This window comes from Ursus maritimus, unplaced genomic scaffold (assembly GCF_017311325.1).
Source record: "Ursus maritimus isolate PB19 unplaced genomic scaffold, ASM1731132v1 scaffold_7, whole genome shotgun sequence".
NCBI lineage: Eukaryota > Metazoa > Chordata > Mammalia > Carnivora > Ursidae > Ursus > Ursus maritimus.
The window spans coordinates 40,895,399-40,956,346 of record NW_024426885.1 but is presented as its reverse complement, the minus strand read 5'-3'; the positions used below and the strand labels follow the sequence as shown (position 1 = coordinate 40,956,346).

The window sequence follows — 60,948 nt, the reverse complement described above, 5'->3', positions numbered from 1 at the left end:
GGTGCAGGGAGGGCAGAATGGGGACAATGTGCTGGGGAAGTGGGGGTCCCTGGCCTCTGGGCCTGCGCTGTCCCACATGGGATCCACCAGCTGCAGGTGGCCACCGAGTACGGGACGTGTGTGTGAGGAAGGGGATGTGCTCTAAGTGCAGACTACATACCAGATTTCAAAGGCTCCCTGCAAAAACATCTCATTCATAATAATTTTTATGCTGCTGAAATGGTACTACTGGAGATATAGTCAGTTAAATAAATTACACTATGAAAATAAATTTCACCTATTTATTTTTACTACTAGAAAATGTCGCGTGGCGCATGTGCCCGTATCTGCTGCTCGCGTTGTGACTCTGTTGGACAGGGCTGCTCTAGGACCAGGGGTCGGCAATTAAGAAGCAGGGGTGGGGTGCCTCTGGACTTCACCTCCCCCAAAAAACTACTGTGGAGGGGGTTGCCTCTGAGGGGTGAGCTCCCTGTCCCTAGATGCTCAAACAGAGATGTTGGCAGTGGTGAAGAGACCACCGGATGAACTCCAAGGGTACCTCCAACTCTAATTCTACCGGAGCTCAGTGGGCCCCTTTGCTGCCCCTCAGGGCCTCAGGCAGGACCACGGGCTGGAGTGCCCTTGCCATGTGGCCCAGGGGTCCCGTCCACCCCGGGGCTCCGCCTCGCCCTCGGCAGAGTGTGCTGGAGCGTCTCCTTGGCTCTGGTGAGGGCTGCCTCAGCCGGGACGGCCACGTGGGGCACCACGCCCACCCCTTCCCAGGAGCTGCCATCCGTAGCCCCCACCGAACGGGCCGTGGGGATGGTGATGTAGAGATGGGTGTCATCTACGTGGTAGGTTTGCGGTGGCTGGCAGCCCCCACTGGTCACCTCCCCAATGACCAGTGCCCGGCCCAGCCTCTTCATGATGTAGGTAAATTCCTCCGCGGCGCCGGCCGTCAGGGCGCTGGTCAGAATGGCCACGTTCTTCTTGGAGCCGTAGCGTTCACCTGGAAGACAGAAGGTCCTTGAAGATGACGAGTCCGGTCAGCACCCTGGGGCACCTGCCTTCTCCATGCTGTCTGGACCCGCAAAGAGGAAGGCCTGGAATTTAGTTCTGTGGCCTTGTGTCCACATGCAAATCCTCCTTCCCGAGACCCAGTTCTGCTTCTGTGAAATGGACACAAGAATGTGAGCCCAAGAAAAGGATGTGCTTCCTCTTCATGCGTAATGAGAATACCTAACCTGACCAGTCTCACTTTCCACTTGGGACTCCAGGAACAGACACACGTGTGACTTCACGGCCAACGACCCTCTAGGGCAGCGATCTCCAATAGGAGTGCAACGTGTGCCAGAATGTGAGCCTCAGTGTTGCTGCAGGTTTTCTAGGGGTCCAATTGAACAAGTAAAAAGAAACGGATGAAATGAATCCTAATAATGTTTTATTTAACTCAATATAGCTGGGAAATGTAATCAATAAAATTATTGAGATATTTTACATCCTTATTTTTCCATAAAAAGTCTTCCACATCTGGTGCGCACTTTCCACTTTCCCCATCTCTGCTCATATGAGCCCCGTTTCAATGCTCAGTGGCCACATGTGGCCTGCAGCTCCCAGGTTAGACACCACAATTCTAGGACCCCGTGATCTGCAGATTTGAATCTATTTGTACCTCTTGGTTTTGAACGTCTGTTTGAATTTATAATTCACCTGGTTCTAATTTTTATTTACATTTTGCAATATGTTTGAATGTATGTCTTGAAGCTCTGCTCAAAGCCTCGTATGATAAGGAAGCGTACAAGTGCTAACTGTGGGGTGACTTTCTGGTCATATGCACCCCCCACCGTTGGTCCCCCAGCCCCTTTTCGGATGGGAGTGTAGGTTCCTTGGTTTGTCGTGCTGAGCAAGCGAGTCGGAGTGAGTCTGTCACCCACAATGGGGCTGTGAGAGCCCTGGGCCTGCACTTGCCCCTCTGACCGCTGCTCTGGGCCCAGAGCCATGAACTTTCTTCAAGCAAGTATGCTGAGCTGCTGCTGGGAGCTCAGGCAGGATGGGCGCTAGACACCCTGTGGGATTTGGCGAGGGGTAGGGAGATCCTTCTAGTTCTGCATTTGTCTTGTAGGCTGATGGTTTAGTGGCGAGAATGGAGGGCATTTTGGTTTTAGACAGGCCAGTGTTCAAATTCTGGCTCTTTCACTTACTAGTTGGGGGATGTTAGATATGATACTCAACCTAGTTAAGATTCATTTTTCTCCTCTAGAAATTAAGTACAATAGTAGCATTTTGCAGGGATTAAGGATCACATGTAATAGCACACGGCATAGGACAGGGGCTTTGTATTCCCATTTACTATTACTTTTCCCTGAACCCAAGCTATCTTTCCTTTCCCCAATTTTCAAGAAGCTTCTAGAATGAGAACAGGAAAGGGAAGGCTTTTACACACACCTGCGAGCCGGGAGTGGGTCCAGAGTTCACTGACAGAGTCATTAGGCCGGCTGTAGATTTTGTCCAACAGAATTGGAGGGCCTTCATCGAAGAAGTAGGAGCACAGGGCAGAGATGGAGGAGGTAGGGCCGCCAATGTTGAACCTGAGGGAAGGGAAGTAGGAGCCATTGTGGGGGAGTTCACAGGGGCCCTCAGCTCCCCTCTGGGAGCCTGGGAACTTTGCCCTGAGGAGGACACCAATTCCAGGCAGCCTCAGTGTCCCATCCTAGTGCCCCATCTTCCTCCTGCAGAATTCCTTGGTTGGCATTTCCCAGCGTACAAGTCTCTTGAGAACAAGAGACTTTGTGGTCAAATTTGTGTAGAAAATATTGAATGCCATACCTGCCCCTTCTGATCACATATTAACACATTATGTGATACATATTGTATAAATTACATTAAAGGCTCTGACAAGTCCTGCAGTCATGAAATTGTTGATAAATTTTCCCCACTTACCATGGACTGCCCTCCTGTACCCCTGCTGCCTGTGAGGACACTGCCTTCCCCAGCTGCATTCTTCGTAATTCCACAAAACCTACTGGACATTTTTGTTGGGGTGTTCTCATGGGGCACTTAGTGTAGCAGAGTGCTCAGAATTGTGGAACTACATTGGGTGGGGTTGGGGGGGAGCGGAGGGGAGAGCCTGCGCCTGTCCTAGGACATGCCCAGCTGGATGAACTCCTTGGGCCCCTATCTCCTTATTTGTGAACAATAAGTGTGGGCTGGTGATATGTGAAGAGTCTCTTCTGGTTGATGGTCTAGGATGGCCTGACTGGGTTTAGGGCCTGTGACCTCAGCGTCTGAACCTCCTCAAACCTCTGGTTGGAAGGGTCTTTAAGCAAAGCACAGCTATAGGCTGAGCCACTTCCTCTTTTACAAGTGTGGCCACACAGTTAAGCAGAAAGGGACTTGGCATAAGCATCATCTGCATGTTCGGTAAGTGTTTGAAGGATAAAATCTTCAGGGGTAAGACAGGAGCCCTCAAGCACAAGTTGTGGGGACACACACACACACACACACACACACACACACGACACACACACCTAGAGCCCTGGGAGATGTTTTTTCTTCCAGGGAGAACAAGCCTCTGAGATCCGGAGCCCCCTAGTGACGACCTAGAACCACAGCTGAGCTGTCGGCCATGACTTGGCTAATTCTGGCAGCTTCTCTCCTGCAGCTGGAGGTGCCTCCTGGGGGAGCAGCCTGCCTCTCCCTGTGCCCACAGAGGGTGCCCAGGGGAATCACGGAGGCCTGGGCCTGGTCGCTGCAAGCGAGAGGGTGATCTCCTATCCCCTCCAGGAGGGAGGTCTCTAGCTGAAAGCATCCCTCCAACAGTCATTTTGTGATGCACAGAATTCTTTTTGCAACAATAGCGGCTAATCTGCAAATTCTCTCTGGGACCTGGCTTTCTAAGTCTCATGACCAGAGTGGTCATGGCATGATTTTGTATGGCATGAGAGGCACAATTGCAGGTGTTGGCCTAGCTGTCCCAAACATGATTGATCGTCAGAATCACCTGGGATGATGCCTTTCAAGTACACAGATGACAAGGCCTCACCCCTGGAGCTCTGGATTCTGTAGGGTGGCGTTGGGGCCCGGGAATCTGTTCTTCATGTCTCCCTTTCCCTCTCTCTCCACTGAATCCTATGACCAGGCAAGTTTGGGAGCCAAAGAGTAGCCCAGTGATTCTCAGCCTGGAATGAACATTGGGATCATCCGAGGACCTTAAAAAGTCCACCAGTGCTAGGGCTCCCTGTGACCGATGAATCCAGAACCCCCAGGGCCAGAGACCTCTGCCCACCCCTCCCCTCTCTCCCGGGACCACTGACCTCATGTCGATGATCATGGCGTCCGTGTGCACGATCTTCTTCCAGACGTGCTCCACCAGCAGCTCTGACACCTGGGTGAGCAGCTCACAGTCCCCAAACATGTCAAACCTCAGGTAGCCGAGGTTGTCCTCAAACACATTAGTATGAAAGGAGAACTTGATCAGGTCCTCAAAGACTTCAGGGGAAGGAATCTGAAAGATTGGGCGGGTATTCCAGCTCAGTGTCAGCAAAGGAGCAGATCTGATGTCTCAAGCAAGGGGGCACCATAGTTTCCCTTTGTACATGAGAGATACTGAGGGATAGGAGGGGACTAACATATCTGAAGGAGGTAGCAGGTGCCAGGACCTTTTACAGTAGAGCATCTAGGAGCTTATGTGGTTGGTGGGCCTGGGGTGTGGACCCAAGTTTGCTAGGATGTGGTTGGCAGACTCCTTACAGAGAACATTCACGTGTGCCAACCCCGCACCATGGGCCATGGTGTCCAGAGCTGCAAGGCCCAGGTGTGGTCTCCACTCTGACTCCTCTCCCTCTCTCCCCACTGACCTCACCAGACCTTCCTGATGTCTCTGAGCCCATCTTCCTCTCCTTCCCTGGGGCAGGGAGGGAAGACATTAGCTAGGTACTGGGTCTCTAAGTCTTTAGCAGGGGTTTGGCCCTGTGCTGAGCACATTGCAGCCCTTACCATCACCCTCAGGGCACCCTTTAGCATCCCCGTCCTTTCAATGAGGGAACTGAAGCACAGAGTGATTAAGTAACTTGCCCAAGGTCACACAGCCAGTAAGTGGTGGAGCCAGAAGCTGAATCCACATGTGACTCCAAACCATGAACCCTGGCTACCCTGGAAAGGAGTGAGTCCTTGATTTGGAATCTGGTGGCCCTGAGAGCCTAGCACAGTGCTGGCACATACAAGGCCCCCCCAACATGCCTTGTGCCTCCTCTTCTCTCTGCAAGACTGCTAGAAGGATGCAGGCTCTGTGGGCTGGAATGAGAGCAAGCAGTGTGCAGGGCCACCTGCTTTGCCCTCAGTCACAAGCTCTTTGGCCATCGGCCACTCTCCTCTGCACCCCTCTGTGCTTCCATTTCCTTTTTTGAAAAATGGGGATGACAATTCTGCAGTAGATGCTTCTGGTGCCCTTAACCCTCCTCTGACTCTCGTTGCAGCTGGCCCTGGCTGCCAGGGCCTGCCTCCGGCACACCCTGTGCCTTTCCACCCTCTCCTTCAGGACCTTCTCCAAGCTGCCAACGAAGGACAGGAGCTGCCGGGTCCCATCTGCAGATGGACAGCTCTGGGAGGCATGCCCCACACTTGCTAGGGTCCCACTGGAATCTTCAGAAGCAACGGCCTCAGTAATGCACCCACCCGTCCCCACCCGTCCGCTTCCCTCCTTCCCTCCTTCCCACTCTCTCTGTTCCTTCACTCCGGCTTCAGAGACCGCCTCCCCCATGAACCACCTGCACCCAAGACCTGCTTTCCAGGGAACCGGAGACAAATGCTGTCCTGCCTACTCGTGACAAGGCAGTGAAATGATGGATGAGAAACCAGGGGGAGAGATGTTGTAAATGCTGCTTTTGATGAAGCTCCTGGCTGATGGGAGTGCTTGGTGAACCCTTGGCTTCTCTGGGCCACGGGTCTCGAGAACATTTTCCTCAACCTCCCAGCAGCAGAATTCCTCAACTGTGATTTACCTTTTCAGTGTTTCCCCAAAGGTCACTGCTGGCTTCAAATAAACTGACCACAGTACCCTGCTCAGACTTTCCCAGCCAGCCGGCCCTCAGATCTGAGTCCACTCCCACTGAGTGAGCTTCTTCCGGATGCAGGGGAGCTACAATGACATGTGCGGTGGGAGGGGAGGAGCAGGCAGGGGGGGCCTCACCACTGCCGTGGTTCTCTGGGCTGTGCACTGGCACCCCCTCACCACGCCCCAGCCCGTGTCCGGGCTCCATGCTTTAGCTCTGAGGCAACCGTGAGGCCGAGACTTCTGCCTGCTTCTCTCTCCCCAACCCCTCAACTCATTCACACAAACTGCAGCCCCCTGAGGCGGGCAGGTGGGAGAATGAACACAAGCCCACGTTGCCAGAGGAGGGAACCGTCGTGACTTCTCGTGACCTGACCTTTTCCCAACCATTGACTATAAGAAGTGCTGCAAACATTGGCCTTCCACCCCGCTGAACTCCTTCTCTACCAGAGGTTTTCAAACTGAGCTCCTGTGGGTATCAGTGTTCTACGGAGGTGTTCAGGGACCTCATGGACGCGAGAAGGGAAAGGGATGACAGGAGGAGAGGAAGGAAAGGATGTGACTAGTGAGAACCTAAACACAGAAGCAAGTCTGGAGGCCACTGTCTTGCACCATGCACAGAGCCCAGGGTGGTGGGCAGACAAGTGGTCGGCTCATTTCTGGGACAGCGCTAGGCTAAGTGTCCCTTGTATCTCACCTGCATAGGCACAATCCCAGGAATGCGGTCCTTGGCATCCTCGGGGATATGGGCTGTCTTCAGGTGTGGGTCTCCGGACAGCATCTGCAGATCAGCCCCCAGCATCTCAGCCAGGGCCCCTTCTGAGGTCACCCTGGAATAGCGGCTCTGCAGACGGCTCAGCTTGGCAGCCATCTTGGCTCCCAGTTCCGGGGAGGCATAGTTGTCGGCTACCAGTTTCCCGGTTGTCTGCAGCACGGTGGGCACCTTGGCGCGCAGGGCCACTATGTCCCGGGCCGTGGAGAGGGCCCCGCTCATGGGCACGGTGATGTCCGGCTCCACCCCAGCCAGGTCCCAGGCCTCGCCTGTGCTGGCACTCAGGGCCATCTGCGTGGGCATGGAGGCGTATAAGGGGCTGCTGCCCACCTGGTAGATGCCCACAGAGAGTGCCCCTCCAGCTGTGGGCTCCCCAATGACTGTGGCCCGCTGCAGGTCCTGCATGGTGTGAGCGAAAGCCTCGGCCGCCGACCCGCTGATGTGGCTCAGCAGGATGTAGAGGTCCTTGTGGGGGCCGTAGCGTTGGCCGGCCACCTGGGGCAGGGTCCACACCTCCGTGACCCTCGAGGTGGCCCTGTCGAAGACAGAGTAGAGGTGCTGGCGGGGCTCTGCCTCAAAGAAGTAGGAGCAGAGCAGCGGCACAGCGGTGGAGTAGCTCCCGGGGTTGTACCGCAGGTCGACGACCAGCGCGGCCGTGTCCACCAGCCCCTGCCACACCAGCTGCACCAGCTGTGGCCCGATGGCCTTCACCGTCTCCAGCTCAGCCATGGCGTCGAAACGCAGGTAGCCCAGTCGGCCAGGCAGCACCTCTGTTTTAAACAGGGCTTCGATGAGGTAGGAGACCTCCTCTGGGGAGGGGACAATGGGGGGTGGCGGGGGTACCTCCTCGGCCACCATCTCACCAGGGCTGTGGAACACCAGCAGGCGGTGGTCCCCAGACATCTCCTGCAGGTCGGCCGTGAGCTGGGAGGCTAGTGACTCCAGGTCCACAGCTGTGCGGTAGGCCCCCTGGGCCAGCTTGGCTCGCAGCAGGGCACTGGTCTGCCCGACGACCTCTGGCCGCGCGTAGTGCGCCTCCACCAGGTGCCCCGTGCCCTCCACCAAGGCCTCCAGGCTGCGGTGGAATTCCAGCACCTCTTGGGCCCTGTCCAGGGCCTCCTCGGCCAGCACGATGGCATCGGGCACCACGCCACCCCCCAGCCAGCACTCGCCGTGGTTGTCGATGAAGGTGAGCACAGGCACTGTGAGCACCAGGTCCCCCTCGGGCGTCTGCAGCAGGGGCACCGTGCGGGTGTGCAGCAGGCTGCCCGCGGTGATCTCGCCCACCAGCGTGGCCCAGCCCAGCGACTGCATGAGGAAAGCCAGCTCCTCGGCGGCCGTGGCGGTGCGGTGGCTGGTAAGCAGGTACACTCCGCGCTGGGTGGGGTAGCGTTGGCCCAGCAGCTCCACGCGGCTGAAGTGCTCCTGTGTGACGTTGGTGCGGCGGTCATAGGTGGTGAAGAGGCGCACGGAGCCAGCGTCGGGGCCCCGGAAGTAAGAGAGCAGCAGGGGCACGGCAGAGGATGGCCCCCCAGGGTTCTGGCGCAGGTCCACGATGAGGTGCTCCGTGTCCCGCAGGGGCTCCCACACCTGGCGCATGATGTGCGGGCTCAGCACCTCCAGCACCGAGGCGTCGGCACAGCTGTCAAAGCGGAGGTAGCCCACGTTGCCTGGCAGCACGGACACCTGGAACATAGAGTCCACCAGGGCCCGCTGGGCAGCCTCATCCCCGGGCACTGTGGGGACCACCTCCGGAAGGTCGTCGTCTCCGATCTCGGGCTCAGCAGAGCTTTCCTTGGGCCTCACGGCCCGCACCAGGAGCCTGGGGTCCTCAGACGCAGTCTGTAGGCCAGCGTTGAGCTTCGTGACCAGGTCCTCCTGAGAGACCACCGCAGAGAAGTCCATGTTGGCCAGGTGGTGCAGCAGGGTGGGCACACGGTCCACCAGCGTGTAGTAGGCCTGCAGGGCCTCCTGCAGGCGCCGCACTATCCCTGGCAGGGCCCGGCGCAGAGTGAGGATGGCCAGGGCTTTCTCGAGGGCCTGCTCGGCTGGTGTCCCCACACAGGGCAGCACCCCGCTGCCCTCCCATGTCTGGCTGCCCCCTCCCAGGGGCCCTAGGGACCGGGACACGGGCACGGTGAGGAAGAAGTCGGACTGGCCTATCCTCAGTTTCTGGAGGTCCAGGGCACCCCCCACAGTCCGCTCACCCACCACGATGGCCCTGCGCATCTGTTTGAGGATGTAGGTGATGTCCTCAGCCACGCCCCCCGTGTGGCCGCTGGTGAGGACCACCACATCTTTGTCGGCACTGTACCTTTCTCCTTGGACCTGGGGCAGGGTCCAGATCTCAGTGGTCGTGTTGGAGGGGCGGTCGTAGATGGTATCCACGTGCAGGACCGTGTTCCCGGGGTGCAGGTAAGAGATGACGTAGGGGATGCCGGAAATGCGGCCCCCAGTGCAGTGCCGGAGGTCCAGTACCAAGGCAGAGGTGCCCATGAGCTTCCTCCAGACGCTGGCCACCAGGAAGCCCCCCAGCTTGCTCACCACCTCCTGGCCTGGGATGTCGTCCACACGCAGGTAGCCCACATTGCCCTCCAGAACCTCGTGGCGGATGCCCTTCTGCAACCGGGCAAGCAGTTCCTCTTGTGTGAGGTTGGTGAGTGCTGGGGCTTGCCGGGGAGCCTCGAGGGTGCTGGGCTCATATGAGATGACAAGGCGAGGGTCGTTCAAGGAGCTCTGCACCCCAGTGGTCAGCACATGGGCCAGAGTCTGAGGGTCTGAGATGGCGAGGATCTCACGACTCTTGGTGGCCTGCTCGATGGCTTCCTGCATCCCCATCAGGTTCTCTGGGAAGCAGTAGTTATCCAGGAGGACCTTGGCCATATCCAGCACCAGGCTTGGCTGGAACAAGTGCGTGGGGCCGGCCAGGCCACAGAGCAGCGTGGACAAGATCAGGGCCCATTTTCTCGTCATGGGGATCCAGCAGGAGAGCTGACTCCTGCACAAAAGCTCCCTTGACTGTGCGTCAGGCCACGGCTCGGCCCTGTGTGGCCACCTTCCTCCCTCGTCCTTCTCAGCGGGCGGACAGAAGGTCTGGGGCTAAACTCGGGAGTTGGGGCGTGGCTTCCAGCTCCAGTAAGCCTTTAATCCTGTCTAATTCAAGCGCATCAGCCCTGGGGACCGGGGAGCAGGGGCCGAAGTGGTTTGACCCAGAAGGTACGTGGGATCTCGTCTTGCTGTGCCGCCTCTGTGTTTAGTAACCTGAATGACCACCATTTGAATTCCTGCCACATGCCAGGCACTGTGCTGCACGCTTCATAAGGTGACGGTTTTCACCAGAGCCTTGCAAGATAGAGCTATTAACCTGCTGTCAGTAGCATTTCCCCACCACACCGAGTGAGCCACGTCTCTGGAATTAGGTAGAAGTTATTGGAGGCCTGGCTCTGTGACTCTGTACTCTGTGGCCTAAGGGAAGTATCTTACTTGTTGTGTAGATTAAGCAAGAAACTATGTGTAAAGCATCTCATGGTTTTAGGCAAGAAGGGAGCATTCCATTACTGGTAAGTTCTCCGTGGTGGAAATGATCTCTGCTGTACGGCTGAAGAAATAGAGCTCAGTAGCTCACTGCAGCCCATCATCTTAGGTGGGGGGCAAGGGGATATTGAGAAGAAGTCTGAGGGGGGGCGCTGCAGTCAGCTCAGACAGTGCAGAGGCTGAGTCAGAGGCTGCCGTCCACTTCAGGGCTGGACGTTGATTTCTATGTCTTGCTAATGCATCCAGGGAATTGGAGTGGGCCCCCCCAACACCTTTTAAACAGTAAGAATACAATGTCTGGACCTCAGTGTGGTGTGTGGTGAGTGACTCGGTGTCCACCTTCCAGACACCACAGGATCAGTGAATCCAGGTCAGATGAGGTTGTCTCTGTGACCTAACAAGTGGCCATGCTCCCGGCTAAAGAAGACCCCTGCTGGTTGAGGGCTCGGTCCGTGGCCCGCTCTTTGCAGGGAGAACCCAGTTGTAGACCTTGGGTCTCTGTGGTCCCAGATCTCACAGGCATCCGGATCGTTCCCCCACCTGCACAGAGCACACAGGCCTGTGTCGGGTGAACAGCTCAGCTCTAAGGCTCCCTCCCAGCACCTGCTCCTTCACATGGAAGTGACACGCTTGCAGCTGACTTGCCACAGATCTCCAAGAATACCTGCCACAGAGCCTAGGGTCTAGAACCCCTGCTTTGTCTCCGCATCTCTCTGGGGGTGGCACTTACAGGTTTAACAGACAACCACAGCCAGAGTGCGCACGGCCGGAGAGCACGCTGGGAGAGCGGCCTGACTCCCCTCTTCTCGCTTTGCCCCATTAGCGGCAGCACACACTCCTCGGGTCATGCGGGCAGCAGGCCGGTGCACACGTGTGCCTCAGCAGGGGGCTGGGGAGCTGTTCCCAGGGACGGGGGGCTTCCCCAGCACCCTCGAGAACCACAATCCTCTCTCTGGAAACCATTATCTGAGGATGTTTACCAAGTGGTTTATGAAGGCCGAAGAGGTCAATTAGCTAAAACAAACATATTTTTAGCTCATTAGGATTTGTTTAATGCCCAAGTGACATATGGTCATATCAGTCCGCTGTTTGCAGCCAATGAGGTGAGCCCGATTTATTATAACAATAAGGCCTCCTTAGTCCCCACTGGGAAGACTGGGCCTTCCACTCTGCCTCTACTTGGGGAATCACATGTCAGAGACTGCCATCCTGGGCCTCTGAGGCCACTTCTCCGTCCTTGCTTGAGCTCAGGCAAAGCCCCCAGACCAGGAAGGGCAGAGGATAAAGATGACCAGGAAAAGTCCTTCTTCGGGGAAAGTGCTTCTTCTGGACTCTTCTTAAAATGCAGTCTATATGTGGAACGCAAGGAATAGCGGGGAGGACATTAGGAGAAGGAAGGGGAAAATGAAGGGGGTGGAAATCAGAGGGGGAGACGAACCGTGATTGACTATGGACTCTGGGAAACAATCTGAGGGTTTCAGAGGGGAGGGGGGGATTGGGCTAGGCTGGTGATGGGCATTAAGGAGGGCACGTATCGCATGGAGCACTGGGTGTTACACCCACAAAATGAAGCATGGAACACTACATCAAAAACTAAGGATGTACTGTATGGTGAGTAACATAACATAATATAAAAAAAAAAAATGCAGTCTCAGGATGGAATCCCTGAAGCCGTTGCTGGGTGCCAATTTGTGGGGATGGATGCCCCAGAGCTCGCAGAGGATGTGGAAAAAATAATGAGGGTCCATTGCAAGTCACCAGGGGGGTGGAGTCAGTGCTTGCAAGGAGATGTGATGTGTCCTCCTGTGGGTGTGGCCCCAAGCCCAGGGGGAGAAAATTCTGTCCCCGGACTTTGTCTTTCCCTCAATGTTCTTTATAGACATTTTCAAGCAGTACAGCAAATATCCATGTCCTTAGATTTTAACATCGACATTTTATTACCCTTTCTTTATCTCAACTGTGTCTCTCTGACTCTCTCTCGAAACCTCAAACCAGCATATTGTTTGGATCCATTTCAAAAAGTAGGTTGAATCCTGTCGTTATTTTATTTTGATCCTTTTTCTTTTTACTTTTTTAAATATAAGGGTAAAACATACTAATTTTTACAAGTTAAATAATTCATTAACGTGTGAACAATCTTTTTCCAAAGCCATTCCAATCCAGCCAATAACAATGTGTATTATACATACAGAAATGACGTTTAATGTGGGGCCGTCCTCACTTTTCTCTGGGTTCATACATGAACGCACATGTGTAGGCGATGTATTGTCTAGTCATCTATGGATGCCCATCCATCCATCCACCCACCCATTTAGTGTCATCTACGTGCACATTGTGTCCATACTGTGCATACACAGTAATTTGCCTTTTGTTCTACTTACTTAAACATTTAGCAGAAACAACCCTCACTGTTAAAGCGTATACATAAAGTTCATCCTTTTAATGACTGCATTGTAGTCTTTGATAATTTACTGAGCTGTTCTCCCACTGAGAGATATTTTAAGTTGTTGCTGGTTTTGCTTCTATAAACAATGTCGTTATAAATGGTCTTGAACACATGTTCTCAAGGACTAGTATTTCTTGTTTCTGTAAATTCCCAAAACTGAGCTCATTGAATCGGAGAGTATGTGCACATGTTCACTCATTTTCTTTCTCGTATTTCAGTAACTTTTAAATTATCTAATGTGTATTTTTCTTTTTTTTTAAACAACTTAATTGATGTGTAACTGACATACAGGGAACTGACCATATTCGAAGAGTATAATCCGGTGAGTTTTGACATGTGTATTCTCCTAGGGAACTATCACCCAGATCACGATAATGTGTATCGCCCTCGCCCTCAAATTTTTCTCACGCCTCATTGCTATCCAAACCCCCTTACATCTCCATCTTCAGGCAAACACTGATCTGCCTTCTGACACCATTGTGGATTAGTTTTCATTTTCCAGAATTTTAGGTGGAATTTCACCACGTGTACTGGTTTTTTCTTCCTGTCTTCCTTTACACGGCATAATGATTTTGAGACTCCCCTCTGTTGTTGAGTGCACATTGATGTATTCATTTCATTGCTGAGTAGTATTCCACGGCATAGATAAATCACGATCTGTTATCCACTCCCAGGTTGATGGGCCATGTATCACTCCTACAAATGGAGCTGCAGTGAATGTTGAAGTATAGGTCTCTGTGTGGATATACGGTTTTATTTTCACTAGGACAGGAATGTATGTTTAGCATTTTAAGAAATAACCCATTTTTCAAAAATTAAGTTTATACCAGCAGCATATGGGACTTCCAATTCCTCCACATCAATGCCAGGAATCGGTATGTACAGTCAGGCTTTAATTTTGGCTCTTCTAATGGATATAGCATGGCTTCTCATCGATTTTAGTTGACATTTCCTTGATGACTAATGGTGTGGAGCATCTTCTAATATATTTATTGGCCATTTGTGTATATTCCAAGGTGAAATATCTGTTTAGATCTTTTGCACATTTGTTGGGGCTGATGGGGTTGTCTAGGAGTGGAATTGCTCGGTCATGCGGTAATTCTCTTTAACTTTTCGAGGAACTGCCAAACGGTTTTCCATGCAGCTGCACCATTTTGCATTCCTGCCAGCACGTATGATGGTTTTGATTTCTCCACATCCTCGTCAACACTCGTTATCATCTGGCTTTTTGATACTAGCCATCCTAGTGAGTGGGAAGTAGTTTTGATTTGCGTTTCCCTAGTGACTAGCAATGCCAACTGTTTTTTCATGTGCTTTTGGCCATTTGCATATCCTTCCTAGTGAACTGTCTATTCAGGTTCTTTGTCCCATTTTTAAATTAGGTCATTTGTCCCTTTATTCCTGAGTTATAAGCATTCTTTGTATGTTCTAGGTACAAGTCCCTTATTAGATATATGATTTGCAAGTATTCCCTTCTATTCCATGGGTTATCTTTTCACTTTCTTGATAGTGTCCTTTGAAGTACAAATGTTTTTTTTATTAATTTTGGGGTGTCTGGGTGGGTGTTAAGTGTCCAAGTCTTGGTTTCAGCTCAGGTCATGATCTCAGGGTCTTGAGAACGAGCCCCATGTCAGGCTCTGTGCTGGGCATGGAGCCTGCTTAAGATGCTCCCTCTCCCTCTCCCTCTCCCTCTCCCTCTCCCTCTCCCTCTCCCTCTGCCCCTTCCTGCCTCCCTGATCACACATGCACACACTCTCTCTCTTATTTTTTTTTTTAAATTTTGATGATGACCAGTTTACCTAGTTTTTCTTTTGTTGCTCTTGCTTTCGATGTCATACCTAAGAATCCTTCGCCAAACCCAAGGTCATGAAGACTTATCTTTATGTTTTCTTGAAGAGTTTTATAGTTTTAGCTCCTATATTTAGGTCTTTGATCCATTCTGAGTTAATCTTTGTGTATGATGTGAGGTAGGGGTACAACTTCATTCTTTTGCTTGTGAAAATCCAGTAGTCCCAGTACTTTCTGATTTGATCTTCAGTAGTGGACCTAGGGAACAAGATACAGAGATACATGATAGATAGATAGATAGATAGATAGATAGATAGATAGATGATAGATAGATAGATAAAAAAGATGATTTATTTTTAAGGAATTAGCTGGCTCACACAATTGTGCAGGATCACGAGTCTGGAATTTGTAGTGTGAGCCCCAGCAGGCTGGAAACTCAGGCATGATTTCTATGTTGCAGTCTTGAGGCAGAATTTCTTTTTTTTTTTTTAAAGATTTTATTTATTCATTTGACAGAGAGAGAGACAGCCAGTGAGAAAGGGAACACAAGCAGGGAGAGTGGGAGAGGAAGAAGCAGGCTTCCAGCAGAGGAGCCTGACGTGGGGCTCGATCCCATAACGCCAGGATCACACCCTGAGCCGAAGGCAGACGCTTAACGACTGAGCCACCCAGGCGCCCCGAGGCAGAATTTCTTTTTCCTCGGGAAACCTCAGTCTTTCCTCTTAAGGCCTTCAACTCATTGGATGAGACCTATTCACATTATAGAGAATAATCTGCTTTACCTTAAGTCATCTGATAGTAAATGTCAATCACATTCACAAATACCTTCACAGCAACATCTAAACTAGTGTTTGACTAAACAGCTTGGCAGCAAGCTTTCTTGAGATAAAATTTAAACATCACAGACAATATTGTTCCCATTTTATGGGTGAAGAAACTGAGTCCTGGAGAGGTCAGAATTCTTCTTCAAGGGCACAGTAAGTAGCCAAGTGAAAACCTGAACTGAAAACTAGCTCCAAAAAAGGCATTCAGTCCTCACATCCACACGAGGCCTTTCTGTATGTTCTGAGAATAGTCTAGACTCAGAAAACACTTGAGTATTCTGCAAATGGGTTCCGGAAAAAAATAATTTCATTGACTACAAATTCATGCTGCAAATGACTTGAATGCTCTAAAACATAAATTCCTCATCCTATCATCCCTGAATTTTTAGCCCCAACAGTGCCCTACGTCTCACCAAATGTGAAGTTAGAACAGACTTTCACAGCCCGCTTTCTCCAGATGTCCGGAGTGGCTTGGGCTCCCTCCTCCATCTGCTCTGCCATGGCCACTAAGAACCGTGCTTGGGTTGGCACGGCCTCTCCTCTTTGGTGACCCTGTGAGTTTGCTTCATCACCTTCCATCCTCAGCCTTTAATAACGTACTGTATTGTCCTCTTTCCTCCGGACTTGAAGCCCAGAGCACGGGCCAGGCTAACTAGTGAGGATGGCCCGTCTCTGCTGGCTTTGTGCGTATGTGTGTGTACATGGATACGCGTGTGTGTGCACACATTTGTGTGCATTCGAGATCACGCTGTGTTTTGAGCCTATACTCCCTGCTTAGGAGCATACTCAGCTCTCCAGACTGACTGCATGGCCTGGGAACAAGCATGAAGCTGGTCCACACAAGTCCAGTCCACAAGGCCACCAAGGCAGGACCATGTACTGTATTGCTTTTCTATGGCTCCTGTTACAAATGACCACACACTCGGTGGCTTAAAACAAACAAAACTTACTCCCTCTCAGTTGTGGAGGCCAGAAGTCTGACGAAAAGGTGTTGAGAGGGCCACATTCCCTCTGGGGCCTCTAGGGGACAACGTGTTCTTCACCTTTTCCAGTATTTGGTGGCTGCACCATTCCAATCTCTGTCTCTGTGGTCACGCTGCCTCCTCCTCTTTTGTCAATCCTCTTCCTTATCTCATTAGGATACACATGTTTGCATTTCGGGCCCCCCTGGATAATCCAGAGTACGGTCCTCCTCTCAAAATCCTTCATCACATCTTTTGCCACTAAGATGATAGTCACTCTTTGTGCCATATAAGGCCACGCTCATGGGTTCTGGGGATTAGGTCGTGGCCATCTTTTGAGGTCCATACCCACCACAGGGCTGAGCCAGGCTTGAGATCCTGTTAAATGATGCCAACAGCCCTTATGCCCTGTGTCCTCTGGGTCCCAGACAAGGTGTCTCACTGAAGTCCCAGGTCTGTCCCTCTGAAGGACGCTGCTCCCTTCCATCCTCTATCGATCCTGGCTGCTGCTGTCTTCTGGGTGATGCCACTTGCCTCCTCCAAATCCCCTGTCTTTTTACATTTAGGTTCAGTCTCTCCAAACAAATGATGCTTATTGAAGACAAAAATGATCAGAGGCAGAACATGGGAAGTGAAGAATTTGGAAGCAGCTCACATTCTGACTTAATGGCAACACAGTTAACAAGAACGGGGGTCGTTGTTGCCTATAGCTGGAGGGTAATTTTGCAGATCTGATGAGCAAATTCGTAGTCTGAAGAAAGAATGCTTGATGGATCTTCATGGAGACTGACTAACAGTGTTATGGACATGCATTCCCTCCCTGGGTGGTCTGGCAGAACAAGAAACTTCTAATGTGAGAATCCCCTTGGGGGGCTGGAAGCTGGCTCTTCTGCCTGTGTCTGCAATTTCAGACCAACAGATTTTTTCCAGTGTAGACAACATGCTCTGTGTAATCCATCGTGCATCTTAGGAGGGCCCCGGGAATGCCCCTGGACAGACTGCGTAGGGTAGTAACTCTCACGGGCCCTTCCCCTCTGGGATTCTGGGTTGGTGGGTGGCCCCGGGGCCCCACCCTCGGGGCCAGCTGTGCTGGGCTACGGGACACGGGACACGCATTTGGCACTTAGCTGGTAAGTCGGGACACACCCTTGTTTCAGTTTTTTCTCAGCTTCCACTGCTTCTTACTATCTGTGTGGCCCATATCTGTCAGTAGCTTCCCTCTCTTCATTGATGCTAGCTCACAATTTCCAAGAGAGGAGGTCTTGGTCAAATACGTTGTTACAGTCTTGCCATGTCTTTTCAATACCTCTTCAAGGGAACAAGCTGTGGCAGGTTATCCTGCTGTTCTGTGTGTGTGACAGCTTCTCCCAGGGGCACTGAAACACTGCCCTGCACAGTCCTGGGTCCCTGTGCAGACCCCCCTGTACCCACATGCCAGCCCCCTGAGCAGCTGCCTGGCCGGAGCTTTGTCCGGCAAAGGAAGAAGAGTCCAGCATTGACACGGAAAGCCCTGAAGGCTCTGGCAGTTGGGGCCCAGCATGGCCTCCAGAATGTGAGCATGACCCCAGACTCCTGAGATGGCCACAGAGCTCACACACTCCCTGTCCAGCTCTGCAGACCCAGGAATGCTCTCTGGGTCCCTCAGGGAGGTTGCACCTCGGATGCCAGATTTTAACCACCTCAAGCCCACACCCTCAAGAGCGGTTTATTCACTGCCTTTCTTGTTCCTGTGTATGTATCTTTTTAAAAAAACAAATCACAAAAGTAAGAAAAAAAAAAGACTGTTATGGATAAAGCGAGGTGTCTTTCTGATATTCCTTACTTTCCTGTTATTTGCTGTATGTCCTCCTCATCCTTTTATAAACTACTTCCGTGAGTGTCTGCATGTCCCTCGGCGGGTTTTTAGTGACATACCTAGTACCACACTGCACATCTCACTCTGCAGCTTGCTCTTTTCAACTGCATGATGTTTTTGAAATCTAGCCGTGCTGGGGCACATCAACTAGTTGGCTTTTTAATTGCTGACCTCCCTTCACCATATGCACGTGCCATCCATTTGTCGACAATTCCCCACTGATGGATATTTGGTCTGTTGCAGGTCAGGTTCCCGGAGGCACAGAATGAGCTGGACCTGGCTGCAGGAGGCACATGGGTAACGCTCCAGGAGCGGTGCCTGTCAGGGAGGGGAGGATGTTGGACTGGACAGGGAGAGTTGGACGTGATACAGCTGTCGTGGGGGAACTCAGCCCACTTCGAGGGGGCTCTGGAGTGGGAGTGGCCCTTTAAGAGTTGGGGGCACCTGGGTGGCTCAGTCGATTGAGTGTCTGACTCTTGATCTCAGCTCAGGTCTTGATCTCAGGGTCATGAGTTCGAGTTCTGCATGGGCTCCATGCTGGGCATGAAGCCTACTTAAAAAAAAAAAATAAGAGTTAAGAGTTACCCCAAATTGAAGCCAGGTGCCAGGCCTTCCTACCCCACACAATCAGTCATTGGATGAAGGTTGTCCCTGAGGTGGGAACATAATCTGGGCCAGTTATTCCTTATAGGCAGCCAAGAACTCTTGGGAAGAGGGGAGCTGTCAGCTGACAGTCTTGAAGGGGGATCTGGGCAGCACCCAGCACCAGGCCATCTGCAGTGACTCACGGTAACAGTGCGCAACACTTGTCTCTGAGCCTGCACAGCTATCTCGACAGTGGATATAAAGAAAAGGAGTTTCTGGATCTCTCCACTCTCATGGATGCAGCTGAACTGTCCTCCAGGGTGACGGAAACCACTGGCAGTCTCTCCTCCCGCCTGTGACAGTGCCCATCTCCCGCTCACCATGGCCTGTGTGCACTCGAGTCGCAGGGCTTCAGTTTGGCAAATCTAATGAGCTTAGGATGGAATCTCATGATCACTTGCATTTGCTTTGCCGTGATGATAAATGAGGCCGAGCACAAAAAGCTGCAGGTGGTTAATTCTCTCTTCGACATCCTACTTTGTCCCTGAGTATAAACCACACTGCCCTGTCCTCGTGCCTCTTTTCCACTCCTCCTGCCTTTTTCAGTTTGCCCAGGAAGAAGGGCCCTCCTCTGAGATTTCTTGCAGTTCACAAGTTGCCAGTGTGTCAGGAAGTCCTGGTGATTTTGCTGATCTTTGGGTCAAAGCGTGTGTGTGTGTGTGTGTGTGTTCACGTGTGTGCACATGTGATTACATGGTGTGTACACGTGTGGTGTTATGTGTGGTGCATGTGCGTGTGCATAGGTATCCATTCGTGGGCACAGGGCAGGTGTGGGTCTGGCCTGCTCTGGCCCTTCTTGAATTCAAACCTGACGGTACGCCTGGGTGGCTCAGTCAGTTAAGCGGCTGCCTTTGGCTCAGGTCATAATCTCACGGTCCTGGGATCCAGCCCTGCATCGGGAAGTCTGCTTGTCCCTTTCCCTCTGCCCCTCCCCTGCTCGTGCTCTCTCTGTGCCTTTCTCAAATAAATAAATAAAATATCTTAAAAAAAAACACCTGAGGGACACATGGGGGGCTCAGTCTGCTAAGCGTCTGCCTTCAGCTCAGGTCCATGATCTTAGAGTCCCGCATCAGGCTTCTTGCTGGGTGGGGAGCCCGCTTCTCCCTCTGCCTCTCCCCCTGCTTGTGCTCTCTCTTCTCTCTCTCAAATAAATAAATAAAATCTTTCAAACAAACAAACAAACAAACAAAAAAAACCCAACCAAACCTGAGTGATCTTAAGCATAACCAGGGACTGGCCCTCAGGGGTGACCTGACACGACATAGTCTGCAAAGTCTTTCTTTCTAAGCTCAGCATGCAGGGAGATGTCCTCTTGCTGGCTCTCAGCTGTTGCTCCGGTGACTTCCGCAGAAAGATCTGATGCTGTCTACTTTCACCATGAACCAGGCTCAGGAAGAAAGAGAAAGGGAACTAACCACAGGTCATTACATTATTCTATTGTTCATTTTCGATAGTTTCTGTTTTTCACTGTAAAAAACAATGTTCTGCAAACATCAAGATTTCTCCATATTTAATATTTTTTAAGGTGTAGACTCAAGAGCCAGGATTGCTGTGTGGAAGAGTATGAGCACTGTGAGGCTCTTTACCAGAACTTTCTAGTTCTTTTTTTTTTTTTTAAAGATTTTATTTATTTATTTGACAGAGATAGAGACAGCCAGCGAGAGAGGAAACACAAGCAGGGGGAGTGGGAGAGGAAGAAGCAGGCTCATAGCAGAGGAGCCTGATGTGGGGCCCGATCCCATAACGCTGGGATCACGCCCTGAGCCGAAGGCAGACGCTTAACCGCTGTGCCACCCAGGCGCCCCAGAACTTTCTAGTTCTGATCTGAATTCCTTTGATTAATAGTAACAGCCACCTTTCACCGGGGCCTCAGAGAATGCCAGGCACAAGGCTAGACACACTTCTGCCCCCATTCTATCTCCTGCTCCCTTTCCCCTTCTCTGCCCCTGCCCTCTCAATCCTACTTTCTTCTGGTTCATTCTTTCTTCATGGTGCAACTTTGTGCCCTTTCCAGTGGAAACCAACCAGGCTTTCCCAGATCCTTCTATGTTTTTAGGTCTACCCATTACGTACATCGGCACAGAGCAACCCAGGCTGGCCTTAAGGGCTCTCCCTCCCTAAAAAAGTGGGGAAAGGAGGAAGGAGTGAACACTTACATGATTTGGGGTCCATTTTGGCCCTGCAGTTGGCTCAAACAGACCTGCATGAGGAGGCCCAAATATCCCAGGTTGGGAACTGAAGAGCACAATCATTTCTTTGGTTCCTTGTGGAGGTGCCCTTCGGTGCTTCTCAGGCTGTGTCTCTTCCCAGGTGGGTATGTGTGTACCTGTCGTTTGCTGGGCTGGCGCTGGCTTCTGCATCTCCTCGGTGTGAGGTGCTTTCCTGGCTGCGAGTTAGGTGGACAACTGGTGCGGGTCTCACAGACCAGCAGAAGGCAGGGCATCGCCGCCATGTGAGGAGACACAGAAGGTGCTCCAGACCATATCTGAGAGTGAGAATCAATGTCAAAATCAGAGAGGAATAAGCCTCACGCGCGGGTCTGTGGTGCCCAGGCTCGGAGCTGGTGTACAAAGCCTAGCGTTACAAACTCTGGTCTCCGCGTTAAGGCAAGTCTAGGAAAAGTCAGACCCTTTCATGTCAGGCTGCTCCAAACTTTCTCAGCAACCTCGGCTCCCTAAGGAGCTGCCATGTGGATACAATAGGCTTGCCTCGAGAGCCTTTGGTCACAAGCTGGAGAAGCCTCTCGGCCCCCCCAGTTCGCACCAGGGAGAAGGGGGCAGGGCCGGTCCTCTCACTCAGACCCTGGGGCAAGCTCTCAGCAGTAAAGCTCAGACTCCGTGGCACATCGGGCTCACACTGATGTTGAGGCCTGAAGCAGCCTCCAGGGTGTCCCCGGGGCCTGGGAAACCAAGGTGCTGACTGCACACGTGCACTCCGCGTCGGCTACACCGATGTGTCAGGCCAAATGCAGAATGAAAATACAGGACCCTTGTTCAAAAATTATTGTGAATTTCAAAATGGCAACAGCAGATCATGAAACCAAGAGGCCCCCATGCTACTGCCCAGGACACCCTGCACACTTGTGTGCATTCTAGAGCACGGGCAGTGTGGGCTCCGGGGAAGAGGCCAGCAGGGGCCTCTCCTCATGTTGCTCCGTGCCATCGAAGCTAAAGGCTGGAGTCTGCTGAGGGCAGCACCCATGGAGGTGGGCTCTCCCTGGACTCCTCACTATGCCCTGGGGAGGCACTGATGTTCAGGACAGAGGGCGCTGGTCAGACGAGCTAGATACGAAATCATAGCCTTGGAACACGGGAGAGAAAGAGCTTCTGAGTTTAGAGAGATGTGACTTCCCACACCTGCCTGTATTGGCCCCGCTCACGTGGGAATTCAGTTGGGCTTGGAAAGAGAAAGCTGCAAGGAAGCATTGACCCAGGGATTCCTTCTTTCTGGAAGAGGTACAAGCCACGGTGTTTCTGTTACCAGTAGGAGCGTCTGTGTGGTGTGAACGCAGGTCTCAGTTCTTGGATTCCCCACGGGAGATTGACATGAGAATCCGCACTCCAATGAGGACAGAGGGAAAGTAGCCCGCACAGAGCAGTGTATGAAGGACAGGACACTCTCAAGGTGGGACAGCGGGCAGGCCCAGAGGTGGTAACTGCCCTGAGGCTACAGGGGTCCTTCCTTTTTATGTAAGCTGGGTCTTGGATTATGGACAGACAGGGTGGTCTCTAATGGAGGCTGCTTCCAATCCTTTGGGAAACTCCCCCCACAGGTTGGGAGGCAGAGTCTTTGACCCTACAATTTTGTACTGGAACTATCATGACAGCCTTCCCCCACAGTGGTGGGGGTTACCCTAGCGCAGAGGTGGAAGAGGAGGGCATGGATATCGCAACTATAGCTCTTGGTCCGTCAGCCCCGGGGTCCTGGGAACCACGAGGCCAGGATGTTAAGGGGTCTTGGAGGCCACAAAGTCAGGATGTTGTGGGGGCAGGCACCTAATGTGTCAACTCTGTATCATTGCCTCCAGCTCAGGTCTAACTAACGGCCTACTCTATCACTTGGGACCCTGCCAACAGAACGTTAATGAGAAGGGAGAAGGGTGTCCTTCTCCACCTTCTCCCGTGAATCAGTGCCTGGCTGACCAGAGATGTGACCTCCCACAGCCACGTAAGTGGGGCAAGAGAGGCAGTGACCAAGGAGGGCAGAGCCCACAGGAAGGGGGCACTTGCCCAAGAGAGCACAGACTTTGTCTTTGATTCTTCCTGCTCATGTGACCATGACCTTTACCTTGAAGAAGGTCATCAGGACAGAGGCCAGGGCAGCAGAGAGAACTAGGGGTTAGCATCACAAGCAGGGTTCAAATCCTGGCTCCAGCTAGTGTCTCTGAGCAAAGTGTGACGTCTCCAAAAGCCTCCATCTCCTCTTCATTTGTAAAAGTCAGGATAAAAATGTCTTTTACTCTGTGGTTGCTGTTTGAGCCACAGAGTGCAGGTTCCCAGCCTGGCCTGGTGCTCGGGGAGCCCCCCAGCCTTCCTCCCTGGCTCTCCTCATGATCTCTCCACACCGCCCCCATCTCACTATCTCTCTGTGTCTGCCTGTGGCTTTCTGCTCGGCATCCCTGAGTCTTTCTCTCTCCTCTTGCTCCTGGCCCAGAAGGGAGGTCGCACGAAGAACAGGGGACAGCCTGTCATCCCTGCCAACCGGTCGCTTTGCTGGGCTTCAGCTTCTTCGTAAGTGTGGTAGTGCCAATATCACCCCCCTGGTTTTGTATGACAAAAACGAGCCCACCTCAGGAAATGCTGCCCATGCCGTAGTGAAGTGGCGGTCCTTAGGCAGACAACTGACTAGCCGCATAACAGAGTGTCCAGAGGATGGCGCTGTTGCATCTCGATCGCTGGCTGGGGGTGAAAACAAGCTTTGGGGGATGTGGTGGGAAGAATAACCAGGGAAATGGAAGCCAGACAACATTTTTGGGGGGCGCTCCTTGCAAGTTCATTTCCCAGCACATCCGTCCAAGTCAGTCTGCCCTGTGCCACAGCCCGTGGCAGCCTTCTGAGAGTGACCGAGGCCAGAGGCTCTCAGGCCTTGTCCCCAGAGATGTGGTGCCACAGGTGGCTTATGACAAGAGGTGAGCAGGTCCCCATGCCAAGCCCGTAACAGCCACAAGACAGAAGCACTGTCGCGTTGCTCAGAGTGGGAAGCTCAGAGCCCGAGCATCAGGAGAGGGGCCAGAGGGGGAATGCTAGAATCAGGCCTTCACAGAAGGTGACTTGGGCTGTGCAGCTGGAAGTGGGGTGGCCAGGGCAGTCTCCTGAGGACTGAGGGAGCTGGGCTTTGACCCGGGGCATAGTGGGAGCTGGGGCTGGAATAGTGGAGCAGGCCCCAGGCCGTTGGGCAGGGGTGACTCATGGCCTAGACCTCCCTCCCCCAGCATGGGGAGGTCAGGGAAGGCATGGGGCTAACTGTTGCCCGCTTGCAAACATCGAGGCTCTCACAGACCCACACACATGCCCTTGTATGGACATTCCCACTCTTCTCACGTACAGAGACACTGCCCCCATGTGTCCACCGGCCACTGCAGCAATTCTGTCTCCCTGCCCCTCTCCTCTGCCCCTCAGGGAAACTTAGAGCCTGTAGGGAAGGGTGGGCAGGGTGCAGCATTGAGGGGCCATTAAGCCCCGGTCTGGTCTCACGTTCAGGAAAGTGCACAGTTTAGACATTTGACTTTATTTCCAAGTGAAACTTAGATGTGGGCACAGAAGTACACCACCAGTACTAGAAGATGTCCCTCGTCCATCTTTATGATCGGGCGACATTGTCCTGCCGGAAATTAGTGTTTTCTACAACTCCAGTAACTAGTTGTATTTAAATTAATTAATTTGTATTAATGTGTTAAACTCTTCATTAGTTCCACGTAAACATTCAACACACACCATTTAAAAAAAAGCAACAAAAAACGAACATACTGGGATCCTCAACCAGTGGGAAAGGCCCAGTTCTCTCTAGGCCTCTTTAGGCTCTGCTCTGGCCAGCAGTCAGAAAGGCCATAGTGGAATCATCACCACTTCCCGACTCTTCCTCACTCCACCCCATTCCACGTGTGGCCTCTAGAGTCAGAGAGAACGACACTCAGAGGAAATGGAAACTCTGTCCTGTCTTGGGGTCAGTGGGGGCTGAGCCTTGTCCTGAGGCCCAAGCCCAAGACAGAGCTGAACACACACAGCTGAAGAAAGCCAACAGATGTGGGCAGAGCTGGCCGTGGCCAATAAAGACCTGAGTTCCTCAGTGGCTGGGGACCCTCACCCAGGAAGGCTGGACGTCATCACTTGAGTACCTGTCACCAAAGAGTAAAAATAGGGACATTGCAAATACCAAAGCAAGAGCACATTTATTCCAACAAATTCAAATCCAGGTCCTGTCTCCCATGGAGTCTGGTGGGAGGGAAGCCCACGGATGTGCTATGTTGGCGAGCTGGTTATGCTGAGTAAATGCACCGCAGCCGTGTGAACTGTAGGCTGCCCCATCCGTCAGGGTAGATCGTGCCTGCTCTTCCCAAACCATCACACCGTTTGAGGCCACGGGCAGCTGGTGGCCCCACGGGAGCCGTTGGTGGGACAAGCATCGTGCCAGCGGGTCCAAGTCTCTCCAGCCCCAGTCCATACCACAACCCAAGGCCTCCTGTCACGCACTCTCTCCATGGAGGAGTTTTTCAGTGACTCGAGCATCACCTTAAAAAGCACTGGGCCACTGAAGCAGCACAGGCAGCAAGCAGTCAGAACGTGCCCCGGTGGCTCCAAGCAGCCCAGTCATACTGGTGGGTACTGGCCAGGGCTGAGTCCAGCTTGCCCCACGCCCCCAGCCTCCCAGTATCTAGTTGTTCTTTCGCTGCAAGATGACCTGATAAACTTGGATGGGGTATTTGAGAAGCTCCTGGGCTGCGGTGGTCGACTGACCTACGCAGACCTAGGGGTTGGAACCATGCCGTTGACCGGTGTTACTTGAACTGCCTGCGTTTTGGTTTCCGCATGTGTAAATCGGGACTCGTAACACCCATCTCACTGGGTTGTGGGAATCCGTGACATGATGGGTGTAGAGCACATGGCTATCCCTGTCCCCTTCACTCCCTGAGCTTACTGAAGTGCACCCCATCCTTCTCGCCTCCTTTAATCCCCATAATTCTCCGCACCTCATCTGTCCATACTCCCCTGCCTCGTTTCTGCTGACTCTGGGTTATTTTTCTCTTGTCCTCTTTTCATTGTCTCCCCTTGCACCCCAACAATCCCTCTAGGCTTTCCTCTCCTCCCCAGTCCCCGCCCCCCACCCCCGCCGTTGCCTTCCCCTGCGGCTGGACCCAGTGGTGTATACTGGGGGTGGGCAGGCCTCTACCTCCTGAACGTGGCAGCACCCTTTCCTCCTTCAGGCTGGCACACAGGCAGACTTAGTCCCCGTCATGCCCAGAGGGACACAGGAGCCCCCCGCCCTGTTTCCCCCTGCCCGCAGGCCGGCACTACCTACACCCACACTCTGCCACGCTCATCCCTTCGTAGTGGTACTTGAGGGTGGGGACCCCCATGTCATCCTTGTAGAGGATGGAGATGGGGCTCAGTTTGGTGGGCACGCAGCAGGCCTTGCCCACCTTCATGGGGAACTTGAGATGCACCAGGGTCTGCACAATGGCGTGTTTCGTTGGGGTGACGTCATCAGCCAGGGGGAAGAAGCAGCCGCCTTTACATTCATAAGCATCGTACTCTTTGGGCGCAATGATCCAGCTGTCCCAGCCGATGTCCTCGAAGTTCACCCGCAGGGAGGTCTTCTGACAGTGGTTGTTGGCCCCGGCGCTCCTCTTCCGTCTGGCTAAAGATGACCCTGTGGCCACGTGACCGTCCCCGTCCTCCTCATCCTTGTTGTCGCCTGCCTCAGCTGGACCATTCTTGGACAACTTCTTGAGCATACTGTCCTGTTCGTGGCCTATCATCTCCCGGAGCTCCAGCCTGGTCTCCTTGGTCCCATTGCTGCGGTCATTGGAGAAGACAACGAAGAAGGGCAGGTTTCTGGAGCCTGGGGGGACACTGATATCCAGCTTGTCACAGCCCTTCCTGTGACTCTCCACAGTCACTTCCAGTTTATTCTTGCTCTTGGTGGCGTCTGCTCTGACCCACCGCTTCACAGCACCGGAGACCTCAAAGGTCTCCCAGCCCTCCTCCGAAATGTCCTGGGACACGAGGAATGTCTTGGTCCCTGCAGAAACATCCCAAACATCTGGTCCATCCAGAACGTCATAAATGGCCATGTTGCCTCTCAGCTCGTGGGAAGCGTCTACGTGACTTTGACAGGAGACATAGAGTCGGAGCTCAGCCCTGGTGATCTGCTCATGCCTAGGAATGGAGATGTTGAAGAGCAAGATGTGCTTCTGGAAGGGGAAGTCCTCTGTGGCTGTGAGAGACACAGCATCTGAAATGCAAGTACACAGTCCTGGTCACCTTCCATGACACCAAAACTGGGACTCATGACTTGGGTCAGAGGGCATCCAGTATGACACTGACCGACCCTATCAAGACTTTATTTGGTTTCATTTAAGCCCTTAATGTAGAAGAGAATTTCAAAAGGTACATTGAGGGCCCTGCAAAGAAAAACAGGGGCAAGAGATGCCTGCATTGGAGATGACAGGGCCGACTCTTTAGCGAGCATCTATTCCGCTCAGCGTTGCACTAGGAGCTCTGCATTCTGTATTTCCCTTTGCTCTTCACACTGGCCCTGGGAGGATCTAATTATTATTCCACTTTTACAGGTGTGGAGACTGGATGTAGACTGTTTAACTGCCAAGTGCACACATCCTATGAAGCTCTTCACATAAAAAAGAAGGAGTCAAATAAACAACACAGCAAAGCATGTTGTGAGCCTCAGAGTGCAGACCCCGAGTGTGGGATGTTCAAGCAGTTACCCGGAGGGGACGGTGAGTTTCCAAGATTAAGACGATGTTAAAAATCTCAGCGATTGGAATAGCATAGAAATCATTCAGAATCATTATTTCTGAGCAGAGTGAAAGTGATTTTTTTTAATGTTTGAGGGAAAAAATAAAACAGATCAGCCTCGATTGCTTTGCCTCGAGGCAAAAGCAAAATATTAGGTAAAAATGGGGCTTAGCTTTTAGCTACACCATCGCCTCCCGTTTCCAACTTCTCTTGGCTGGTACACAGCCATCAGGCCATCTCTATTATGCCGTGGCTCGGTCACCAATATGAAGTCACAACATGAGGGGAGTCTGTGTGCTGCCGTGAAATCCAGCAGTGTGTGACAGACTGCAGTGCCAATCTGGACTCGGCTCCTTCTTAGGCTTGTGACCTTGGAGAAGTCCTGAGTCTCTCCATGCCTCAGTTTCCTCTTCCGTAGAATGGGGCTCATCCTACCTGCCTTCCAGGGTTAGTGTGAGCCTTCTACAAGATGGCACATGGAACTTCCTAACACTGTCTCTGGCTCATAGATGATGCTCAGTCGATATTTCTGTGTCCTCCCCAGGCCCTCCTCTCCAAAATACGTGTCCCCCTAAAAGCACATGGCCCCTCACCCAGCGTGGATGTGCCTGCCACGTTAGCTCCTGCAGAATGTTTGTGACTAGTGAATGGGGTCTGTTAACATTAATGGCCTACTGTGCTCTTACTTTGCCACGCTTTGAAAATCGCTCTGGGACCACATCACACATCTAGAAAATAATCAGCCTCCCTCCCTGAGCTGCATTTGGACCCTCTATGAAGGGAGGCATAATTGGCCTCCCCAGGAGTGTAGGCCACAGGCAGAACTGGGATTGAGTCAGAAAGCTTGTTGTGGGGACATAGACAATGCTGGGCAGGGGAGGGGGTGCTCATCGAGACGGTGCCAAACGGTAGACTCCCGGACTCTGAGATTTGGTGATTAGGTCCGGCCAAAGCAGCTCAGCCTTTTCCTAAAGCACAGGCTACAGACATGCCCTGTGGGCATGGTGAGATGCTGGCAGCATCCGGGTAATCTGCAGATTGCATTTTTAAAAATTAAGCTAATATTTTGCAAGTTAGGCAAGTTCACATAAAATCCAGAAAAATCTGGATTGTTCTTCTTCTTCTGGGCAATCAGAAAATTCAGCACTGCTGGGCATGCGTCATGACTATGGCATCCTTCAGATGGGGTATGTGCTCTGCCGGCTGGGCTGGGCTGGCCTGCGGTGGCACTGAGCCAGGCCTGTCAAGGGTTTGCAGGTGTCAAGCCCGGGAGGAGAGGGGCCCCATGTGCCTGGGTGTTCAGAGAGACAGCAACAGCAGGAAAAGCCTGAGCTTTGTAGGCACGTGAGACCTGTATCAGAATCCAGCTGCCGAACCATTATGTGACCTGGGCAAGTTCCAGTAGCATCTGCAAGCCTTGGCTTCCACGCTCCCAACATCATTGCACCTACGTCATGTGAATTAGTGAACGGAAGCCCTAAGTCAATGTTTGTTATCTTCCAGCCCTTCCAAACCAGGTAAATCATTTTATATTTAGAAAATGATTAGGTTGTCCTCCAATGTTTCTCTTTCAGAAAAATTTATCAGACTTGTAGATACTTTTTGATGCGAGAGAAACAGACATTCTTTCAAGGTTAAAAAATACACCCATTGATCGAAGGCTAAGTAAGTTGTCTGTTTCCAAGTAGGGAAGGGGAAGAAGAGAAGGGAGGGAAGAAAGAGAGCTGGCATTCCCGTGGCACCTAATGTGTAAAATTGCCACTGGGCCCAGGGCAGGAGAACCTTCTACAGCAGAGCTGTCTCTAGAACTTTCTGCCGTGATGGAAACTGCACCATCCTTCAAGGTAGCCATTAGCCACACATGACCACGGAGCACCTGAACCGAAGCCAGAGAACTAAGTTATTAATTTTATTTCATTTTAATTCATTTAAATTAAAACTTAAAAAGCCTCCTATGTCCAGTGGCTACCGGTCAGGGCAAAGCAGCCCTGACCCCTGCGTCCCCCCTCCCGGGGGTGCCCTGGCCCAGCCGACTCTACCTTCCACGCTGAAGCTGCGCGCGATGTTGGACGCGGGGGTGGTGGATTTGTCCGTGGTGTATCGGTTGTACAGGTCAATCATGTACTGCGGTGGCTCCGCTCGGGTTCTGTCCTGGGAAGGGACGCCGCTGAGGTTGAGGCTGCGCAGGAAATCCTCCTTCATGTTCTCCAGGAACATCCTCAGGTCGAAGGTGCCCCCCTCCCGCTCACCGCCGGGCCCCCCGAGCAAGCGGTGGGCATCTCCCGCCGCCGACGCCCGCCCCCGGCTCTCCAGCGGCTTCCCCTGCGCGCAGCCAGCCAGCAGGGAGAGCACAGGCAGGGCCACCCAGAGCGCCCCGCAGCACATGTTGGGACGGCGCTGTCGCCCTGGACAGGAGACTGCGGGCGGCGGCCCGGGTGTGTTAGCGGGCGCGGGGAGGAGCCCGGAAGGAGCGGGCCCGCATTTTCCTGCCCAGGGCTCTGCACGGAGGCCCCGGGCCAGTTCACAGGCTCTCACCCGCGGTCCCCGGAGTGGCCTCCGCTTGCTCTTATCTGGCCCTCGAAGCCGCGCTCCCACCTCTTATCTAAGGGAGCTCTCTGTTAATGAAGGCTCTATAAACATCTGACAAACACACAGGGCTTGTGGGAAGGACACAGCCCGCTGCAGAGAATCCGAATTTCTCCGTGGGGTTATCACCCCCTAATTAGGATCCTCTCTCATTTCCTTGCCAGCTCTGTTCAGAGGAATCTTGAGGCAGGGTGACACATGCTCCATCTCCTGGGCCATACAAACAGAGAATCCAGGAAACAGACAAGACCAGAAAGTCCTCCAAATATAGAAACAACACAAAACTCTCAGAAGACCGGGGCAAAAGGTGGGTGGGTGGGGCGGGTGATGGGTGGGATCCTCCGGGGAGAGTAGGAGGCCTGCTCCCTAGGGAACACACGTGTGTGGATCTGTGAGTGTGTGTGTGTGTGTGCGCGGTTGGAGACCAACATGCACGCTTTCTCATCTGTCGGGTGAGTCCTGAACATTAGGCATCACGGAGGAATGTGGCACCCGTGATTTAATGAGGTGATAGAGGCTTTAGAGCCCCCCTAGAGGAGGGTTCAAATCCTGGCTCCCTCATCTAATGCCCACAAGGGTCACTTCACTCTCTGAGCCTCGGGTTTGGAAAAGACACGTGAGAAATGGAAGACGATTGTGTGCATCACGGCAGTGTCCGCAAGCCTGGATCAGCCTGCTCTCTGGGGGACACCACACCCATCCTGAGCCCTGCTGTCCAGGCCCCAGAGCAGCTCTGACCCTGGGCCTGGGGAGAGGGGACTCCTTGCTCGTGTCAGCTGGGTGGCTGGTTGGGCCACACTTGTCAGCCAGGAGAAGCATGCAGTCTGGGGAAAGGAAGGAAGGGGAACGGGGAAGCCCTGAGACCAGCACATGCCCAGCAGCTGTCCCCCTGGCCTCTGGAGGCTGACAAGCAGCACAGTAGGGGTCTGGGAGGTCCCGAGGCCTGTGTTATGGTAAGGGCATCGTGCCCACATGTAGACTCTTTCCATTCCCATTATGTGTGGGTTTGACCTAGGTAAAAAATGGGGATAGTTACAAATCTCTGGGGGTCTACTGGGAGGGGGTTTTGAACATGACGTTTTTCTGGGCTGCAGGGCTCCTGGGGAGAGGGAGCACTGAGCTGAGCAGCTTCAGGAAGATGGAGGAGGGGCCACAGCAGGCCAGCGGGTGGAGGTCAGGGATCCCAGTGTGTGCCCAGCATTCTTCCCACCCTTAGTGGGGGCGGGGTGAAACCCGGAGCCTCAGTTGCCGGGCCTGGATAGAACTTGCTGTTCCGATCCTTTGGGGACACTGTCAAGGGAGGGTGGACGGGAAGGGGTGCAGCTTCATAAGTGCTGCTTGGAGAGGGGTCAGGAAGCATGCTGGGCATTGAGCCAGCTCAGTACAAGAATTCCCTAGGGCAGGGAAAGGATGAAGGGGCGCAGAGCCTGGAAACGGAGCTGCAGTATGCGGCAAGGAGGGCCTGGGAGGAGCTGGAGAGCCAGGCAGACGTCCCCCACAGTGCTTCAGGTCCCAGAAACAGGCCACATTCAAGAGGCGGAGCCAAGGGACACATGGGGGTGGCCTGAATGTGGTCAGGGGAGCGTAAGGGGCTGCTACCTGATGTTTTCTTAAAAACATAGTAGATTTTATTTGCTGATTATAACAGTAGTATATAGAGCAGATGACTTGGGAAATGCAAAACATTATGAGGAAGAAAATAAAAATAACCTACAGTCTCACCAGTGATGCCCACAGTTAATATTTTGAAATTCAGTATATGCAGCTCTGCAATCCCCTATTCACAACCCTTTGGGCCAGGAGTGTTTTGAGATTCAGAAATTTGCAGATCTTGGAAATTTGGTATGGTGTATATACGGTAATATTCCCAGTGGGGTTGGGGACAATACCTTATAACCAAACACATTAACGTTTCTGCAGTGAAACGGATAAAAACACAAATGCCCATTCAGATCAAGTTTTGCCATGAAAAGAGTCAAAAGGGACTTCAGGTTTCCTGATAGTTTTAGATATGGGATCTCTAATAGAGTTCCGTGGACCTGTTTACATATGGGGTCACCACATCTGGCCGTGGAGGCTACACACGAGCCCTGCCTGGAGGTAGGTGCTGGTCACGTAGACTGTAATGTGGGTGATGCCCCCAGAGCTGTGTAAAACAATGTGCCTGTGCACTTCTGGAATTATCTGCCCAATAAGCTCAGGGTATCAATACATCCAGCTGTCCTTCCTTTACTGTTTTTAACTAATTGCATCAGGCCTCCTGACCCATATTATCAGGAAGTCTGATCCATTTCCTATATCGTCCAAGTGCCCTACAGGTTTATTCAGTCCAAAGGAAGTGGAGGTGGGATGGTATCAGTCCAGCTTCTTCATGCTGGAAGAGGCGAGGGAGAAAGAGGTCCTAGCAGGTCCCACCTACTGTTGCTTCTCCGTGACCCCTGATTTTGCTGTTGGAGGTGGGTCCCACACGTCTAACAGCTGCTTGACCACAGCTGCTGGGATGCCCTGACTGGTTCAAATTCCTTCCCAGGTCTCCGTAACATCCCCCTTTGGGCACCAAGATAAGAGATTTCTTAGGCATTCTCCAGGCTTACATTCTTCAAAAGGCGTGTGGCTGGCGTGAGAGATGAAGCCGTCTGTGGCTGAATTATGATCCCATTCTGCCCTCTCTCACAAACCTCTAGGATCTTGTGGGGAGCCTGCGCCGCCAGCTCAGACTCCCACTCTCCTCAAGGTGGTGTGATTTCAGAGACCTTGTTAGGAGGAAGTAGGTGCAGACGTCTAGGTTGGCAAGATGAGCGGACGCTGCAGAGGGACGGCGGTGGTGGCGACCTAACAATGTGAATGTGCCAGAGGCCACTGAGCTGCAGATGGAAATTTGATGATATGTATATTTTACTACAATTAAAAGAAAGAATTTTTAAAAAGTATATCATTTAGAGTTCTTTTTGTGGTAGATCGCAGAAAAGCAGAATCCAAAGTTTTAAGCAAAGCGGATTATGACTAACTAATGAAAGCTGCAAAGTCCAGGGAAGGTTTGACTTGAGCAGAGCCTGGTCCAGAGACCAGGCTAAGTTGTAGTAATGTTTTCTCCATGCCCAGAGTGTGGTCTTTACCCTCCGCCTCCCTCTTTTGGCAAGATGGTTGCAGCAGGTCCGCATTGCATCCAGTTCACACGGAGCCTGTGCTCCCACGGGTGCGGGGTGGGGGGGGGGCGGCAGGGGCAAAAGCCTCTTCTCCAGGAAGTCCCCGTTAGTCTCAGGGAGGCTTCTTGGTCCTGATTGGGTCATCCGCCCATGCCCTAGCCAATCATTGTGAACGAGGGGAATGCAATGCGCTGATTGGTTTAGATGGGGGTGATGCTGCTGGCCTCGAGGAATGAGAATCAGATTGGGATAATCCCCGAGTGGGGTCTAGATCTGGTCCCCGGAAGAAGCCACTACTTAAGGATGGTGAAAGTATCTTCCCATGCCATTTTCATATACTTCATTTTTAATGACTGAATAATATCCAACAGTATGGACCCATCCTAATGTATTCAACATTCTCCAACTGTAGGACAATTGGGCTCTTTATTAAGATAATGTTGCAAGGCACATTGTTACAGGCTAAATTTTATATTCTTTTCTTAAGAAGGTTCATCAGAAGAGGGGTGTCTAAGCCAAACTGCAAACGACTTCAAAGCTCTTGGTAAACATTGAAAGTTGCTTTCCAGAAATGCTCTCTTACTACTCACTTACATTAGCAGAGCCTAAGCACCTGTCTTACCACCCCTCACCGGTAGTTCTTTCTAGTCTTCAGCAATTTGATGAACAAAAAATGTTACTTCGCTTTGCTAGCTGAGCTGGACTCTATTTTCTCCCTGTTTTGATGAGCCACACCACAGGGTCTGGACTTCAGCTTTCTAGAAGGTACAGCGGTAGCTGCTTTGTACCCACACCTGGTCCAGGGCCATGCTCAGGAATCATATTTGGTTCTGGGCTGTGTGTCCAGGGAGAGGGCCCGAGTGATCCCGAAGGCCTGGGCGCTCCTCAGGAACACTGAGTGCCGTTAGTACGGAGCCTGGCACGCGGTAGGCATTCATCAAGTACTCATTCTTGCTCTTGTCTGTACAATGTCTGATTTTTCCATCCCTGTTTCTGTTACCCCTGGAGTGGCTCTGCCCTGCCCCTGCTTTAGCTGTGCTTTCAATTTGGAATGCCTCACACTCTTCCCCACTGCTCTCCACCTGCGCCAGTCCCCCCTGCCTTTTAGTGCCTGCTCCAGACTGCATTCCACCACACAGCCTCTGTGTTCTGAGTGACAGTGCTCAGACATCTGGATTCATCTGACAACCACTAGGACGGGTCCCAGGATCACTGTCTGCTGTTGGCTTGAGCTGGCATATCCTTCCTGCAATTTGACATGGCCAGAGAGAAGGCCTTGTATTCACGGTGGATCAGACGCCTCCTCTGGGCAGGCCTCCATGCTTGTATCTGCACAGGTCCTTGAACACCTCAGGGTACACCTCAGGGTACCCATTGTGTGGGTCAGGCTGGCTCTGTCCTGGTGGCTGCTGACCCAGCCTTGTCCCTCTGTCCGTACTTGATGCCCAGATAGTTTGGCATTACTATGCTGTGGTGATGTTTAACCAAAGCCCCTGTGTAGTTCCATCTCTCCCAGGACTTGTGAATTACAGAAATGGAGTCATCACGTGCGATCGCTATGGGAGAAGTACAATTTAATGAATAAGAGAGGCACATCTGACTCCTCCATTTGTTTCAAGGACTGCTAACGCTCATCTCTCCAGCAGACAGACTTCAGCCTTCCTTCATGGAGGTGGGACATGATCTGCCTGAATTTCCATGATACAGCTGCCTCCAGGGGGTTAGGAACCCCTCTGTCCCAGAAGGTATGCCATGAAGACACCTGTTCCTGTGAGCTTCACAAACTCCACATTTACCCACACATTGCCCGGAGAATGAAAACTGGACCCACCCTGAGGCTGTAAGGAGAGAGAATGAGCCAGGCAGAGCAGGGGCTGGGACCCTTCCCAGCTCTGAGCCTCTGCAAGACCCAGCTCACATCTGGCATAGATGGCATCAGTCTCAGGACCGTGCCCAGCTGGTCAGTGCATTTACTGGAACAGTGGTTCTTAAAGTGTGGTTCCTGGCCCTCCAGCAGCAGCACTTGAAAACTGGTTAGAAATTACATCGGAAACCGGGGATGTACTGTATGGTGACTAACATAATATAATTTAAAAAATTAAAAAAAAAAGGAATGGAGCTCAGTATTGTCCCTTGCTGTCAGTAGTTACTTAATAAAATCTGTTCAACTAAAAAAAAAAAAAATGCAAAATCTTGGCCTGGGTCAGCCACTCTAGAGGCAGGGCCCAGCAACCTGGTCAAGCCCTCCATCTGATTCTGATGCACATTCAAATCTGCACATTGGATTCGATAAAAGAGGAAATTCGTATGAGCCTTTAAGAGATAAAGTATGTCTGTACGGCGTTGTACGGGATTGGGCACACAGTAGCCGCTAAATAATTGAACAAACAGGTACATTTCTCTGCTGAGCAGGGTGACCCCTACTCATACAGACAGGACTGCCGGCACAGACTGAGGGATTTAGGGTGGGATTAGAATGGAGAGGGAAGGAAAAATACTGCAAAGCTGGAATGAGCATCCTTCTCTCTGAAAGTAGAAGAGAAAAAAGGAATAAAAATCTCAGGGGCATCAGTTTATCCGTGAAGGATCTTATGTTTCCAGCTTTTGATAAAAGGAAATAGTCTTGAACAGCCAGGGCTGACTCCAAAGTCGTCACTGCTGGGTCACATCCATCCTGGCACAACCGTGGCGCCCCTGCGTGGCTGGACACAGGGGGGATCCTCCCAGCCTGCCCCCCATCCTTGTAAACCGGAAATGAAGGCTCACAGAAGTCGTAGGCTTTTGTGGTGACCCAGATCTCCCAGAAACTACGAATGCTGGAAAGAATAAGACAGAACTCTCATAGGACACCCGAGCTTCATCAAGAAATGGAAGGGGAGCAGTGTATGAGAAAAAATTGGGGGTGCCATGGAGAAAGGAAGAATCTAGTATTGAGAAGAAAGGCATTGGGAGCCTTATCAAGTCACAATATTTTTACTCATTTTGCTATTAATTTATATCCTGTTATGTTCCAAAAAGGATTGGATGTGGCCAGCCAGACGCTCTGTATGCAGAGCAGTTTGGGACACCCAGCACCCAGGGCAGAGATCCTGCCGGCCCAGCGCAGTCCCTGAAGGAATAAGGCAGTGTGTGTGCTAAGGGCCACCCCCTTGCCTCACCTGATCTCTGCCTGGGTGGGGCCGCGTGCCCAGGGCCGCTGAGCAGACGCTGAGCAGACTCTGCTGGACTCTGCTGGGTGCCCTGAGACCCCCCCCCCAACCTCCCACCTACCTGTTCTGGGCACCCCTTCCAGCGTCTGTTCCTCTGCCTCTAGCTGCAGCCACCGCGGCCTTCTGCAGAGTCCACCTGGGCTTCTAGAGCTGCCATGAAGAGGGCCAGAGACCTGGGAGTTTCCATCTCCCCACCTGGGAGCAGCTTGGAGAAGAGGTCTGAATGCCCAGCTCCCTTGCTTCAAGGCTGGGTGAACCCTGAAGTGTAATCAAGCTCCAGAGCTCCCCACAAGATCCAGGATCTGGGGTGCTTGGTTTCTTGGCCTCCTGACCAGCTTTCCCCCTTCCTTACCTGTTGCTCCTGGGAGCACTTCCCCATCTATCCCTTGCCCAAGCACGCTCGGCTCAGGAGCCTGACTTAAGAAGACGCCATGGGCTGCTTTTCTCCTCCTAAGTGCCCCCTCCGAGGACTGCTCATGGGTCCTCCGTCTCCTCCAAGTCAGACTTGGGGCTGTATCATCCTCTCAGCTTCCACCCGAAAGGCTGTTATACACCGGCCCAAATCGGACCCAGATTCTCCTTCAGATATGCTGGCCCATCAGCTTCAGGCACTAGAGTTGATGCCTGCACGGGGGGATGTCAGCTCGGGAGTAAGGGAACCATTAATGGGGAGCTATTTTGGGATGGGGCTGCTGATGAGGAAGCAAGAGCCCCTGGACCTTAGGAGACACCCCTGACTACTTCCCATTGAATCTCTTGCTTGAAGTACCCCAAGGAAGAGGTCTCTACCCAGGGCAGCACAGATGTTCCTTTAAATGTCTCAGACACTTTTCAATCACTCGATGCCCCTCTGAGGCTCAGGATGTGAGACCACTGTGCCTGCCTGGGGCTCTATCCTGCCTGGCTGAGCCCAGGATGGCCACTGAGCAGCAAAGTGGGCAGGCAGGATGCTGGAAGGCATAGGAGTAGCTGGTTTCTGTAGTTTAGGATAGAGACAAGAAGGTGTAGAGAGGCCTAGGGGGCTCTACTCCTAACGGAGGCCCAGCGGCCCCCAAGATGTCATATGTGTAGGTGGGGATATATACATATTTTGGAACGGGTGACATTCAGTTTTTCAAGATACCACTGTACCTTTAATTTATTAGCTTTCCATAAAAACACATAACATACACAATCTACAGTATAGAAAGTATAATTTACAAAAATATAAAAATCTTGGTTATTTTTTAGTATTCCAACATATCACTGCATGTGTTATTTCAATAAACATGTTTAAACAATGCACACTTAACCTGCCTGATTACCTCTGTGGGGAATGGTGTCCACTCCCCCCTCTTTGTTTAAAAATAAAATATATATTAAGAAAAAGAGACCACAATGGGTTATATGTGCATACTGTGTGTGTGAAAGCTTTTGCGGCAGAGTTTCAAAGTTCATACCGTTATTCAGGCGCTGCGTTTCAGTATCAACATGTGGCCCAAAGTGTGTTCAACTGACTGTTTAAACAGAGGTTCTTTCCTTGTGAAGAGAGCGGACGCCCTCACGCCTGCAGCCTTCCTCCCCGGTTACGAGATGATGGTCACAAAAGCCACCATGGCGGACCCGTTTGGCTTTCAGGTCTTCAGAGCAGAGGGGATGGACGACGAGCAGCCTTCAGGCGAGGGTCAGTTCCCGGTTTCTTTCAGCGGATTCAGACTGGCATGTAGGGCGCTAAGTCATCAGCAACGAGAGAGCCCAGAATGGGCCCCGGGGGACAGATCTTTCTGGGACCCAGCAAGGGTGCCTGTAAGCTCTGGCCCGTATATGCAGCTGTACCCCTCACGAAGCCCTCACCCCAGAAGGCCCTGAGGATGCTGCCCTGCTCGGTGTGGGGCGGGGGAGAGGTTTCCTTCCGCCCCGGAGTGGCTGGTCTTACCGGCAGGCACAGGTCTCCACAGACATGTTGGGGTACACCTTCAGAACCACATTCCGGTTCTCATCCAGGAAGAGGACCCCCAGAGAGTTCATCTTGTCGGGAACACAGCAAGGCTCTGGGATGCCCGGGACGATGCCCACAGCCCTGACGATGCTCTGGATGGTGGCGTGGTTGGACGGGCGGACAATCTGCAAGGCAGGAAAGGAGCGCGGTCACCGAGGGGCTCTACCCTCACCCACCCACTGTGCCACCTGCACGTCCTCGACTGGGGCTGCAGAAAAGGTGTCGATATAGAAGAAAAAGGGAAGTTCCAGGGGCACACATTTCCTCCAAAGTCAGCCGCAGACAGTCCCAGAGAGCTGTGCAAAATCTCTGGCCTTCCTGCCCGTTGAGTGTCCCAGGAGGAGGGAAGTTACATCCGTACACGACTGGCCACTTGGGGGCACCTGTGCATCGCTCATCCCCAAGGAGCCCCTGGACCTGGGCAGGAACCGTCCGGAGGGTGATGCCCAGCTGTTCTGCCCGGGCCGCAGCTGCCCACATTTCACAGGCCCAGGAGTTCAGACATGCGACCCGTGTGAGCCTGTTCTTAGCACTGGACGGGAAGGCCCCCAGGCGTGTGTGCACCGGCATGATGGGGCTGGAATGGACGTTTCCCAGATGAGTCCGACTGTGGGGTGTCAGGGACTGCTTCACTTCACCGCCCCGTCTTCTCATAGTATCAATCGTATGGGATGGATTACCTCTATTTTACTGGTGTGGGAGTGGAGGCTTAAAATGTCTAAGTAACTTGACCAAGATCCCTCACAGTTAGCAAGCAGCCAAAAGTCACAGAAAGCTGGAAACCATGCTTGCGGGGGCCGTGCGGGCTTTCTTTCCCTCTCCAGGCAGCCTCGCACCCCCAGAAAAGTCGGGGTCCCAGCCACAAGCACAGAGAATGCTGTTCTCAAGCACCTCCAACAAGAGAAACAGGACCAAGCCACAGGAGTTTCAGCTCATGGCGGGCCAAAGGCAGTGTTACACGTAGTGTGCTGATGAGGACGGCCCCTTGCGTGGGGAGGTGGGCAGGGCAGCCAGGTAGGGACATCTGATTTGCGGGCTCAGGCCGCTGTCAGGGAAGGCGGCAGGCAGTCCGCCAGACTGATAAGGTAAGTGCCGGGCCAGCCAGCTGGAGCCTGCGGACTGCTCCTTCAGCATCTGCCCAGGCCTGGGCTGGGCTCCACCAGCCCCCACCTGTCTCTCTGTCCGGCAGCTCCCTTCCTCTCTCTTGCACATGCAAGAAAAGCCCCTTAATTCCCAAACAGGTTAATGCTGCCCCATGTCTGTGGCTGGGAACTCTCAGCTGACTGATTTATTTACATTCAAATTGGATTTATGCACGGACTTCCTTTCTTGAACGGGAGGGAATGACCTGGAACTCAGCAGAGGAGCTAAGCGGGAGGCAAGTGTGCACTCCGTGGGGAGGGCCGACCTCAGCTGGCAGCCAGCCCACCGCAGCTCTGGCCGCGGGGAGATGGATGGACAGAGCCACAACCCAGCCCGGAGGAAAGGGGAGACTCCGCAAATGAGGCCAACTCTGTGCTGGTCACAGACCCCAAGGCCCTGAGGTCCAGGCCAGGAAGAGGAATGAGAGCCTTGGTGAGGAAGGGGCTTCGGAGGCCTGTCTTGCTTACGGGGGGAGCAGGTACCAACTCCGTGGGGCGGCGGCTGCGTGGGAACGCACACCTAAGGAGATGGANTTCCTCTCCCACTCCCCCTGCTTGTGTTCCCTCTCTCGCTGGCTGTCTCTATCTCTGTCAAATAAATAAATAAAATCTTTAAAAATAAATAAATAAAATAAAATTCAAACTCGGCTTAAGTCAGCCCTTTCAAAAGCCCAGCCAAACCGCGTCCGTCTGCGGGCCGTAGTCCCCTGCCGGGCAGCCACCCGAGGACCTCTGCCGACCCACTCCCACCTTGAATAGATGGGAGGGGTTCTAATCCCTGTTCACAGCTGAGAAAGAGGTCCCAAGGCAGAGGGACTTGGCGGCAGGGGCAGAGCCGGGAGCCACAGCCAGACGACGGGCTGAACACAGCGGCGCTGCCCAGACAGCCTACCTTGGGCATGGGGAACTCGCACACTCCCGCGCAGTAGTAGGCGTCGAAGGATTTGGGCAAGATGATCCATTCATTCCACCCGATGTCTGCGAAGTCCACCTTCAGGTACCTGCGGGAGCAGACCCGCGGCTCGGCCCACTGCTTCCTCCGGGCTTTCTGCATCGTCTTCTCGTCGAAGTCCAGCACCCGCGAGGAGGCCATGAACACATCCTGGCCCTTCTTCCTTCGGTCCTTGCGCCCTGGCCGTGGCTTCAGGGTCCGGAAGGGGCCAGGCCACAGTTCATGCTTGTGGTAGTGCTGTGCGTGGGGGGCGTGCGCCGGCCTCTCGTCCAGTCCTGGCAGCTCATTGTCCTGGAGGGGCCCAGTGGCCTGAGTGGCCCGGCGTACCCGGGGGTCTGCTGAGCTGTTGGGGGCTGCGCCGGGCTCCGGGTCTCCAGCCTGGAAGGGGTCATATCTCTGCAGCGTCACTGCCACACTATTGGGCTCTGAGATGGCCAGGTCGTCAGCGTAGATGAGGATGTAAGGGGCGTGGGGGCTTGGACTGGGCACCCCTGGGGCCTTCTCCCCAGAATCCAGCTGGGCAGAGAGGAGCAGCTCGCCATCCTGGCGGGCTGCCTTGACGATGGGGGAGATGTCCTTGACCTGCCACAGGCCCCGTGGCGGGGGCACCAGGGCCACGGCTCCGCGGAGCAGCCCCTGCGTGGCTGTGTTCTGCGAGAGACTGCGAAAGAGCAGCTGCTGGTGTGTGGGCAGGCCCGCGGGCAGGAGGCGGCAGGACACATTCTTGGCCCACTGCTTGCATGGTACCTCTCGTGCCCGGGGCCACCGTGGTTCTGAGTAGAAGTGGAATGTGGCTGAGAGGATCATTTCTGAATCCTGCATAGAAGTCAGGTTGAAGAAATACACAGCCTTCTGGTCGACCATTTCTGTGCGGGCAGGAGAGATCATAACAGGTTAGGTTCTTTCTTAGCTAGGTCCCGGTGCTCAGGGGGTCTCCCACCCAGGGCTGGGATGGAGGAAGAGTGCCCATTTAGGGAGCCCCTCCAGGCCAGTCAGGCTTTCCTCATCCCGGGTTACCCTCACAGTAAACTGAGGAGGGCGCCCTTACTTATCCTCCATGAACAGCTGAGGAATTGAGGTTGGAGAGGTTGGGGATTGTCAGTATCCCACTACAAAAAGGAAGAGGTAGCAGACACGAGCACCTCCCTGCATCCTCTCCCCGCACCCCAGTGCCCTCAATGCACAAACGCGCAAATACCGCTGACACCTCCACGGAGGAGGTAAGGTGGAATCAGGTTTTCGGGACGCTTCGAGTCGGGTGCAAGCCCTGTCAGAGCATCCTCCTCCGTGTACTCAGCCCTCTAGCTCACAGACGTTAAATGCGGTCATTCTTCCAAACGAGGTGAATGAAGCAGAGCGCCCCTGACTCCCCTGTGTTCCAAATGTCTTCTGAGGGAAACTGGACTTGAGGGCACAGCTGTCTGCTACATGTTTTGCCCAAGGCCTTGTAAAGCTTGTCGGACAAAGGAAGAGCAGTATCAGGGTTGCACCAGGCCACTTGACAAAATCTACAAAGCCCAGGTTGCTCTCGAGAGGCCCAAATCCTGAGAAAGACCGGCATTCCTCAAACATCCCATCTGCAGCTCCAGAATGTCCTGGCCCCTGAATCCCTGGGACTGTCAAACCCCTCTTCCTTCTTGCCTGGTTCTACCAGGTGCATCCCAGGACCACGGGGCACAGCATCCTCATCTGTGGCCCAGGAAGCTGCCCCGAGCCCAGGTAGCATGAGTTCTCTGAGTGGCCAAGTCCTCCCGAGGGTTCGGGCAGGGGGAAGGAGTTGCTCCCCAGGCCGCCCTGTGATACTGCGGGCTGGCGGGAGACCAGAGCTGCCAGGCTGGCTGCCTCCCTCCCACTGCTCTACTTCCAGGTGCCAGGTGTCTGGTGGGTGCAGACTGCTGGGTGAAGCTGCCAGAGGGACAGAGCTCTGACGCACGGGACTGTGTATGGGCGCAGGCACTCTGGGCCCAAAGGGCATGGGTCAGGGTCTTAGCTGTTCTGACACCTGCACCCACAGAATCAGCTGGGACTTGTCTTCGTTACGGGAAGAAGGCATAATGCGATTGGGAACTGTCATGTACTCTCAATGGACCATGAGAGACGAAGGAAGGAAAAATCATATCCACAGAGGACCTGATAAATGTCAGTCAAGAGGCAGATAACACTCTAAAGACCCTGCCTTATCTGACCCTCTGAGCAAACCCACAGGAGAAGAGCGGCAGTCCCTCACCGTGCTCCACACATAAGGAGCAGGGCCGTGATGGCCGATTGAACTTGCCTTCTCCAGACACTGCAGCCTTTGGAGTCCTGGGCTCAAGGTCTGTGTTTCCCCAACTTCCTGCTCTCTGCCTTCCTCCCCTGGAGATGCTGATTCAGAGGCTCTGGGACAATCTGGCCAAGGGATTTGTGTTTTAACCAGCATCCCAGAGGGCTCTAACCATCAGGCAAGTTTGTGTATCTAGGGCTGATGTGTGGGTGGGGTGCAAGCTCGCCAACAGTGCAGCCCCCTATCCTCCAAGCTGGACAGGGCCCTAGGAACCAGGTCCCCAGGCCGCATCAGGACCACACCAAGCTCATTTGCCTCAGGCAGACAGCGGGGTCTCTAGTTCACATGACTGCTTGCAGGATTAAATAAACAGCATATGTAGGGTGCCGGGCACCAAGAAGGAGTCCCTAAATGTGGTTCCTTGCCACTTCCATCTAAAGGACCAAGGCTGGCAGAGCAAGCAAGCTCTTCCTACACCGACTCAGTATCCCCCAGTGATCCAAATTATCTGAGTTGTAACCCAGCCAACAAGGCAGATAAAGTGTTTTTCTTTAACCCAACTGAAGTCTGTAGTTCTGCTACAGACTGTCGCTAGGAAATGCGTTAGGTGGCTCTAGGACAGACATAGCTGACACTTGCGAAGAGCTGGCCCATTGCAGCAGGATGCAAGCATCTCTGGCCCGGGAATTTACAGCCTTTGGTGAGGAAGAACACAGCGGACTGGGGCAACAGAGATAGGCCTCCCCGGAGGAAAGACCCCAGCCTCCCTCCCAAGGATGAACTAACGGACTAGGAGATCTATGAAGAAGGTCAACTGTGACCACCATGCCAGGGACAGCAGCTTTGGCCTGAGGTGGGTGTGACCCAAGAAAGGCGCTGGGAGGCGTGCCCCCGGGGAGCAGGAAGTGCCTGAGAGGAGGGTCGGCCTTCCCTGAGGGTTATTCCTGCACCGGATGCAGGAGAGAGACAGCAAATATGGCTCCTCTTCCGACAGAGAACCACAGACAGTGTGCCCTGAGACTGACAGGGGGAGGGACTTGGAGGTCACCCTACCTGAACAGTTCCACTCAGGAGTCCTTCCTCCGTGTGGCTTGAACACCTTTGGCCATAGGGAGCTTGTCTCTCATGAGGCAGCGTGCTGCCTGCAGACCGTCTCCGTGGGAACTGTGGGGTGGAGATGGGCCAGCCCATCCCCAGCGTGTGAAGGGCCACAGGCTGGCTCCGCTCTCTGACTGTGTCTGCATGCATGCAGTGCAGGGGGCTCCAGGTTGTGACGAGAGAGGGGAACCTACATGAAGTCTCCCGGCTGCATGAGACCAGGCCTCGATGGAGAAACCCCTAAGAGAAGTCCCTATTTCCTGTGAACCATGCGGGTGCCATGTCTCATGGTCAGCAAGAAAAGACCTTCCCTCCCTCCTTCCCTCTCTCCCTTCTCCCGCCCTCCCTCCTGTCCTTTTCCTTTCTCTTTTTCTTCCTTCCCTCCCTGCCTCCCTCCCTTTCTCACTAAACATTTGGGAAACTCCTACTCTGGGTTCAGTGTTGCATTGACTGGGGTCCTGGAAAAGGTGACCGGAGGGGCTCAACTTAGGGATGAGACAGACGGGCCATCGTGATGACTCCCATCTCCCACCCTGTCGCAGCTTTACAGAGCACTGTCCAAGTGAGGCCCTGGGGATGCAGGGCGCAGTCACTCACAGGCCACTGCCCTGCTCACAGCCCTCCATTGCCCCGAAAGCAAAACGGAATCCCTTGCAGAGGCCTTGCTTGACCTGGCCTGCCTCCCTCCCCACCCCCTTCCCTGCCTCAGTCACCCTGGCTTCTGGTCCTTCCAACATGAAATTCCCCTCTCAGGGCTCTGCCTCAGCTGTTCCCTCTGCCATCACCCCTCCTCCTCCAGGCCCAACCCCCTCCCCTTCCGTTCTCCACTCAAAGGGCATCTCTAATAAAGGGCACCCTTGGCTCCTGTGGCCGGAAGAGAAACCCCGTCACTCTGTCCCCTGCTTCATTTGTCTTCATGTCACTTCCCAACATCCTGATACGTATTTCTTTGTTATTATTTCTCTTCCCCCCTAGAACACGAACTCCAAGGGAGCGGAGCTTTGCCAGCTCTGCGCACGGCTGCATCCCCAGGTCCTAGCCCACAGCCTGAGCGAGAGGCGGTGCCCAGAAGTAAGTGGTGAATGACGGGGGAAGCGTGGGGCCTTTGCTAGATCTGGCTGCTTCCGTTAACAAAGGGGGACCCCTGCCTGATGCCTTCAAGCTCACCAAACACATCCTGAAAGTCCAGAAAGCCTCATTCTTTGGGGAGATGGAGCTGATGACACAAATCCAACTGGAGACCCTGGGGAGCAGGATCTTTGTCCAGTTACTTCCGCTAGAGCCTCAGTTTTCTCGTCTTCAAAATAGGAATACGATCATTTACCAGTTACGGAGGTCCAAGCTCCAAGTGTGTACGCATGCTCGATTCCCCAGTTTCCCAAAGAGGAGAGCAGATGATGGGTCATTCATTCTCTGGAAAAAGATGGAGCTTCAGAAAGGGGATCTAACTTGCCTAAAGTCACCCAGCTGGTGAGGGGCAGGGCCAGGGCGCGCACCCAGGTCTGTCTGACCCCAAGGCCATGCTCCCCTGTGTATTCTGACTAGAATGGTGATCTCCCTAACAGCGAATGTGACAAAGACCGCATGCTGCGGAGCGCAAACCGTTTTGCAAACACGAGTCCTGATGTGGACGCTCTGGGATTCTAACTCTCCGAGAAAGAAAGGACTAACTTTATTTAGACGAGCCATTCTCTCCTTGGATTTTTGGAAATCTCAGAATCCTAACTGGGTCCACTCTGGGGGCACTCGGCCTCCTTCCTGAGGGTAATGGGGAGGGGACGGGGTGGGGGAGGGAAGAGGTGGCTCCCATCCAAGGGTCCCTCCAGGCACCCTGCTGGCCAACCTTCAGGCCAAAAGGGCTCTCAGACTGCTCTGCTCTATTGGAACGGAACCTAAGACACATGGAGATTTATCTCTTCATCCACTGCCCTGGAAACAGCCATCAGAGTGACCAGAGTGAGAACGTGGGGGTAAAGATTCAAGCACCAATGGAAGCTGGAGGAAGGGAGCCATGGGCCACCAGGGGTGCTGCACAGAAGGGAAGAGAATGAATATGTCTCAAGCGTCTACTTCCAGGCAGGCCCCAGGGGAAAGCCTGCTTACATCACTTACTAGCCAAAGGCAAATCATGGAGCTCCTCCGTGCCTCAGTTTCCACATCTGGAAGCTGGGCCGAGTGTTTGTATGTACTTCCTAAAGTTGTAAGATCATCTCTGCCGAGCTCACACCATGGTGTCTGGTACTTAACACGTGCTCAGAACGTGCTGGCCGTGCGATGTCACCGGCTACCACTGCGCTCAGGGCACCATGTCCTTGCTCCCTGTCCTCATGCCCAGTGGGAGGCATTGCCACCTGTCCACCCCTCCAGCAGGAGCCAGAGTCCCGTGGCCTCTCCCCTCCTGCATCTAACCAATCCCAGTTCCTGCTGGTTTTACATCCAGTTTCTCCACAAGCATCCTGCACTCTGCGTCCCTCCACCACCGTCTTCACCCATGGCCCACCGCGACCCCAGATCACCATCACCCCTCGTGTCACACTCATGCTTCATGAGGAAATCATCTATTATAGATGAAGAGTCAATATCCTTACTATACAAGAAAACCTCTACCAGTTGGTAAGAAAAACTCAAGACCACAAGGAGGAAGCCGTTTCCATAGGAAAAACTGCAACTGGCTAAAAGGTGTGAAAACCAGTTCAGGATGACAAGGAATGGGAAAAAAAGTGACTTTAAATGAGGATAGAGCAAGTTTTACCTGCGTGTTAAAGATATGATCCTACTAAGGTAAAAAATGATGTGTACATAATATATAATGTACAGTATATATAAAATAGAGTAATATATTTATATAAACTATAATATATATTATGCATTGTATATTCTATATATTCCACTAAACTATTAACTCTGGTTATATTTGGGTTTGTGATTAGGAAGACTTCTTTTCTTTTTTATGGTGATTTTCTATGGTTTCCAGCTAAGTGTGACTTTATTTCATACTCTCTTCTTTCTCCGCCTCCTGCATCTCTCCTTCCCTTTCTCTCTCCCCTCCCTCCTCCCTTGCCCTCCTGCTTTGCCCCCCCCCCCACTGTCTGCACACGAATATTGCCCCACTGCTGCAGCCAAACTCAGGCCCCTCAAGGCCCTTGATGGCCTGGTTGGGCCCACGGGTCCACCTCCATCTCCTGTCTCTCTCCGCTCATTGTTTCCTCATTGAAACCAAACTGCTCCTAGTCCCCAGCACACAGCAGTCGGCTGCACTTCCACACCTGGCCAAACCCCACCTGCCCTTAGAGTCTATCCGGAGCCTCACCTCCTCGGCGAAGGCTTCGCTGGCCCCTCCCCACTGACCCTCCCCGCGCTGGGTCAGTGTCGTCCCTTGGCTCCCAAGCACACCCACAGCCCCTCCCCATGGCATTGTGCCCCCTGTTCTGCTGCCCGTACTCTCCTGCTTGCTTCTCCCTTCCCCTGGTTCGTGCACTTTTCTGGCCAAGAATCTGTGCATCCTTGTGTCCTCTGAGCTTACAGCACCTGCCATCTAATGAGGTGCTCAGGAAATACTTGGGGAACTGAAACGAACGTGACCGTTGGCATTGTTGGCAGTTAGCTACGTATTATTACTCTCGTTTGAAGATGAAGACATCAAGCTTGGAGAGGTTAAGTAAACTGCCCAATTTCACACAGGTCAGTGGAAGAGCTTAGAGTTAGACACAATTGTTTAGGACGGGGGGGAAGGTCTAATCTTAAGCCTTAGGGTCAGGCTCAGAAGCGCTCTCCACTGCTGTAGACTTAATAGGGAACAAGACACACTTCAGGGAGCAACGGAAGGGAGGGAGGAAGGAGGGGACTAAAGTAATAGTAACAGCATCTAGTAACTGACCGAACCCATGCCCAAGGCGCTGTCTTAAGCACTTGACATATCTCAGTTCATTTTAAAAACCCTATAAGGAAGGGAGCATTACTAGCCCCATTTTAGATGTGAAAAAACAAACAAACAAACAAACAACAAAACAACTGAGTCATGGACAAGTTTAGTCCCTTGCCCCGGGCACAGACTCAGCATTTGGACCTCAGCCGTCCGGCTCACAGCCCGCACACAGAACTGGAGCGATCCTTCCTGGCGGCAGGTGAGGACCATGGCTCCACTGCCTCCAGGGCTGCAGGGACTACCCCACTGAGACTGCAGAGGCCACTGTGATGCCACAGGATGGTACTGATATATTCCAGGGCTGAGCTAAAACCCCCACATTGGTGCCTCGTCCATGAGATGAGGGGTCCCTGCCCAGGCTCACAGCTGCTCACAGCTGGGGTGCTGGCTCACAAAGCGGGCATGTCTGAGGGCTGGTGGGGGGCTGGGTGTGAACCAATTAATAATGCGAATCAAGGGAGGAGGTGAGAAACCAAACTGCCTGGGCCTATACTATGTCAGGCACAAACCCACCTCGTCCCACCGAACCTTCACCTCCATCCTGTGTGTGCAGAAACCCATGCTCAGAGAGGGAAAGCTGGTGGCGTTGGGCCTTGTACCCATGGCTGTCAAATGGTTCCAAATAAGCGTGCTGGGTTTGCCAGACCATCGCAGACTGGTCCAGAATAATCCTGATCTCCCAGAGAATGGTCTGCTCTACCCTCTGCCTCCTAAGTCCTAGGCTGAGCTCTGACACAAGTGGAAGAGACGCTAGCAGTGGGAGCCGCTCTGGCTTGGCACATCGGAGGTCCACCCTTGCTGCTGTGAATGCCCCCACCCCGCCTCGGTTTTCTTATCCGTAAAATGAGAGGGCTGGAGGTGACGCACTGTCCTCAGGTCCTCTTCAGGACTAACACCGCATGCGAAAGTGTTACTTGTGCTACCCCCGTTCTGGGCAAACGGAAAGACAAGACCGAGCACCTCCACACCCGTGGCCGTAGCAGTGACGGCGCTCAGGGGACATGCTCGCTTCTGCTGCAGGACGGACTTTGCTGACCTTGCTTTCCTCAACGACAAGGCTCTGAGGACTGAGTTAATGGATGCAAGGTCAAGTGTACGCCCACATGAACACAAATGCTTTGTATTTCCACAGGAACAACACGCATCCACACCTAATCTGGCCAGTGCTGGGCTCCGGGCAACCCCACAGGGAAGATACTGGCAGGACCTGCCCATTTTCTAGATGAGTACAGTAAGGTCCACAGAGCTTTAGTGATTTGCCCAAGGTCATGTTCATGCTAGATGATTCTTGAGTGGCTTAATTTAATAATGACGCTCCAGAAATGGACCCCATGTGATAAATAAAAAGTACCAGGGAGAATGGAGTTAGGTCCAGCTGGCGTGGAGCCCAGGAACAGTACCAAGCGGTCTGCTCAGTGGAGGATGGCGGCCCAGGCCTCTCGGTGGCAGGTATTCCCTAATACATTGTTATGCGAGGCCAAGCTTCCCAGGTAACAGGTGTTACCTGGAGTCACCCAACCAGCAGTCAACAGGTGGCCGACCTGACCCAGACCGTCTGGCCCGGTGTTGGGCTTGCTCCTCTCCACCGCGGGAGGCGTCGGTCCCTAGAGAGCAACAGTTTTTTTCTCCTGATGAATGGCCTTTTCCCCCACAAGGGCTGCTGTGGACCCCTACCCACACTTTCCGGAATGGCATTCTGTGACCATGGGTGGTCACCATGACAACCAGGGTTTTCCCGCCACCCTTGCCACCAGGCTGCACCTCTTCTGTGCTCGCCCAGGGCCCGCAGTGGTAGGCCAACCAGGCTGGCTGACGGCTGAGGCCACAGGCTGGAAGTGCTCTCAGAGCAGGGCAGGGAGCGCTCTGTAAGTGACCTCTGTCTGCTCCAGCCAAGGTGAGGACAGGTACAGGATCTGCCCAGGTGGGGCAACGGTGGGAGGGAAATAGGGCACCCCCACTGCCCAAGCTTCTGGACTCTTCCTCAAACCCCCATGGTCTGAACATTTCATGTTAGTGCCTTGCAGGCCTCAGTTGTGTGTACCCCAGACCAGGCACCCAAGGTTCTTCTCAGTCCACTCTGTTTGCCCAGCCCCGGAACCCACTAAGTGCCCCCAGCTAGAGGTTCACGCCCCCTGCCTGGGCCCAGTGTCTGGCACCTCTACTGGGGCTGCCTGATGCCCACCTGACTGTTTCCGCTCAGTACCCTTCTCATCTGTCAAGAGCCAACACAGCTGACCCCTATGACATGGATACGACCGGTCAAGAGCTTCCCCAGCCCAGGATCGTCTCCACACTGTGCTTAAAGCTTTGTGTATGGGGTAGTCTAGACCAGCAAGTGTGACACCCTCCCAGTCTTGCAGCACCTTAGGGGCAGGAACTCTGTGTCACTGCCACTCTGGCGTCCCCACTGGAGGCTCAGGGCCTGGCATAGAGTGCTTGGTGAATAGTGAATAAGTGAATGAATGAATGAGTCTATGAATAGAAGGAAGAGAAGAAGTGGGTGCAATGGTGGGGAGGATGAACAAGTGAGGAAGGGGGAGAAGGACAAGAGGGGTTGTCCGGGACCCCCTCTACTTACCTAACCGGGCCCGGAAGCTTCGAACCGTGTTGCCCCCTCCCGGCCTCGCGCCCCTCCGACTGTATTTCTCATAAAGCCGGAGCATGTGGGCAGCGACCATGTCTTGGGCGCCAGGGCCCAGAGTGGCAGCGGCATCCCCCGGGAACCGCCAAGGGTCCTTGATCCCAGCCAGGCCATCAGCGGCTGCAGGCGGGGCGGACCGGGCGGGCGCCTGGTGGCTGCCGCCCGCGTCCCGGAGCAGCAGCAGAAGCAGAGGCAGCAGGGGCAGCAGCTGGGTCGTCCGAGCAGGTCCACGGGCCATGGTGGGTGGCGGCGGCGAAGGGTCGAAGCCGGGAAGGAGGAGAGAACGCGCGGGCGCACGGGAGGCTGCGGACCGACCCTGGGGCAGGAGGGCGCGAAGGGCTCTGGGTGCGGAGATCCGCGCCGGGCGAGGTGTGGAGCCGGGCGGGAGCCGAGCGCTCAGGTCTGTCCGCACCGCCCGAGCCCCGGGCCAGCGGTCACGGCCGTCCGGAGCCCCGTGGAGCCGAGCCAAGCCCGAGCCGACGGGCCGCCCCAGCGGACTGGCGCAGCGAAACTTTGCAGCCCGCAGCGCGCCCCGCTCGGCGGGTTCGAGGGGCGGGGCGGGGCGGGGCGGCCGGCGGCGCCCTCGGGGGGACCGGCGGTGCGCCCCAGACCACGCGGGGCTGTAGCCGACTCGGCAGTCCCTGGCCCGGCTGCGGTGTGCGTGCGCCCGTGTGTGGCGGCGTGCGCGCGCAGGAGTGTGCGCCCGAGTGTGCGCCCAGGAGTGTGGGGGGCGTGGGCGTGGGCGAGCGCGCTCACCGCTCCCCTGCAGAGAGATAGAGACCCAGGACCCGGCCGGCTCCTGTGTGTCTGCGCCGCAGCCCCGCCAGGGTTGCGCGGGGGCTGGGGTGGCCTTGGGAGGGGGGCCCGCCTGCCGGGTTGCCCCTGTAATGGCATGTGATGACTGTGTGGTTGCAAGATGACAGCTCCCCCGTGAGGGCCCGAAAGGGGATGTGTGGGCCCCCGGTTGCCTCTGAGCCGGTATCCAAAATGCAGGAGTGAGGGGAACGGGGACCTTCCCTGGGCAGCATTTGGAAAGAGAAATCCTGACCCCAAAGCTCAACCAACCCAGGGCAACTGGAACAAGATCCACATTAAAATTCAGAATTAGTCCATTAACTGACCCTGTATTTGGCAACAGTGCTTTCAGTTGTTGAAGAAGCACATCAAAGGTCTTTATTAATCGTTGGACATGTAGTCATCAGGATTGTTCTGGAAAAGGACGTGGTTTCAAATTGCCTTGCAAAACGTTTCCAAGGCGTCAGGATAGGAGAAGAGAAAGCAGTAGCTTTTTCAAGGTTTCACAATAAAGTGAGGGTACAGTGAATCCCTGGCCGACTTCCCCTCCACTTAGCCCTGGGGCAGGAGGTCCTGCATTTCATCATGCCTTTAGTGTGGTTTCTTGTCCATGGATAGAATTTCAGGGGGTCTGAGAACTTGGATGGGGAAAATTTACATTTTTATTTTCAATAAACTGTAGCTAAAACTTAGCATTTCCTAATATTGAAATGCAGGCAACAAGCCACAATGGTATTAACCATACCTGTAACTTCCATGAATTAATTAAAAAGCAGATATATTGCTATATTGCAAAGTTGTTTTTCACAGTATCTGGAGAAGTATATTTTAATGTAATTGACTTTCTTGGTAACATTGTATGTTAGAAAATTTCTTTTGAAAAAAGGGGTCCACAGGTTTCATCAGACTGAGGAAGGGGTCGAGGGCCCACACAAAATACTTACAAATCCTTGTGAGGGAAGGAAAGGACCTCTTCAAACCCATGTGCTTCCAGAACTATCTAGGATACTGCCTATGCTACATTTCAAAAGACTGTTTGCAAACTTGTGAACACCCTGTTCCCTTTACTTGGTAACTTTGGGCTCCGTGAGCCAGAATCGTTACTTTTCTTGGAGGGCTCACAATGTAATAATTGAAAAATTGCTGGAAAAAGCTTCTGTTGGTGTGTAAAACACAACCTATTTGTAATTCTTTTTAAATCTTGCAGTGTCCAATTGGAGGCTATCCTATTGAAAGCCTCTGAACCTCAGGCCTGTAGCTTTTGGAAAACGATAGAGAAGCATTTTATTTATTTTGATAATTATCTCACATGGCAGCAACTTCCTGTCTATGTAGCTCCCGTTTTTTCTGTGATACCGCTTTCAAAACTGCTTGCCTGGAGGTGCGATGATCGAGTCACCGTCTTAGACTCGATGAATCTGTCCTTATAAATGGTCCGCACCGACTTTTACTGCTCCCTTTCCCCCACCCCCCACCCCCACTGCCCTCCTTCTCCATGTGCCCCTCACTTCCCCTCTCCCCTCCTCTCCCCTTCTCCCCCAGAATGCCTCTGACCTGTACCGGCTGGGGGTAACCTCTGCTCATGGGTAGTTTTGTCTCTGCTGGGGCCGTACACAATCGAGGCCTGTGAAAAGGAGGGTTAGTCTGCAGGAGGCCGGGACAAGCTGGGCTATTCGGGATCTGTGTCCATTAAAGCCTTCTTGCTCCCCTTAACTCATTCCCCCTCCATTCAAGCCAGCCTGAGGGTCAGGCTTTAGCCAGCCCTAAAACCTGTAGGGTACAGATTCTCTGAATTGTTGGGAAAGAATTAAGGCATCAGCCAGGGACGGCTAATATTTCTTGCCTCATTTTATTGCTGAACTGCGGGACTGTAAAGTCTTGAACACTGGAGCACTACGGCCCCCTTTCATGTAGCCGAGATGATGGGATAAAAATGTGTTTGGTGAAGCAATTCAGATTACCACCGGGTCACATCCTCGCTGGCTCCCAGCACGGCCTGCAAACAGCATCACTGAGACAAGAAACAATCGCTGTGCAATTCAGCTCATGCAGAACAGTGTTTCTAGCGTGGAAATGAGGCTAATTGTGGAGCTTGCCAATGAGAATGTTTTGTTTTTAATAGCTCAGGCTGTAGCTCGAAATAAGAGTTGAGAGGGCGGACCGTGGATTCAGGCCCCGAGAGCTGTGATTTCTGACAGCTTCCTCCTAAACGGATTGGGGTCCTGGGAGTATCATACACTATTCTGACCAGGAACACTGGGGTCTTGGACTTGCCGACCGGGAGCAGAAAGGGCTCTCTCCGGAGAGGGGAGAGGTTGTTTGGGGGCCCTTAGTCTTCCAAGTCTCTCTGCCACACTCTCTGGGTTCCTTACACTCAGAAAACCCCGAAGACGAAGTGAAGAAGCTCAGTCGTTAGGAAGCCCCAGGCCTGGACAGTTCTGAGAAGCAAGCTCATTTGCTTTCCTCCGAACCTCTCCCCAAATAAACACCCCATGAAATGTTCCTGAGCAACTGTTTCATGATATTGTCCAGGTAGCTTGGGGTAGAGTCAGTTTTCGGCTCTCGCTAGCTCTGCCACCAGCCCCATCTCCAGCCCCATCGCTTCTTTGGAACCCTCGCAGCGTCCCATTTACATGAGAAGGCTGAGCCCTGGACTCTGTTTCAGCTCTAACGCTGTATTCCTGGGTTTGTGGCCTCATGTCAACCCATTTTTGGAAGTGAGAGAGTCAGTGTGACCCTTTGGAGTCGATTGGGACTAGGGTTTGTGTGCCTGTTTTCACCACTACCGAGCTGCATGGCCCTTCGCAAGTTGCTTGAGCTCTCTGGGCCTCAGTTTCTTCAGCTCGAAAATGGGGACAGGAGCAAGATATTCTGAGGATCATTAGTAAGAGTTCAGCATGAGATAGTACTAAATAGCATTGATGCTTGTTACTACTCTTTGTATTTCTTGTGCATTCAAAAGAGATTGTAGCCTATTTGAAGGGGACCCAGACTCTGGGAAATTTGGTGAGAGGTTCAGCCCAGCCTTGCTCTGCAGAGGAAATGCATTTCTTAGTGCACAGTGCCAAGAGCTAGAAAGAAAAGGAAAGGAAGGAGAATGTTTCCACGATTAGGAAGTCATAGACCTCTACCGGTGGTATCTGGGGGTCCCTGTCCAGAGGTTGGGGGGGATGACTGACAGCCCTTCATCTAGACATCCAAAGCTCTTGGCCCTCAAGGACAAAAGAGGTGTGAGCGAGTCCCTGTTCCCATTTAGGGTATGAGCTGTGAAAAAGCAGCTGAAGGGTTTGCAGGGGCGCTGGAGACAAGAATCCCAGGGCCTCCCCAGGCCGCCGGGCCCGAGTGTAATAAATCTGCGAAATAACAAGCACAAAGGACTTTATAATCAATGACAGATTTTATTTTTGCTCTGGCAAAATCCATCCGTGGAGCTAACATTTTATAGGGAAATAACTACCCACTTTGTGACTCCTCCTCGGCCCATATTCTCTTTCTTAAAGTCGGGAAAAGCTCAGAGAATCAAAGTCAGCTCCTCCGAGAACTGTGGCAGGAGAAAGCATGACTTCCCCTGGGCGGGAACCCAACCCTCCCGTTACTTCCTAGGGTGGCTCGGGCCATTCATTTCTGTTTTGCTAAAATACCCGTGACATGTGAATAAACCAGGATTACAGAACATTGTCTCGGTCAGTAATCTGAGCCGGCACGGGCTCTGGTTTGATGAAATATGGTGCTCTCTGAGCAAACATGGGAATTGGTATTACTTCTCGTTAAAGCTGAACAGTGGGACTATTTAGAACTGACGCATGAATGCTGCACTGTGGGGAGCGACAATCTGAAGGGAGCTGGTTTGGGGGAGGGGGCAGTGGTGTGTGTGAGTTGGCCCGAGCAAGGCAGTTAGGCGATGTCTGCAGGGGAGGCAGCCAAAGAGACACTTGGGAATTAGGACCCCCTTCGGGGCTGCCTGGGCTCCTGACAACCCCAAAATAATCCTTCTTAGAACCTTTGCAGGAGGGACAGAGCCTCACATCCTGGTCCTGGCATTCGAGCCCCTCTGGTCTGGCCTGACTGCCCCCTCTGTCTTGGCGGACCTCTGTCCAGTCTCTCTTCCCGCCAGCTCTCTCGTGCCCCGGATTCAGAAGGACCCGCAGTCTCTCAATGCAACTTTCAGCCTCCTCTGGCAGTGCTTTTCTGGAATCTCTCTGTGCTAACCACCCAGTTCCCCTCCACGACCCGGGTGCGCGTTCTCCCAGCTGCCAGGACCGTGGTCTGCTGCTGGCCCACAGCTAAGAACCTCCCCAGGGACTGCCTCACCCAAAGCTGTCCCCTTCCCTGGGACAGCCCCAATGCAGCCATGAGGCCTTGAAGGGTGTGAAGGCCCAACCCCCGAGCCCCAAGGCAGGAGAGTTCTGAAGGCTTGTTGGCTCCAGGATGTGCTGTGGGCTCTGCCAGGGCCCCTGTCTTAGCCATATCACATTCGCCTTTCCGGTCTGATGAATCCCAGTTTCCACGAGCACATTCCCATGAACCTCTGCATGCACAGTTCCATCTCAGAGTCTGTTTCCTGAGACACCTGACCTGTAATAGTCGGTGCCAGGAGAGATGCGAAGAAGCCGCTCTAAGATGGGATCTGGGGGCTGAGTCATCTACTGCCTTATGGCAAAGAGGACTCGCTCTGCCTGGTCCAGGTAGCCCTTGGCATGTGTAGTGGTGAACCCGAGGGTTCAGTAGCTCAGATATTAAGGGTTCGGGGAAAGTGATCACTAAAAGACAATGGAAATGGGGGCTCCTGCTGAGTGAGACAGATTCATGGGAGATAGGTACCGAAAGGTGGAGGGTGATCAATCACTAATTTAAGCCAAGTATGCAAATCCGAGAGGCTTCCCGGCAGCGCGTAAAGAACCCCTTGCGGCTGGTGCAGCTGAGGATCCGGCCCAGGACTTAAATAGGAAGGAGCAGAGCTCAAGTAATGGCTGCATTTGCAACCCCAGCAAGTCCGTTATGCCAAAGTCAGCGTCCTAGTTGGGAAAGAGTGGGACCCCGGACTTGGGATGGGGGCGTCTTGGTTGACGTACTTGAGAACCTTAAAACTCTATAGCTGCTGGCATTGCTGTGGGCCTGAGGAAGGAGCTGACACTTCCCTTGCTTGAAGAAGCTGCAAATATAACATGTGTCCCTCTCGTAATCTCCCCACACCTCCCTTCCTGCCTGCCGGGTGAATACTGGGGTCGTGTCACCACATGTCACTCAGCCAGGAGAGTGCCGTGAGCACCAACAGGGAAAGGTAGTCTGGAGTGGAGTGTTTTAGTACAGAGCCAACATGCGCCAGCAGAACATGAGTGGAACTGGATCCTAGGGGGCTGGGTCAAGGGGGGATATAGAGTTGGCTAGGGGAGGGTTTCTCACTACAGAAGGACAGTCCCATGCTCCAGGATTTACACCACGGCAAGGGCCCCAGTAGATGGGGCTAACATGCTTCTGGGTTCGCTCTTGGATGCTTGGGCAAAGCGATGGCGGGCACTAAGTGAAGTACCAGTGACGAATTGTCCTGGTCAATGACGGAGGAACATATTAGAGGCTCAGGGAAGTGGATATGCTGCAGTGGAAGTGGTATCTAAGGCCAGAAAACCACAAGCCTGTGTGTTCCATAGCAGGGCTCAGAGGACTCTCCATTTCCCAAAGTGACAAGGAATTCAGCGGTGAGAGGAACACCAGGTCGTGAAACCTCGGGGATGGCTATTCTCCGTGGGCTAGGGCTCAGGGCGGGAGGTGCTATTAATGAACTGGGCTCTCCAGCAGAAGTGGGACAAAGGGATCCCTGAATAATGGAGTGCTTAACTGTCCAAATCGGAGTGAACACAATTTTCAAAACAGAAGGCATGGTTGGCGTGTTGTCGGAGTGCTTAACTCACCCGGAGCTGTGAAGTGCTTGCTAGAACACGGAGTTCCTGGGGGACAGATAGATGGGAAGCCAACCACAGTATTGCTTACTTGTCCAATCAATTTGTAGAGTCAAAACTAAATCAAGGATGGATAAACAAGGCAGAGGGCAGCTACCCTAATAAAAGTCACACTCCCTTGCCTAATTTCTGGATGTAGACCCAATTTTAAGGCCACATTGACAAGAGAGGCTAGGTCTCCCAGAGGAAGGAGCCTGCAACAGCACAGCAAGGATGAATGGTGATGATTCCTCATCCTTCCCCAAAGGGACCTATGGCCACTTACTCCAGGAACAACTGTACATGGGGGAAGGGGAGCATCCAGACACTTCAAGGATGGATGGACCCAGGGTCCAAGTTGACATTGATACCGGGTGCCCAAAACATAATTAGCCCTCTGTCAGAGTAGAGTTTTATGGGGGCTAGGCAGTAAATGGATCCTGGTCCAGCCCAGCTCACTGGGCCCATGGTCTCATGCAGAAGCCTCCTACCCAACCCTCAAAGGCATAGCTGGAATGGATGTCCTTGGTAGCTGCCAGAATTTCCACATTGGTTTCTTAGTCTGTAGGGTAAACGAGATGGTAGTGGGGAGGCAAGTGAAAGCTCACAGTAGGGACGTCCAAGTGGAGGCTTCTGAAATTGTTTCCTCACTCCCGCCCTGGCCAGATTAAAAAATCAAAATCAGTATTGTGTCCCAAAGATTGGTATCCTCCTTAGAAACACCAAGGGTGATGCTTCACCAGACTGGTCCCTACAGAAACCAGACAGATGCTGGAGAATGACAGTGGACAGCCCCACACTCAGTCAGGTGCAGCGTTTAATCACCCCCACAGCGACAATGGTGCCTCAGCCGTATCTCAGCTAGAACAGAGCGACGTGGCCTTGGGTACGGCGTGTGCAGCCTCTGATCGGGTGAGTTTGCTCCTTCCATCTCCTTCAAGAAGGACTTAGAAGCAGTTTGTATTGACGTAGGGAAGGCACCAGTACACACTGACTGGTATGTGTATTTCTTGCTCTAGGGCCATGTTAACTCTACTGTCTCTTGTCACAATAGATCAAATGGACCTGGAGAGTCTGGATATTTCACCGAGCATCACACTGGTCCTTTGTATCGATGACACAGTGTTCATCAGACTGAATCAGTGAGAAGTGGCAAGTACTTTGGAGACCTTGTGCTCCAAAGGGTGGGAGATAAACCCCGTGAAGATGTAGGGGTCTGCCCCATCAATAAGACTATTAGGTAACTAGTGGTTTGAGCCTGCTGGGACATCCCCTGCAAAGTAAATGACACGTTATCGTATCTTTCACTGTCTATCTCTGAAAAGGCAATTCAACTCCTGGTAAGCCGTTTGGGTTCTGGAGACTACCAATTCAACTACTTTGACCCAGAGGGTCACAGGAAGCTTCCAGCCTTGAGTGGGACCCAGAGCAGAAAAGATTTCTGTAGCCCTACTGCTTAGACCATATGACCTATCAGAGCCTGCGACATTAGAGGGAACTGGAGGAAAAACACTGTATGGAACTGAAGGCAAAACCCCAAAAAGCAAGGTTTTGGAGCAAGGGCCAACCATCTGCAGCCGAGAATTATCGGCCATTTGAAAAGCAGCTCCTGATTCGTTGCTGGGCACGGGTAGGGATAGAAAGCCTAACCATGCGACGTCGGGGGATTGTGCAACTAGAAGTGTCCATCATGAGCTACGTTCTCTTACCCCCACGAAGTCATGCGTTTGGGTGGGTGCAGGAGTGATTCTTCAAAGATGGAAGCGGTCCATCTGAGATTGGGCCCGAGTCCTGAGTAGTGCCAAGGGTGCGACAAAGCTGCGTGAGCAGGGGGCTCAGACCTCCGTGCCCCCCACCACTGTTGCACCTGTCTCTCTCGTTCACACCTGTGATCACTTGGAGTGTTCCCCTGCGATCCCCTGATGGAGAAGGAAAATGCCTGGGCTTGGTCCATGGCTGCGGAGGCTTGGTACGTGGGTACCCACTGACAATGGACTTGGACTGCACTGCAGCCTCACTCAGGGCTGGCCCTGAAGGCCAGTAGTGAGAGGAAGTCCTCCTATGGGCAGGGCTTTAGGGCGCGCAGCTGGTCACCACCATGTGCAGAAGGAAAAGTGACCTAAGGTAAGAATGTGGGTAGATTTGTGGGCGGTGGCAAAGGGCTTGGTTGGTCAATTAGGGATCTGGAGAAAACAGACTGAAATATCAGGGATAAAGAGGCCCGAGGAAGAGACGTGTGGAGGACGTACAGGAGTGGGCAGGAAGTGAGAAGACCTGCGCCTTGTGTGTCAGCATCCCCAGAGAGCACTCACTGTGGAAGAGGCACTAAACAGCCAAGGAGATAGAGCGGCCTGGTCAGTTGACGTCAGCCAGCCTCTGTCGTCAGTGCTGGCAAATGGGTGCATGAAGAGTGTAGCCTGGGCAGCGGTGGAAGCGATGCACAGAGCCTGAGTGCCCACGGGCCACAGCTAAGCCACCGACCGCCACGCTCCACGGCCAGCTTACCAACAGCGACACCGGTGCCGGGCCTCTGCTGTGGCACCATCCCTGGACGAGCTTAAGGCATTTGGGGGATGGATAATTCAATTGAATTCTTTTCACCCTGCCTTCGGAGCCTCAGCCAGCACCGCTGGACTTACCGAGGGTTTGGTACATGGATCCAGGGTCCTATATAACGTAGCATTGCACTGCTGGACTAATTTTACAGCAAAAGAGGCTCAACAGTGGACACAAAGGGTCCTTTGGCTCTGTCACAAGTCATCCGCTACCAGCCTGGTGGAGTGTTGGCAAGCCCGGCTAAGGGACCATCTTGAGATGATGCTTGGAGAGGATGGGGTGCCATCTTCCAGAACGTAATTCTTACCCTAAATCAATGACTTGTATGTGATGCTGTGCCCTCAGTTGGTCGATTTCATAGGTCCAGGTTGCAGGGCACAGAAGTAGGAGGGACATGGTCACTGTCACTGTCTGTGGTCCACTAGGGCACGCTGTGCTCCAGGGCCCTTAGCTCTGGAGGTCCTGGCACCCAGGAGAGGATCTCTTCTACTAGGCCACACAGCAGGATTCCCTTTCCACAGTCAGGGACAGGGGCTACCCAATCCCTCCCAGCTTCTGTGCTTAGAGGCCAGTGGGAAAGGACAGGAGTCGCCACCCTACACATTGGTCCTGTGCTGTCACACATGGGGCAGAGGAGCTCTGCTCAGCACCCAGGTGGCCCAGTGGGACATCTCCTGGTACTCCCTGCCCAATTCTGATGGCAAATTGACACTGCCAGGAGCCACAGCTTGAGAAGGACATGGTGGTCAAGAAGAGTGAGCATCTGGGTCACCCCACCAGGCAAGGCCCTAGCCCAGCAGAGGTGCTAGCTGGGGTGGAGAAGAATCTAGAATGTGTAGTAGGGGAGGAAGGTGATGAGTACCAGTGGTCCTAAGCCCAGCACACCTTTCTTATC

The 60,948-nt window shown here is 53.2% G+C and overlaps 3 protein-coding genes across 3 annotated transcripts; all 3 read right to left on the bottom strand.

The window, feature by feature from the left end:
* Window positions 1-593: 593 nt before the first annotated feature.
* On the bottom strand, window positions 594-9,857 carry RBP3 (retinol binding protein 3). The gene is made up of 4 exons (XM_008696329.2): window positions 6,726-9,857; window positions 4,293-4,483; window positions 2,425-2,567; window positions 594-988 (listed from the first exon to the last, which is right to left on the bottom strand). Exons 1-4 carry the CDS (start codon window positions 9,771-9,773, stop codon window positions 594-596), a joined length of 3,777 nt encoding a protein of 1,258 aa, XP_008694551.2. The 5' UTR covers window positions 9,774-9,857.
* A 16,504-nt stretch (window positions 9,858-26,361) lies between these two features.
* On the bottom strand, window positions 26,362-30,211 carry GDF2 (growth differentiation factor 2). The gene is made up of 2 exons (XM_008696330.2): window positions 29,866-30,211; window positions 26,362-27,305 (listed from the first exon to the last, which is right to left on the bottom strand). The coding sequence occupies exons 1-2, from the start codon at window positions 30,209-30,211 to the stop codon at window positions 26,362-26,364; spliced, it is 1,290 nt and encodes a 429-aa protein (XP_008694552.2).
* A 7,661-nt stretch (window positions 30,212-37,872) lies between these two features.
* Window positions 37,873-51,251, bottom strand: GDF10 (growth differentiation factor 10). Its single transcript, XM_040623813.1, has 3 exons — window positions 50,704-51,251; window positions 40,780-41,705; window positions 37,873-38,870 (listed from the first exon to the last, which is right to left on the bottom strand). The coding sequence occupies exons 1-3, from the start codon at window positions 51,002-51,004 to the stop codon at window positions 38,679-38,681; spliced, it is 1,419 nt and encodes a 472-aa protein (XP_040479747.1). The 5' UTR covers window positions 51,005-51,251; the 3' UTR covers window positions 37,873-38,678.
* Window positions 51,252-60,948: the final 9,697 nt, after the last annotated feature.

What these genes read in the sequence shown, in the direction of transcription:
- RBP3 (XM_008696329.2), bottom strand. Translation starts at nt 9,773, where the DNA reads ATGACGAGAAAATGGGCCCTGATCTTGTCCACGCTGCTCTGTGGCCTG. An exon ending in CTGGGATTGTGCCTATGCAG is followed by an intron (nt 4,484 to 6,725) that starts GTGAGATACAAG and finishes CCAATCTTTCAG; the next exon opens with ATTCCTTCCCCTGAAGTCTT. An exon ending in GCCATGATCATCGACATGAG is followed by an intron (nt 2,568 to 4,292) that starts GTCAGTGGTCCC and finishes CCCTTCCCTCAG; the next exon opens with GTTCAACATTGGCGGCCCTA.
- GDF10 (XM_040623813.1), bottom strand. Translation starts at nt 51,004, where the DNA reads ATGGCCCGTGGACCTGCTCGGACGACCCAGCTGCTGCCCCTGCTGCCT. An exon ending in AAGCTTCCGGGCCCGGTTAG is followed by an intron (nt 41,706 to 50,703) that starts GTAAGTAGAGGG and finishes CTGCCCGCACAG; the next exon opens with AAATGGTCGACCAGAAGGCT. An exon ending in GCGAGTTCCCCATGCCCAAG is followed by an intron (nt 38,871 to 40,779) that starts GTAGGCTGTCTG and finishes CCTGCCTTGCAG; the next exon opens with ATTGTCCGCCCGTCCAACCA.
- GDF2 (XM_008696330.2), bottom strand. Translation starts at nt 30,211, where the DNA reads ATGTGCTGCGGGGCGCTCTGGGTGGCCCTGCCTGTGCTCTCCCTGCTG. An exon ending in GCGCAGCTTCAGCGTGGAAG is followed by an intron (nt 27,306 to 29,865) that starts GTAGAGTCGGCT and finishes CTTGCATTTCAG; the next exon opens with ATGCTGTGTCTCTCACAGCC.